This window comes from Marmota flaviventris, chromosome 3, assembly GCF_047511675.1.
Source record: "Marmota flaviventris isolate mMarFla1 chromosome 3, mMarFla1.hap1, whole genome shotgun sequence".
NCBI classification, from domain to species: Eukaryota; Metazoa; Chordata; class Mammalia; order Rodentia; family Sciuridae; genus Marmota; species Marmota flaviventris.
This window is the reverse complement of record NC_092500.1, coordinates 83033080-83105168: the sequence shown is the minus strand read 5'-3', so window position 1 is coordinate 83105168 and position 72089 is coordinate 83033080. Positions and strand designations below refer to the sequence as shown.

The 72089-nt window shown below is 38.0% G+C and overlaps 1 protein-coding gene across 2 annotated transcripts; it reads right to left on the bottom strand.

Moving 5' to 3' along the window:
- Nucleotides 1-31748: 31748 nt before the first annotated feature.
- Pthlh (parathyroid hormone like hormone) lies at nt 31749-39049 on the bottom strand. 2 transcript variants are annotated; one of them, XM_027934256.1, is made up of 3 exons: nt 38949-39049; nt 33119-33534; nt 31749-31840 (listed from the first exon to the last, which is right to left on the bottom strand). In XM_027934256.1, the coding sequence occupies exons 1-3, from the start codon at nt 39047-39049 to the stop codon at nt 31749-31751; spliced, it is 609 nt and encodes a 202-aa protein (XP_027790057.1). The 2 variants fall into 2 exon arrangements, with proteins under 2 accessions (XP_027790057.1, XP_071465307.1); XM_071609206.1 differs by lacking the exon at nt 31749-31840 and having other exon boundaries at nt 33108-33534.
- Nucleotides 39050-72089: the final 33040 nt, after the last annotated feature.

Sequence of the window (72089 nt, the reverse complement as noted above, 5' to 3'; positions counted from 1 at the left end):
TGTGTTATATGTCTGTTTTTAAATTTGTAGTAATAATTCAAGGAGGAAGGAAATGATTGTTAAGTAGAAATACAAGCAGTGAACCTTGAGCTTTGAATTTATTTTCTGGAAAAGCAAGTGTGGAAACTACAAATTTAGAACATTAAGTGGGTGAGAATAGAAAGAAATACTCCAAGTGTAGTTGTTCCTTTGCATTCATGGGGGCTGGTTTCAGGACCCCCTTGGGTACTAAAATCTGAGATGCTCAAGTCCCTTATATAAAATGACATAGTATTTGCATATAACATACACTCTCCTGTATTCTCAAATCAACTCAAGATTGCTTATAATACTTAATAATAATGTCAATGCTATGTAATTAGTTGCTATACTGTATTGTTTAGAGAATGACAAGGAAAACAGGTCGAGCATGTTTACTGTAGATACAATCATCACAGGCCTAACTGAAGGTTAGATCAGAGGTTGGTTAACCCACAGATACAGAGGGCCAAGGTACATGTGTGTGGGGGAGCACAAAGGCAGTTAATAAGTGAAGACTAGCCTTTCCAGGTGTTAAAACAAAATTTAAAGCAAACATAATTAAGACATCAGGAATCATAAAAATCATGGGAGTCACTGGAACAAATATATGGCCCAGACATCAATTAATGGCAGTCCAGTAGGGACATAATAGTTTTTTTTTTAATTTTTAAATAAATGATGTTAGGACTCTGGTTATCTCCATGCAAAAGAATGAAGTTGAACCTAGACCTCATATACAAAAATTAACTCAAAATGGATCTTAAACCTAAATGTAAGAACCCAAACTATCAATGTTTTAGAAGAAGACATGGGCATTGTCTTTATTAAATTGGATTAGGCAATAGTATCTTGAAATAACATAAAAATACAAACAACTAAAGAAAAAAATAGATAAATTGATCTTGATAAAAATGAAACAATCACATCTCACTATTGCATTTCAACATTGTACTGGCAGTCCCGGATAATGCAGTAAAGAAAACAACAATGACAACAACAACAACAAATAATAAGAAAAATAGACGGTATACAGATTGAGAAGGAAGCAATATCATTACCTTTGATTGTAGATCAGGAGACTGAAAAGAAACACAGATAAGGAGAAAATATTGCTGGAGACATCAGATGAAGGACTGTTATCTAAAATGTTCAAAGAGCTCTCAGTACTCAAAAATAAGAATATAAATTATTCTATTCGAGAAAAGGATCAAAAATCTTAACAGACATCTCAACAAAGAAGATATACAAATAAGCATGTGTCACCAGGGAAATGCAAATTAAAACAACTACCTACTGATGAGGATGGTCAAAATCCAGAACACTGACTACCCTTGGAATGAGGAGCAACGAGATCTTTCATTCATGCTGGTGGGAATACAGAATGATATAGTCACTGTGGAAGACTAAACTGTCTTTTTTGAAAACAAAATGTATTTTTATATTTTTATTCACTCATTGTAGCTACCTAATCATAGGATTCATTTTGACATTCATAAATGCATATAACAATTTGCTCCATTTCAATCCATAGTACTTCCCCTTTCTCTCCCCTCTTCCCTTCTACGACCCCCTTCCTCTACTGATCTATTTATTTATTTATTTTAATTGATGTATTATAATTCTACACAAAAGTGGAATTTAGTGTGATATGTTCATACATGCACATAGCATGGTCAATTTTCTTCTGCAGTTCCCCCACTTTCCTACTCCTCGCCTCCCTCTTGATTCCCTTTCTCTACTCCAGGTGTTAAACTTGAGCATCCACTGTTCTCCCTTCTATTTTCATGACACCCTTTAAAAATTTCTCTGTAGCTTCCACATATGAGAGAAAATATTTGACCCTGACTTTCTGAGTCTGGATTTAGCATGATGTTCTTCAATTTTATCCATTTACCAACAAATGACATAGCTTCATTCTTCTAAACATACTCTTACCATATGATTCAGCAAATGCTCCTGGCATTTACTCACATGAGTTGAAAATGCATGTCCACACAAAATTCTGCACCAGGATGTCTATGGCAGCTTTATTCACAATTACCAAAACTTGAAAGCAACCAAGATGTCTTTCAGTAGGCAAATGGATGAACAAGCTACAACTCATCCCGACAATGCGATATTGTTCAATGCAACAGAGAAAAAGTTGGAAAAGACACGGAGGAAACTTGAATGCATATTACTATGTGAGAGAAGCCATTCTGGAAAAGCTATATACTCCATGATTCCAACTATATGACATTCTGGAAAAGGAAAAACTACAGAGATAGTAAAAACATCCACGTTTGTCAGGGCTTAGTGAGAAGGGAAGGATGAACAGGTGATACCCAGGAATTTTTAGTATAATAATGTATAATAATACAACTGTTGAAGCACATCATTTATTATACACTTGTCCAAACTCATAGAACATAAAATACCAGGAGTAAACCCTAATGTGAATTATGGACTCTGAGAGATAATGATTTTGTTAATGCATGTTCACTTGTTTTGATAAATGTGCCACTCAGGATTCCATGTGTGGAGCAGGGGATCTATGGGAAATCTCTAACTTACCCTCAGTGTTGCTGTGAATCTAAAACTGTTGCAATAAATAAAGTCTATTAAAAAATAAATTCTTTGGTCAAATAAGTTTGGGAACACCGTATACTCTCGAGATTATGATGCTTACGTTAAAGGGCTTTAAGGAGTCCTGTGATGAAGAAATCTAACATAAGCCAATTTGACTTTGCTCAACACCTAGTTACGTCCAATGGAACTAGTACTCTTAGATTATTCTTGGGAAATGCTGTTGTGGCTCATGCGTTACCTCTATTTCTGAGGAAAGTCATGCAATAGCAGTCATCAACTAGGACCCCACAATTGCTCAAGCATACCTAGTTTCTCAATCACCTAGGTAAAAACCACAAAGGAAGCATGTTTCATTCAGAACATGAATCTATGAATCTCTGCCACCTTTTTGTTGTTGTTGTTATTGCCCTTGATCTTCAGGAGAACTTGAACACAGGATCCCCATCTTCTTCTGTAGCTGAAGCTGAACATGAAATGGAAGATGATTTTCATTTTTAAAAAGTGGGTCATAAGTTTATATTGCTATAGATTCCATGATTGGAATTTTATGGTTTCTTGAAACATTTACAAATAAAACATAGTGCAGAACAATTTAGATTCTGACCAGATAGACCTGTTAACAATTTTTCTAACACAATGTTTATATATTTAAGGCATACTGTATTTGAAACAAAAAAGTTTGTGTTTAGATAATATTTTGAGATTTTTTTCCTTTATATGTATTTTTAAATTTTTTTAGTTCATTATAGATATACATAACATCAGGGTTAATTTTGACATAATTATATAAGCATGAAATATAATTTGCTCAAATTCAGTCCCCAGTACTTCCCCCTTTCCCTTCCCTCCTTCCTCCCCCTGTTCCCTTTCCTTAACTCTACTGATCTTTCTCCTATTTATTTATAGTTTTTTTTTTTAAATTAGTGCATTGTGGATATACATAAAGAGGAAATCACTGTGGTGTATTCATATGTGCACACAGGAGAGCTCAATCAGATTCATTCCACCATTCTTCCCTTTTCCTGTTCTTCCTCTCTGCCCCTCAATGCCCTTCCTCTACTCCACTGATTTCTTTCCTACTTTCAAAAGATTCCTCCCCACTTTCCTTTTTCCTTATTTTGGGCTAGCTTATACATTTAACCCTTAACTTTTTGGGTCTGGGTTATTTCACTTAGCTTGATGATCTCCAGTTTCATTCATTTATCAGAAAATGCCATAATTTCATTCTTCTTTATGGCTAATATTCTATGCATTCCATTCCAAATGCAAATATTGCATTTCTTTACCTGTATATCAGTTGACTGGCATCTAGGCTGCTGCATCCCTATAGTATGCTGATTTTAAATCTTTTGGATATATACCAAGGAGTGGGATAGCTGAGTCATATGGTGGTTGCATTCCTAGTTTTTTTTTTTTTTTTTTTTTTTTTGAGGAATCTCCATACCACTTTCCAGAGAAGTTGTACTAATTTTAAGTCCCACCAGCAATGTAGGAGTGCACCTTTTCCTCCACATGCTTACCAACATTTATTATTCTTTGTATTCTTTATAATTGCTCTTCTGACTAGAGGGAGAGGAAATTTCAATGTAGTTTTGATTTGTATTTTTCTGATTGCTAGAGATGTTGAACATTTTAAAATATATTTATTAGCCATGTGTATTTCTTCTTTTGAGAAGTGTCTCTCTAGGTCTGCCCATTTATTAACTGGGTTATTATTTTTTTTTGTGTGTCAAGTTTTACATATTATGGATATTTTCCCATTCTATAGGCTGTCTCTTCACTTTCTTGTTACCTTTGTGGCACAGAAGATTTGTAACTTGATGGCCTCCCACTTATTGAATCTTGGTTTTATTTCTTGTGTTTTAGGAATCTTTTTAAGGAAGCCGATGACTGTGCCTGCATGTTGGAGTGTCTATCCCATATTTTCTTCTAGCAGTTGCAGAGTTTCTGTTATAATTCCTAGGTTTTTGATCCACTTTGTGTTGATTTTTATGCAGGGTGAGAGATAGGGATCAAGTTTTATTCTTCTACTTATGAATATCCAGTTTTCCCAGCACCATTTGTTAAAAGGTCTATCTTTTCTCCAACATGTTTTTGGCACCTGTCAAATATCAGATGACTGTATCTCTGTGGATTTGTTTCTGTGTCTTTTGTTCTATTTTACTGATCTTCCTGTCTGTTTGGTACCAGAACCATGATGTTCTGGTTGCTGTAGTTTTGTTATATAATTTGAGGCCTAGTATTGTGACGCATCCAGCATTGGTCTTCTCATTGCTTTGGCTATTCTGGGTCTCTTCTTCTTCCAAATGAATTTTAAAACTGCATTTTCTGGTTCTGTAGAGCATATTGGTATTTTGATGGGAATTGCACATATAAGATTTTTGGTAGTAGGGCCATTTTGATAATATTAATTCTGCCTATCCAAGAACATGGGAGGTCCTTCCATCTTCTAAGGTCTTCAATTTATTTCTTCAGTGTTCTATAGTTTTCATTGTAGAGGTCATTTACCTCCTTATTTATTCCTAAGGTTTTTTTTAAGTTATTATAAGTGGGATAGTTTTCCTAATTTATTTTTCAGAAGATTTATTGTTGGAGTGATTGATTTAAGTATGTTGATCTTACATTCTGCTGAAGCTAGAATTAGACAGGCAGTCAGTCAGTATAGATAGGTAAATTGAGTCAGGTCGGATCAAGGAAGCCAATTTGGGTCCAGAAAGTTAGAGACTTCCAGCTTTCAATCCCCTGAGGAATTGAAATGCTCCTGCCTTCAGAGCCCTTCCTCCACCCTTCTCAAGATAACCTGCCCTGCTCCAGCCTGTTGCTAAGGTAACCTGTCCAGGAATTGTCCCTTCCTATAGGGAGTTACTATAGGAAGTTAACTAATGTGTCTTGGACTGCTCCGTTTGGCCCTTACCCCTGTCCATCTGCTTCTCACCTTTTGGCCGTTCCACCTGAGCATCTCCTGGGCCTAGTCACTCATGCAGGAAAGAGAGAGATAAAGGAAAGAGGGCAGGGGGACAAAGGAAGCCTAAGACATAAAAAAGGCAGAACACCCTCACTTCTTGGGATACCAGGATACCAGCTCTGGCCCCCTTCTTCCTCCCAGGAAAAGTTTGTGTTACTTCCTTACTGTCTTTTAAATAAACCCTGCTTTATATGCTTGCCTTGTCGCTCTTCTCGTTATATTTCAGGAAGCAGGGCTTCTCACCCGTAACCAGTGGTATCACTGCTGTTTGCTAAATGTGTCTGTCAGCTCTGGAATTCTTCTGGTGGAGTTTTTTGCATCTTCTACACCTAGGATTACGTCATCAGTGAACAGAGATAATTTGACTTCTTTTCCTATTTATATCCCTTCAATATTTTGAGATTTTTTTTAAGTGAAGCTTTTTTCAGTTTTTAGATAAAAACAAATACCTTTATTGCTGATCTAACTGTTTAAAGAAACTAGCTTTAAATTTGGAGCTAAATGCCAATATTTTGCCCTGAAAATATACTCAACTTCTGGCCCAGTTGGAAAACTTTGAGTCTCTCCCCTCTTCTGTCTCCTGGGGCAGGCCTTTATCACAGGGCAAATTGTAGACCAGAATACATTCTACTCATTAAACAAGCAGATAAAGGAACGAAGTGGCTGAGCTGAGCTTCTCTAGTTCCTTTTCCTAAATTCATTAATTAGATAGTTTTGCAGAGGACAGGGAGCAAAGAACACAGCACAAACCAAACCAAAGCAAAAACATATGTGCTTCAAAGGACATCATCCAGAAAGTGAAAAGATGACCCACATGGGAGAAAATATTGATATGTCATATATCTGATAAAGGAATTCTACCTAGAATATATAAATAACTCTTCCAACTCAAATGTTTTACAAATAACCAAATTTAAAAATGAGCAAAGGACTTACATAGACATTTCTCCAAAGGAGATAAACAAATGGCCAATAATCACGTGAAAAGATGTTCAACATCACTGTAATTATAGAAATTGAAATCAAAATCATAGAGATAACACTGCACACCCACTTTCTTAGTTATAATAAGAAAGAAGACAATAACAAGTGCTAATGAGGTTGTAGAGAAACTGAAGCCTCGTATAGTACAAATGGGAATGTGAAATGATACAGCTGCTTTGGAATACAGTTTGCAGGTTCCTAAAAAAGTTAAACAGGAGGCTGGGGCTATAGCTCATTCGGTAGAGTGCTTGCCTTGCATACACAAGGCCCTGAGTTCAATCCCCAGCATCACCAAAAAAACAAACAAACAAAACCAGTTGATTTAAAAAAAAAAAAAAAGGTAAAAAGTTACCATATGGCCCAGACACTCTGCTTCTAGTGTGTGTGTGTATGTGTAATATATATGTATATATAATCTATCTCCACAATAAAAATTTTTACATGAATGTTCTTAACTGCATGTACTAGCCCCAAAGTGAAAACAACCTAAATGTCCATCAACTAATAAACATATAAACAAAATGTGGTATGTCCATATATTGGGATATTATTTTATTTGGCCATAAAATGCAATGGTGTATAGGTACTGGCTACAACATGGATGAAACTTGAAAATAAATGAAACAAATCAGTCATAGGAGACTACATATGGTATGATTCCATTTATATAAAAAATCCAGATTAGCTAAATTCATAGACAGAAAATAGATTGGTGGTTGACAGAGGCTGGGGAGAGGGAAGAACAGAAAGTGACTGCTAACAGGTGTGTGGGTTTTTTTGGGGGATGACGAAATGTTCTGGAAACAGGTAGTGATGATTGTTGTTCAAACTTGAATATACAAAAACCACTGAATTGTCCCCTTTAATTCAAATTATATCTCAAACTTATTTTAAAAAGTAATTCCTTTCTGTAAATTATTTAATTTATAATTGAGGCACTACAAAACAGTGAGGAAAGGAAAGATTATTCAATAAATACTACCAGAGATATCTACTTTACAATTCTGAAAAAGTGATAAATTTATAGAATAGATTAGAATTTATAGAGTTATAAATTCTAATTTATAAATTTATAGAATACATTATGCTTCAAAATAAATTTCAAAGGGATTAACAGTTTAAATATTAAACCAAATCATAGAAAAACCAAAATAAGAAAGTAGAAATATTTGTCAGACACGTATATATAAAGATAGAATAAGTTTATAATGTTAAGAAGCAAGAGAAGAAACCGCAAATTAACTTATTAATGTAAAAATAAGCATGTAAAATTAAGAACGAATGGATGTAAATAGGAAAGATAAAGGAAAATAATAGCTTGGCAAAGAACGTATTTCAACAAATATGATAGACATAGGGTTAATATCTTTACTCTAGAAAAAGCTAAATTATTTGATATGATATAAAAGCAAAAAGAGAATGAAAACAACTCTCAAATGAGAAAGTCACAATTTGAGACAGGATAAAAGTTCTGTGACGACTTTTGTTATGACAGTAAAGTCTACTCTACTGTTGTGCAGAGAAGGGAAATATTCATTGAGTGCCGAGGATGGGGGCAGTAAGGGGCAGGCTAAGCAAAATGTGCATGCATGTAATCAAAGGCATGAACATTAAAATAATAGCTATCCCTTCACCTTCTATTAAATCAGCAAAGTTGTAATTCTCAAACCTGATGTGAAGGAAAGGAAAAAGTGTTACATTCTCAAACACAGATTAACAAAATAATCTCATGAAATGATCACTATTGGTTTTGGAGTTAAACATCAGAATGATAATTCTGCCACTTATAAACTGAATGTTCTTGGTAACTGATGTAATCTCTCTGAATCGATATTATTAACCATAAGGTGGTGGCAATTCCTACTTCGTAGAATTGAAACGGAGGATACTGTGTGTAAAGGACATAGCTGAGTGCTTGGCACATAGCAAATGTACAATAAACAGTAACTATTGAAATACAGTTGGTTATGGAAATTAATGAAAAAATTAGCAAAAAAGAAAAAAAAGAAATCATTAGGATTGATGTTATTTGATCTAGTACTTTTACTTCTGGCAAGATATTCTAAGGAAATAATCATTGAGAAGAAAGAAAAGAACTGTCTGCACAAAACTATGGCATTATCTAGACTAGGAAATAATGTTTCATAATAGAGTTGTGGTTAAGTAAATTATGACACTATCACTTATGGGTAAAAGGATGATGTGGCTTGCACAAAGAATGATTATTGTGAAGGTCGGGCATGGTGGTGCATGCCTGTAATTCCAGCAGATTGGGAAGCTGAGACAGGAGGATTGTGAGTTCAAAGCCAGCCTCAGCAATGGCGAGGCACTAAGCAACTCAGTGAGACCCTGTCTCTAAATAAAACACAAAATAGAGCTGGGGATGTGGCTCAGTGATCGAGTGCCCCTGAGTTCAATCCCCTGTACAAAAAAAAAAAAAAAGAATGATTGTTGTGAGGACTATGTAGTTTCCTCTAAAATAAATAAATAAAACCACATTTAATACCTGGCATCAAAGGGCACAATCAACAGAGTGAAAAGCCAAATGGGAGATGATATTTGCAAATAACATATCTGATAAGGAGTTAATAACTAGAAAATATAAAGAACTTCTAACTTGACAACAAAAAGATAGCCATATTTGAAAATGGATAAAGAACTTGAATAGACATTTTTCCAAAGGCATTAAACAGATAGGCAACAAGCATATGAAAAGATGCTCAATGTCGTTATTCATCAAGGAAAAGCAAATTAAATTACAGTATCATCTCACACTTATTAGGATGGCTATTATTTAAAAACAATATAACAACATTGGTGAGGACGTGGAAAAACTGGTACACTTGGTTTGTAAAATGGTGCAGCTGCTAAGGAGTACAAAATGGATGTTCCTTAACCAATTAAAAACGATATAGCAATTGCATTACTGGATGTTTATCTAAAAGAATGGGAAAGAGGGTCTCAAAGATACTTGTGCTCCCATGTTCAGAGCAGCACTGTTCACAGTAGTGAACTGGTAGAAGCAACCCAAATGTCCACTGATGGATGAATGTGGCATGCACATACAATGGACTATTACATAATCCTAAAAAGGAAGAAAATCCTGTCACATGCTGGACACAGATGAACCTGAGGGTGTTAGGTGAAATATTCCAGTCAAAAAAGACATTCCACTTATATGGGGTCAAAATATTACGAACAGAAGGTAGAATGGAGGTTACCAGGGACTTGGTTGCAGAGCAATTGTTTAATGGGCTTAGAGTTTCAGGTGTGCAAGATTTAAATGTTCTGGAAACCCATGACACAACAATATAAATATATTTAATGTGACTGAAATGTACACATAAAAATGAATTAGATGATAAAATTTAAAAAAAAAACACAATTAGTAATTAAAATAAATCTTTTAAAGATCCAACAAGTATGAGTTGAGTGCTTTTCAAAGCAAGTGCCACAGCCTGAGAGGAGGTGACTTCAGTTGGTTAAAGGCCAGAGGGATCAGAGAGGGCCATTTAGGAGAAGCCACTGAGATTTTAAAAATTGGGAGAAAGAGAAGATTCAATTTGTCTTTTGACAAGATCAGCCTGATTGCAGGGTGAAGTGGACTATGCAAAGATACGCATCTGAAGGGGAAACTGGGGGGGTAAATTTTTCTCCTTAAAAATTTCTTGTTCTTGCCTTCTCTAACCCATAAAGGGAGTGGCCAGCAAACCCACACAATTAGAAATTTGTGACAGAAAAGAGAGTCTTGTTTAATCCCTCTCTGTACCTTTCTCAGACCGGCCTCATTCCTCCTATCTAACTAAGTTCTGTTCAAGGCTGACTGTCTACTGTGCTGCCACCTAGTGGTCACTTCCAAGCTGTCCGCTGAATTTAAGGTTTAAGACAAAATTTTGTTTCATGTCAGATTATCATAACACAATTTAGGAATATTATTGAAATTATTCTGGTCAATAACCTTAAAATATATCTCTTAGGCACTAGACTCGATTGAAAGCAGTTAGAGAATAAACCTTGTGACCTCTTTACATTTCTTCCAGTTCTCCTTTGTGAGGTTTAAATTGAAAACAAAAAGAAAAAAAAAATCTTTTGAAACTCTAGAAATTTTATATTATGCAAATGGAATAATTCACAATGAACATTCTTTTGGTTCATGTTTTTAATAAAATTTAACATTTAGTTGTGGTGAAGATACACTAGAGATTTTGTAAAAGGGTGATGATGACTTTTGGATATAGATCATGATCAACGTTTTTAAGTTGGCAAATTCAATATTTTCTTTGACACTTTAATCATTTTAACAAGAACCGTCTCAAATTAAATTAGCAGATTCTCATCTGTGTTGAGATTTCGAAAAAAATAATATTTTCATGTAAGAAAATCTGTGGTGCTTACTAATTAATAAATTTTTAATAAATAACATAAGAAACAATGGTTTTTTCCCATAATTTAGAATGATTTTACAATTAAAGGAAAATGTTATTTTTTTTTCAATAAAAATAGACCATACACATCAAATCAATGTAAATTTCAAATCTAAACATATACATCTTTTTTGATTCTTTCTTTTCCCTGTTTATCCATCATAAATTCTATGTAGCAAATGCTTTAAAAAAAATTCCATAATTATATATATTTTTTAAATTCCCATATGATACCACAATTTATCAATTAATCCCTATTTTAGGAAAGACAGAGGCTCTGGACTCAGACTTCCTGCTTTGGATTCTGACAGGATCTTTCTAGGCACATGTTCCATGGACCAGTGAGTTTAGTGGTCTTCATCTCTAAGATGGGGTAAAATCCCTCCCTGCCTCAGAGTGGTTTTGAAGACTGAAAAAAAGATGTAGACAGGGCACCTGACACACTGCTCAGTAACTAAGAAATGATTAAGCTAGTGATATTACTACAAATGAAGGGGATCTTTTTAGTTTGACACCATCCCATTTATTGATTCTTGATTTTACTTCTTGTGCTTTAGGAGTCTTATTGAGGAAGTTGGTTCCTAAGCTGACATGGTGGAGAGTTGGGCCTACTTTTTATTCTAGTCAGCAGAGTCTCTGATCTAATGCCTAAGTCCTTGATCCACTTTGAATTTTGTGCTGGGTGAGAGATAGAATATATGAATTTTCAGCTTTCCCAGCACCGTTTATTGAAGAGGTTATCTGTTTCTCCAATGTATGTTTAGGGTGAAAATCTTCTTCATGGCAAAGGAAACAATCAAGAACACGAACAGATAGCCTACAGAATGGGAGAAAATCTTTACCACATGTACCTCAGATAGAGCATTAATCTCCAGGATATACAAAGAACTCAAAAAATTTAACACCAAAAAACCACAAATAACCTAATAAATAAGTGGGCTAAGGAACTAAACAGACACTTCACAGAAAAAGAAATATGAATGATCAAAAATATGTGAAAAATTGTTCAACATCTCTAGCAATTAGAGAAATTCAAATAAAACTACACTGAGATTCATCTCACACCAATCAGAATGGCAACTATCAAGAATATAGGCAACAATAAATGTTGATGAGGATGTGGAGAAAGAGGTTCACTCAAACATTATTGCTGGGATTGCAAATTGGTGCGACCACTCTGGAAAGCACTATGGAGATTCTTTAGAAAACTTGGAATGGAACCACCATTTTATCCCGTTATCCCACTCAGTTTATACCCAAAGGATTTAAAATCAACATACTACAGTGATACAGCCACTTCAATCTTTACAGCAGCTCAATTCACAATAGCCAAGCTATGGAACCAACCTAGTGCCCTACAGCAGATGAATGGATAAAAAAAATGTGGTATATATACACAATGAATATCACTCAACCATAAAGAAGAATGAAATTAGGCATTTGCCATTAAATGGATGAAACTGGAGAATACCATACTATGTGAAATAAGCCAGTCCCCAAAAATCAAAGGTGCAATGTTCTCTCTGATATGTGGATGCTAACCCACAACAAAAGAGGGAAAGATTAGAAGTTCATTGGACTATACAAAGGGGAATAAAGGGAAGGAGGGGGGATGGTAATAAGAAAGACAATAGAATGAATTTGACATAAATTTCCTATCCTCATATAAAAATACATTACCAATGTAACTCCACATCACATAAAACCACTATAATGGGATCCTAATTGGAGCAAGTTATGCTTATTCTATGTATGTGTAATATTTCAAAATATACTATACAGTCATGTAAAGAAATTAAAAAATGAGAGAGATTATGCATTATAGGGGAAATTTTTTGTCTTGTTCACAGTCTTACCACAGAACCATGAGTAGTACATCCACACTGACCCTGAAGCAGAAAACCCAGTTAAGGTGTGTTCAGAGTCCTGGTCCACAGAAACTATTAGATAATAAAGATACGTGATGTTTTGAAAAAACAACAACAACAACAACAAATGACGGGAGTCTGCTGATGAAATAGGTCCATACTTATCAAAGCATCTCCAACCAGATCAGTGGTGAGATTTCTTTAAAGGCGTGTGTGTGTGTGTGTGTGTGTGTGTGTGTGTGTTTTGAATGACTGGTATCTATTTCTGGCAATATTTTTATATTTAATTTTTAGTTGTAGTTGGACACATTCCTTTATTTATTTATTTATATGTGGTGCTGAGGATCGAACCCAGGGCCTCGCACGTGATAGGCGAACCCTCTACCACTGAGCCACAACCCCAGCCCCTAGCAATTTTTATTCAGTTGTTATTTTGAAGAAATTGTTATCACATGCAAATGTCACAGTCTTTTCTTTTTTGGATATTGATCCTGCACAGAGTATTCAGAAGAGAAACAAGAAAATGAGCTTGACCTAGAACATGACCTGTTATACTGTAACATTTTAATTAAAATAATTTGCATAAGAATTATGCAAATATTACATATTTAAAGTTCATTCTTTCTGCAAGATCTTTAAAACTACTGTTTGTACATCAATGCCTGCTAAGTAAAGTTTTAATAACTCTTGAATCAGCATTTTTTGGTTAAAATTAAAAGTCATTTTAACAATCAAGCCTTCTAAATACCATGTAAGGTTTTTTTATACTATGGTCCATCATCCTTCTATTTATCTGGGGAAACACGACAAATAAGCAAGAATACATATAGCACAAATTAATTACAAAATCAGAGGGATGCAGAAAACAGCTCAGAGTCAGGAGTAGAAAGTGAAGAAGTTGTCTCTGGAATGCTCCTGAAGGTATAGATTGGTAAAGTGCTTGACTGTTAGAGAGACTCTCACAGACTGTGCTCAGTAGAGCACCTAGGCTCAGGCTGTTCAGAAATGGCTTGATGGATGAAGAAGGTGGAATTTTGGCTGGACCCTGAGAAACAGGGCAGAGGTATCAAGGTATCCAAGCAGGGGAGATGGGTTGGGCAGAAATGCAGGACTCAAAATATATATGGTGTGGTCTAGCTGAAGAAAGAGGGTCCAATTTATGGAAACAGCTGCTAGACATCACAAGCCTCAGATTCAAGTGTTCTGACTCAAATCTGGTGTTCCTGAGATCAAGGATGCACTGCTTAGGTACAGCTGCTGTGTTCCATTCACTTATCAACACATTTTTCCCCAGTTTATTATGAAGTAGAAACCATTCCAGATACCAGGGAACATGACATAGCCCAGGCCTCACAGAGCTTAGTGGGTGACAGTTGTGTGAACATGCTATTGCAGGACAATGTGATAAGTGACACTTCGGCGACAGAGCAGAATTCTTGGAAAAAAAGTTTTTTCATTATCTGGACCCAGGTTCTTTCTGTGTAACCTTGAGTGAGTTGCTTGACCTTGTAAGACTCGGGTTTCTCATCTATAAAATACAGATACTAACAAAACCTATTTTTTTATTGTAATAGGATTTGTCTGATGATGCCAGCCATATTCTTAGCATAATCTTGACTTATGATGTGGAGGGTCCTTAATAAATATTAGTTATTGGAGGAAAAACAGAGCTATGGAGTCTGTGGGAAACAGTCCAATTATGGGCAAGCCTAAGAAGATGTAATGGAAGATGTGATCTAGGAAAGAACCAAAAAAGTTAGCTTGGTAAAGAAAGGGCCAGGGAGATTGGGGGAGTGGAAATAGTTCAGAGAGGAGGAGTTCTAGAGGTGAGAGATCAAAAGGCATGTTGAGGGTACTAAACATAATGGATAAATGAACATAAATTAGAGAGGTGCAGAGACATAAAGAGACTAACTTTGATTATGCAGGACTGTAATATCTTAGAGAGTGCTTTATTGGGGAGGGTGGGGGGTACTGGGGATTGAACCCAGGGGCATGTGACCACTGAGCCACACTCTCAGCCCTATTTTGTGTTTTGTTTAGAGACAGGGTCTCACTGAGTTGCTTTTGCTGAGGCTGGCTTTGAACTCACAATCCTTCTTCCTCAGCCTCCCAAGCCACTGGGATTACAGGTGTGCACCACTATGCCCGGCTCTGTTAAGAGTTCTTGAACCCTGCCAAGTGCATGTCTGCCTCATGGACATTAGGTTGACATTCTTTCCATCTGGAATGGTATTCCTCCAGTTACCCATATGCCTCTCTTCCTTCTTTCAGGCCTTTGCTTAAATGTCTCCGTATCAGGGAGGTCTTTCTTGACCACCCTGTGTGAAATAGGGTTTAGGCAGTACAGGGCTATAGTAATCTACAGGTTCAGGAACCAGACTGCCTTGACTTGCAAGTTACTGAATCTCCTTATGCTTCAGTTTTCTCATGTATAAAATGAGACTAATGATAGTACTAATGCACAGGAATGTTTTAAGGACCTAATGAATTGATAGATGAATATCCCTAGGAAGACTACTTGGCCCATAGTCAGAACTCAGTAGGTATCTGCTGCTGTTATCATTTCTTTTAAATTTATAAAGAATAATTGAGGTCTGCAGTAGAAGCTATTACATAACTTTGGTCTGCTCACTGCTTTGGGCAAGCTGGTAGGACCTAAAGTTCTAGGAGGGGTGGTTTCTATGTTGTTGTCTTTTTGTTTTGTAATTAAGAAACATGTCAAGCACATCAAAAAGTATAAAAAAAGCATATGATGAATACCTGTACACCCATCTCCCAGCCTAAGAACCAGATATTACAAACACAATGGAAGCATCCTCAAGTGTTTTGTTTCTGATTTTTTTTTATTATTGTCCATGACAACTTTTTTCACATGAGCCACTTGGAAACCACTTCCGTGGGGTGTTGACAGGTGTTATGTGGAGAATGGTGTAGAGGACTAGGTTCAAATTAGTTTGGGAAATACTGAGTTTTAAAAAGTACAATACAGTTATTTTCTGCAGGATTATTCACAGTCTCCCAAGCTGAACTCAAGAACCCCCCCCCCCTTTTTTATGCCATGTTTTTGGGGACTTTGCTTCATGCAAAACATTTTTGGAAGCACTAATCTATGTTATATTACTGCATTAAATCCAAAGAATACCAGTAACCTGGTAATTTTCACATCGTTCAAAAGGCTGGATTAACTTCAAACATGAGTTAAAAAAACAGGGATTAATAATCTTAGTGCCAAGATGATCTGCGCCAAATGGGCATTTCAACTTTAATAATCATGGAGACTCTAAGGCCTGATTATTTACATTCTGATTTTCTTTGTAATCTTGCCATATTATCCCATCCATGCTTTTCCTGATCTTGACATTTATTTATTTTTGGTTGTCATTGTAATCTATGTATTATTATAATCTTTCTCAAATTCCTGGAGGAACAGACAGGAATAAATTCATTAAACTAAAACAAACTACATCTAATTGTCTTTACCCTAAAATGCTAAATTCAACAATACTGACTTAGTGACTATTGAACATTTCTTTTGGTTCTTCCCAAATTTAACATTGATTAATACTGAGATTAGGCCTTTAGTATTGACGTAAGCCAGAAATTGGACTATGGCCATCTCATACTTATAAATTCAGTCATTTCAAGGTTATGTTGTGGTGGAAGTCTGGGTCAGTGATGATCTGATGGATTGGAAGATGGGTGGGAAAAAAACTTCTTGGAGCAGTTGGTCCTTGAGCAGTGATTTAAAGAGGAGAAAGTTGTGGTTTGGTTATTGTTCCATAGATATGGAAAAAATTGAGCATCGGCTCACAGCCAGGAGAGGAAGAACCAGTGGAAGCAACCACATGACAATAAATTCAGTTGGCCTGGAGGGTGAAGGCTAGGTTAGAGCAGGAGATGAAAACAGTGAGCGAGGGCGGGTCAGGCTGGGAGAAGCCTCTGAAAGAAATACGGGGAAATTTGTGTTTGGCTCAAAGTGTAATAGGAAATCAACGTAGGTCATTAGAGGATATGGTCAAAATGATGAGCAAGGGAAACAAAAAGAGAAAAAGAGTGACTTTGGAAACTGTAGCCCTACAGCATAATTTATGCACCAGTAAATATGATACAATCTCTTTGAAAACAAGTAAATTGTGTTTGTTGAATGGCTGAGGCATGACCTGGTGACTGAACAAATAATTATATTGCTGGGGGGAGGCAATTCAGCTTACAGCATTAATAATAAGTGCCCATAATCAGAAGGGTGGTTTGGGAAAGTCACGAAAAATAATAATTATTATATATATACTTGGACACACAGTATAAAGTATGTTTATACTGTGTGTCCAAGTATATATACAATAATTATTATATATTATATGACATGGAAACAATGTCAGGCACTGCTCTGATGAAACTGCAGTGAAGGACACGGGGCACATAAAGCTTTTGCCTTTAGGGAGGTTAAAATCTAGAGAAAACACTTTCATACATGCTCCACCAATTCTTACTAAGCACAGACTACTGACCAGGACACATGCTGTTAGTGGAATAGGAGATACAGTTCTCATAAAGCTTACTGTCTATTAGGACATACAGAAGTGGTCAGGCAATTAACATACAGCATAAAAAGAATATCTGGAGGGAAAATACAAAGAATCAGAACTACACTGAAGGGATGGACTGAAGATGCAAGTACTTGGGGGAGCTGTGAGCATGAGCTATTTTGATAAGCATCTTGGAGTGGGCTAGGCAAGACCTCCAAGTGTCATGCCTGAATGGTACAATGAATCACTAAGTCGCTTTCTATACAGGCTGAGGCTGGGTATCTTCAGGACATTTCTTTAGCAGAACAGAGAATGCAAATCTCCTTCAAGAGGGTGAACTAATCAGAAAGGAAGCTAATCCTGGCTGCCTCAAGAGTTTTCCCTTTCTACTCCTCTCCCACATAGCATATGGCTTCTCCTCTATATAAATATTTAAAGATTCCTGATTTGAAGAGGCATCCATTGTTGGCTTGTATTTCTTGATCTTGATTCCATTCTGCAATGCAGGATGCGGGCATGAAAGTGGGGCACCACACCTGTGTTGTTGGGATGGAGAGAAGGGTGCACTATACCTGAGACTGTAGTAGTCCAGAATAATAAGAAAGTACTGTGATTCCAGGAGTCAGGTGCCAGAGGAAGCTTCAAAAGCTATGCGATGACGAGTGACCCCAGAGGAGACTCCCAATGCGCTAGCCCTGTCCTCACATAAGGGAGTGGTGTGCTATCCTTCTTCGTCTTGCTCATCTCTGTGGCCTTAGGATGATCTGTTACTGTAGCCCAGCTGCTGAAGGACATTCTCTGGAATAGAGTGCCACTGGGAAGAATGGAAAGTTGGAAGTCAGAAGCCATTCTTGTTATTTGGAGCCCTTTTAGATCCAAGTAACAAAACCTAACCAAACTAGTTGCTGAAAAAGGAGATTTCTCTTCCCCCTTAAGAATGGGTGTGAAATGGACTAAATATATTTGTCTTCCAAAATTCATATGTTGAAATCCTAATCCTAATGTGATGGTATTTGGAGGTGAGGCCTTTGGGAAATAATTAGGTCATGAGGGTGAAGGTTTTGTGGGTGAACTTGGTGCCCTTCCAAGAATAGGTCACAGAGCGAGCAGGTACTCCTTCCACCATGAGAAGATACAAAGCTGATGTGCGCTCCGCAGCCTGGATGAGAGCCCCCGCCAGAACCTAGCAGTGCCTGATCTTGTATTTTCCAGTGTCCAGACCATGAGAAATAAATGTTTATTATTTAAGCCGCTTCGTCTGGGACAGTTTGGTACATTAGCCAGACTGACTAATATAGGGTGGATTTAGGGCATAAACAAAGGTGTCAGGGTTATCTATTTTCATCTGTCTCTGCTTTTCTTTATAATTTGGCTGTTTTCCCTCCAATCATAGCTCTTTCATGCTGGGGAGAAGATTAATATGAAAAATGTAGCCATTTTTCTTAGATTCTAAGATTGTGAAGGAAACAGGGAAAGTAAGCAAGAACATCATTTCCCTTGAGATCAACAGAGAAGTCCTGGGGGAAGGAGTGCCCTTTTCAGTCATGTGTCATTCTTCAGCCAATCACTGTGGTCAGGGATAAAAGATTTTTCTGATCAAGTTTTGGTCATTTCCCACTCAGTGGACTGAAAGATATTGTTAACCCTCCTGCCCTTGAAAAATATGGAATAGAGAAAGGGCAGATCCGTCATAGGAAAGTACTAATTAATGTAACATCATGATTCTGATACATATATATAATCGAACATGTTAAATATTTATCTTAATCAATGAGGAAACCAAATATTATAACCTGTCCCCCCAAACCAAAATCTGATTGTAATATTGAAATGAATATGCAAATAGGACAAAATTACTTTTTCCACAGTGGGAGGAAGAGAAGTCAATTAAACTTTTACCAAACAGGAAACAATATATAAGCAAGAATTATTTTGCATTGCTATCAGCTGCCTACAAATCACAGAGCTGTAAAACAGCACCAAAAGAGTCAGAATCTGATAATTCATAGGGGTTTCCTCTAGAGCCTAGTTGTATAGTTTTCAACTGGAAGCATAAATATTTTGCCTACAGGAGGCAGACAGATATCATGTGTTCACTCAACAAGGGAAGTAGTATTTGGAGGAGAACTATTTCTCTCTCTCTCTCTCTCTCTCTCTCTCTCTCTTTCTCTCTCTCCATTTTTCAAACTCAAGCTAGTAACATTTTTTATTTGTTTTAATTAGTTATACATGACAGTAGAATGCATTTATGCACTTTGATCTATCATACATAGACGGGATTCTCTTCTAATTCCAGGTTCTACCAGCAGAAAACTTACCTAAATTGGGGGGGCAATAGGTAATCTATTGTGGTCTATGCCTCAGTTGTCCTTCATGTGTCCTCTGGGTCTAACACAGGAGATGTGTTTACTAAGTGTATGAGATGACTATTGCACAGGGCACCTGCTGTGTGGACTACCTCTTGAAAAATAGAAAAGCATTTCCACCTTTAGGGTGCTCGTATAAACTGAATCCATTTCTGGAGCTCATAGTGCTCAGCTACAGAAAACTGTATAATTTTATTGCTGAGCTATTTGTTGCCTGTAGATAAACATTAGAGCTTGAATACTTAGATTTATATTATGGATTGCCCAAAATTAATTTTGCTTTTATATAGATACTATTTCTGTGACAGTTGACCACAGTCATGCTAACACACAGGAGAGATTATTATTGTTGCCATTAAAATTGCAGTGAACTACATTGTATCTACAGTAAAAAAGCAATAAATAGTAAACAATGATAGAAATGGGGTATTTTACTAGGTAGAGTCTATTAAGTGCAAACAAATGAAATTTCCAATTTGGAGGCGGATACTGGGTATTGAACTCAGGGGCACTTGACCACTGAGCCACGTCCCCAACCTATTTGTATTTTATTTAGAGACAGGGTCTCACTGAGGTGTGCTTTTGCTGAGGTTAGCTTTGAACTTGCAATCCTCCTGCCTCAGCCTCCCAAGCCACTGGGATTACAGGCATGTGCCACCACGGCCAGCTCTAATTCTTATGAGTAAGTTATTTCCAGGGGATGTGATTGTTCCCAAACAATGAGATGTGTATTTATGAGACAGTAGGCTGCTGCTGGGCCAATTCTCAGAGGAAAACCTCAACTCGAGAGGAAATTATGGCTAAAAATCTATAAGGAATAAGATAAAATAAGCAGTTATAGATTCAGTACACCATCTAGAAATGTGAATTGAAGGCCCAACAACCTGGGAAAAGAAGACTGCCTGTAGTTTCACATAATCTGTTTTAACATTCACTTTTCACCCTAATTGCCTCTTGTGTGTGTCTCTGGGAGAATGTCAGACAACAAAGTAGTTACCCACAGGAGCAGAGGGAATTTAATCTGCCTACAGGCTCAAGGCAGCCATCATTGCTTGGGTGGGTGACTGTGATTCTTAGAAGATGTGAGACAAGGATTCTGAAATGAGAACTAATCAATTTTAGGGACACAGTCTTTTATCATACTGAAAGATAAAAATACCCACCTCCCCTTACTCAGTGAGTAAGTTTATTGAGCCATTATCCTAAGACCTGTGTTTTCCTTTAGGCAATAAAATATATATTAGCTGTCAGTCGTTTTAGAGATTCACATAGTGTGAAATGGAAACAGTTTTGAACAGGGCAAGACACTTTACAATTAGATTGAAAGCTATAAAAATGGAAGAATGTAGAATTGATTTTAAAGGCAGAGAGTTTCAGACTCAAAGAGGGAGATCTGGGGAGACTTCAAGCAGCCCTTTCACAGGGTGCTTTCAAAACCAAGTCAAAGGGGCTGGGTTTATAGCTCGGTGGTAGTGGATGTATGCAGACCCGGGGTTTCAATCCCCGGTCCCACAAAACAACAACAAACCCAAGTCCAGTCAATACCTCCATGCTGGTGGGTTGTTTTCACCTTCCCCCAAGGTTGATTTGCAAAGCCAAACCGACAGAAGCACAAACCCAAGTCAGGCCTGGCAGTTCTCTCCACAGCGCCCTCCCCTGGCAAAAGGCATTCTTTCTCCTTAACTGAAGTTGATCTCAGTGGATACGTTTTGTTCCCCTCTTTTTCCATGTAATTTCAAAATAACTAACATGAAACAACAAATACCATCATGCTGCACAACTGCAATGCACCAATTAAACATTATGAAAAAAAAAGAAAGAAAGAAAATAACTAAGTCACGCAAAGTCAATCCAGAGATGAAAACCCATTGAAGTGAAACGCTGTCGGCACAGCCATCTTTTGCCCTTGTGTGGGCAGTGCATCACCGAGCACGGGCAGGACGCATGCATATTATTTAGCTGGAAGAAGAATGAGCTGCTAAAATCATTTCTGACTGCTAAATGAGGGAGTAAAACTGCTCTGCAATGTGCCAAGTGTTTGCATAGAAAATCAGCATACCCCAGGGGAGGGGGCAGGGAGAGTAGGACTTGGAAAAACTGAATAGTGGAGTTTTGGAGCAGGTTGAGAGGTAACAGGAGGGGAAAGATTTCATCTCTGAGGTGGTCCCATTTTAAATATGTTTTAGCCTTCTTACAGAAAGTGGCTCTCTGTATACGTTTACACACTGCCTGCCAGCCCGGCTCCCCTGCCCGCCTCTGCCACCTCCTTCAAGGCAACAGCTGCTCATTCATGGGACTCTGCAAACACCTGGGCTTCTGGGCTGTGTGTGTGTGTGTGTGTGTGTGTGTGTGTGTGTGTGTGAGAGAGAGAGAGAGAGAGAGAGAGAGAGCATTTTATGAGCTCGTGGAGTCTGAGGCTATACCCAGACTTAGAAGGTGCCATGAAGGATGGGAGTGGTAAAATGATACCTCACAGGGAAGCAGAAGAGTGAAATAAAAGAGGATTCTCAGACTTGTGATTTCCTCAAACTTTCTGAAAGCAAGTCAGAAATAGTTTTGTCTAAAAAGATGTTTGTCCTGAACCAAGCTTCATGGTGATGTTTGTAAGCTAAGGCCACAGTACAGATTCTGGAGTCAGATAGAGCTTGCTCTGAACCCCATTTCAGCTACTTACAGACTGTGTGATCTGGGGCAGGTTGTCTACTCTGTCTAAGGCAAATTTGGATCATCTGCAAAATAGAGGTGAAGGCTATTCCAACTGCCAGGGGATGCTTGGAGAGATTAAGTGAGATAGAATATAAATTAAGTGAGTATAACATGTGCATAATGGGTTCATAGAAAGCAGTAAATATTCACTTCATGATTTGTTGACTTGCTAAGTATTCTTTCTGGCACAATGATGTTATAAAACATTATAAAATATTTTTCAGTTTGGAGGAAGGTGACAATTAAGAATTTCTTACGTGGGCTGGGGATGTGGCTCAAGTGGTAACGCGCTCGCCTGGCATGCACGGGGCGCTGGGTTCGATCCTCAGCATCACATAAAAAAAATAAAATAACGATGTTGTGTCCATCGAAAACTACAAAATAAATATTAAAAAAAAAGAATCTCTTACGTGGCACTGGGAATTGAACCCAGGGGTGCTCTGTCACTGAGTTACATCCCCGGCCCTTTTACTTTTTTATTTTGAGACAGGGTCTTGCTTAGTTGCTCAGGCTAACCTTGAATTTTTAATGCTCCCACCTCAGTGCTCAAGTGAATAGGATTACAGGTGTGTGCCATCACACTGGGTCTATCTATGTCATTTTAGAAGAATAAATTCTTCCTAGGAAATCTGCCTGTTAGGCATGGGGGCTACTCAGGAGGCTGAGGTGGGAGGATTATAAGTTCAAGACCAGCAGGGCAAGATTCTATCTCAAAGTTTTTGACAAAGGGCTGAAGATGTAACTCAGTGGTAGCATTCTTGTCTAGCATGTGCCAGGCCCAGAGTTCAATCCCTGGTACTGCTAACAAACAAACAAACAAAATCCACCTCCAACAACAACAACAACAACAAAACAAGAAAGAAATCCTGCTTGCTTCTCCTTTTTTTTTCACTTATAAATAGCAATGATACAACCTTTCAACATAATATTTTGTATTCTACATTGACTCAAGGGTTCTACTGAAACTCATAATGAATAAAAAAAGAGTAATGTAAACATAGAATTACTAAATCCAGTGCGGCATAGTTTGATATTGATTTGCATTTATTTTGTAGAACATAGAACTCAACAGAGCCACTTCCCAGCAGTTTTTCAATGACAACCCAATGAACTGTGACCATCAATTACCTTACTCAAATGGAAGATGGATAGACTATTTTTCTTTTCGGACCTCAAAGCAATGTATATTTGGCAGGGAATAGAATTCACCCTTAAAACAATCCATTTTTCAGGGGCAACACATTTTGTATTAATTCCAATTTGTAAATGTCTTCCAGTTTGAAGGAAAATGTAAGGAAAGTCTTTGGGAGATGTTTTGAAGTTTAATTAAAATTCAATTTGAAAACATATCCCTTATGCATTGCGCTTGTAAACATGGGCATGTCAGAAACTTACACAGAGATGTGAATGTTCTCATCCTGATCTTGGGTAGCTCTGGTTGGGAACTGTGTACATTAATCTTCTGTCAAAATAGCAGTGTGCCTCTTTTGCACAACTGGGCCCTGTGGGTAACTTCTGTGCTGTGCATTCATAGGAAGAAAACCTGATATTTTAAATTCTCCTCCCTTCCTCTGGGAGGTTGATGTATACTCAACACAAACCCTTGCTTCTTGTACTTATAGGGCTGGAAAAGTTCCTGTTAAGCTAGAGGCTTAAAAACAAAGGGCACTCTGGTGAAGAGCTGATAGCTTGGAGCGGTTGCTCTCTAAGCTTCCTGTTATTGGAATAAGAGAAGGCTATGACATAGGAGTCTGAAAATACCCCAAACTCTGACTCATCTCCGACCTCCAGCAGAGGTTTCCTTTAGCTGTGCTTTTCAGTCAGTTGATCCAGAAACTGAAAAAAACTTGAAAAATCTGTTTAATAAAGAATTGATTGAGCACCTGCTATACACTAGTGCTGTTCTCTACTGTTGGATGGTATATACTGATTTAGACAAGGTTCTTGCCTTTAAGAAGTCCTCAAGATGATTAGGGAAGCAACACCCATGACTTGGAAGCAATATACTTCTTTTAAGAAGTTAACCCCAGAACTTGGTAATTCCCTGAAATAATCCCTTAGTCTTGGGAATCACAGTCAGTGTTTTCATACTGCCTCTGAAGGTTCAGTTGAGTCTTTAGGAGTCACCATATGGCAGCATTGAGCTAACTATACAATAGTATCTTTCATAATAATCTTGTACTTTATACCTTCTGGGTTATTAATGAAGGGAAGTGGCAAATATTTGTGCTTGGAATGTCTTTTTCCCTTTTTTTTTAAAAAAAAAATAAGGAATGATAGCTGTGCTAGAAACACTTCTGCTTAGTGCTCTCAGTAAAAGTCCACACTGGGGCTGGAGATATAGCTCAATTGGTAGAGCTCTTGCTTCATGTACACAAGGCCCTGGCTTTAATCCCTGGCACAAAACCAAAATAAAACAAAATCAAAACAAACAAACAAACAAAAAAACAGTCCACACTGTTTACAGAAGACAAACACCCTGTGGACGTTGTTTCTGTCCACCGCTGGCTCTATTTTTTCATGGACTTTATGGCCAAAGGGAAAAAGTATCAGGAAACTGTAAGATACTTTAGAGTTACTCTAGATTATCCCACAGTTAATATCCTTTGATGGTGTATTAAGCATTTTTACATGAGGCCATACCTTGAATGCTATAAATATGGATGGGCACTTAAACCATATTTCAGTGTTTATTTAATGAATTGAAGATTTGGTAAAATTGAAGTAAAACTTGACTTTATTCTTCCTGTTGGATCCATTATGTAGCATATGTGAGAGAGCATTTTGAATTTTAGAAACATGCACTCCTTTTGTTATTGATACAGAAAGTTAAATAGCTGCCTTTCCCAACTGGCACTCAGAATTAGTAATAAAAAATTTGAAAGGAATTTTTATCTATCAAAGTGTATGGTTATGCTTTCTCCCCCCAAAATCTTCAATTTCTCCATATTTCTTAAATTAACACTGCCTGCAATGCAAACTAATTTTTGTAATAGGAAGGAAGATACCAATATTGACATGAAATATTTTCAGTACCAATAATAGCATTGATTTGATTCTCAACTTAATGCAGCTCTGAGGCTGGGCATGGTGGCACACACCTGTAATTCCAGCAGCTCTGGAGGGCAAGGCAAGAGGATCGCAAGTTCAAAGCCAGCCTTAGCAATTTAGCAAGGCCCTGAGCAACTTAGTGAGACCCTGACAAAAATAATAATAATAATAATAAAAATAATTAATTAAAAAGGGCTGGGGATGTGGCTCAGTGGTTAAGTACCTCTGGGTTCAGTCCCCAATACCAAAATCCAAATAAATAAACAAACAAAACAGCAACTTAATGTAGCTCTGAATATGTTAGCTATGTCACAAGCGTGTGCTTTAAAAAGAAAATACAAAGGAAAGGAATATGGTTTTCCTACAGAAGTGTCTGTCTTTTGGAGATGGAGATGGCTCTACAACATCCACAAACAGATTAGGTGTCCAGTTAAATACCAAATTTCTGTCTGAATAAAATTTAAGGATGGTAATGGTTAGCAGAAAAAGTTTTATTTTATTTTTTTAATTCCAGAATGCTTAGACAAACTTGCCTTTATTTAAACTGCACTGCTTTATAAATATTACTTAAGTCAAGGATAAGCTATAGTCACTTAGATTGCAATTTGCTAAGAATGTGTTTACATTTCAACACTTTTTAAAAACTTTATTTATTTTAGGTATTTTTTTCCCCATAGAAAATGACATCTTTTTCCCAAAGGTTTTTTTTTTTTTTTCTTTCCCCATTTCAACTTCTCACTCCATTATCCTGTGATTTTATTCTTATCAGTGCTAGAGAACCAGGGTTTAACTGCAGGCATTATTGATATTAATAATGCTTTGTTAAGCATTAACAACTGTAAACCCACATTCCCTCTTCCCCCTTTTTACTATGGGCTACTTGTGAAGAAAAACATAAAGATGACTTGCATTTAAAGTAGAATCTGATGCTTCTTTCCCTTAATTTCTAAGTATTTATCAAGCTAGTGTCTAGAAAACATCTTTCATGTGAACAACTTAGAAGGATTTGATGCAGTCTTACTTAAGATTCAGAGTTTCAGATTGAGTTTTGTGAAATGTGGTTATAACTGTTTTGTTTTTGCATTCTTGGGGATCAAACCCATGAACTCATGCATGCTAGGTAAGTGCTCTACCACTAGGCTACACCCCCAACCCCCTATTATATCTATTTTTAAGACATCTCAACTACCTTTTTACACAGGGTCAGTGTATCAAACTTAAACTTCTGAGTTTCCTTGGATGCAAAATCATCTCCAACAAAATCATGGGTGAAGCTCAGCACAAATTATTTTATTTACCTATTAATACAGGTTTAAAATGCTAACCAAAAATGGTCAGATGGGTCTTATTTTGGGGGCTATGGGGCTCAAGTGAAAATATTAGTAAGTTTAATCTTAGAATCCTCCTTTCAGAAACACAATTCTAATTACATCCCGCCTAAACTAATCTCTCCCTATGTGTTGCTTTTTTCTCTTTGCTTTCTAAAAATATATATGGAATTTTGCATAATGTCAGTTTTTTGAGATAATATTTAGTTGTTTCATGTAGCTTACCATTAGAGTGAGAGAAAGTTTCAAGGGAGTCACATTTTATTTCTTGCACACCTGTTATGGTTTAGATATGAGGTGGCCCCCAAAAGCTCATGTGCAAGACAATACAAGAAGGTTTAGAGATGAAATGATTGAGTTTTGATAGTGAATTAATCTCCTGATAGGGAGATTAACTGAATGTGACTGTAGGCTGGTAGGGTATGACTGGAGGAGGTGGTGCATTGGTTGTATATAATTGATGAGCTGAGCTTTTAGTATCTCTCATCTTCCTGGTGTGATTTTCTCCACCACACTCTTCTACCATGATCTTCTGTCTCACCTTGCGCCCTGAGGAATGGAGTTGTCCATCTATGGATGGATACCTGTGAAACCATGAGCCCCCAAATAAACTTTTCCTCCTAAAATTGTTCTTGTCAGATCTTTTGATCACAGCAACAAAAAAGCTGACTGAAGTGGTACCCCCTCAAACATCTAATAGACATTGAATAAGATATTGGGTGTCCATAGAATACTCCATAGGTTTTTAAAATTCTGTCGTGTGTGTGTCCTAAGCTATAGACAGTTAAAACAAAAAGTTCTATAGAAGGAACTGTGTTTGTGTTTTCATTTGAGTGTAGAGGTAGGAACAAGTAGGATGATATTCACAATGGAGGAGGCGTTCATCTGGCATTCCACCATGTTTGCAACCAGAGTTCTAGGAATTGCCCAGTTGCAGGAAACCAATCTTATCTCTGAGGGTTCTTTGAGTTGTCACATTTTCCAAACCTGTCTCTCTTTTTTTTTCTGGTAGAAATCCGTAAGAGGCAGAATTCTCAAGCTCTTTTATGCTTGTTATTGATGTTACCAGTAAAGCAAGATTTCTTAAACTTCACAGTGGTCAAAATGATCCAGCCCTAAAGTCTCTGTTTCTTCCTTTCATCTAGCTCTCATCAACCCTATGAATTTTTTAATCCTTTGTCCTGACTTCTTTCTGCTTATTTACTGCCCTCCCTGTCTTCACTTCAAATTGAACATAATTCATAAAACCATGTCTAGGTCATTCATCCATTCTTACTGACTTGAACTGAAATATTGGACAAGAACATTTTAAGCAGTTTTTAACTAAAAAATACCATGGAAATGTTGGAATAAGTACTAATATAAATATACTAAGCCTAAGACTGTATTCAAATAGATTTTTGAAAACCCAACTATATCATGTTCCTTCCACTAGAAATCTTAAAGGATGTAATTCACCTTCTGAGTCATGGTATAATTAGATTATATTTTATTAGACATTCTTGACACATTAAAAATACTGCTATTTTTACATGCACAGAGGAAAATCAGTTTGGATAATTATATTTAGGCATTCATTAAAATCAACCACAAAATAAAGACACTCTATTGTGTCATTTATCAACATACTTGATATGTATATCTAAAGTGCATTATGTTACAAAAAATATAGAAATTCAGCAGCACCAAGATACATTTACAAAATAAATACATCAGTTGACAAAATAAATTATGGTAAATGTGATAATAATAATTGGATTAGCCTTGGCAAAAAAAGAAAAAAAAATATTCACAATGACCAATGTGCAGTTTCATAGAGCAATGGGGGAGACAGTTTTATTCCAATGCATTTACAATATTTACAGACAATAAATATTTCTAATACTTCCCATATGTTTACTATTACAAATCCTGTAATATGTCCTTAGAAGTTTTCTGCTGAAAACTTCAATGCCTCCTGCAAAGAGAAGAAAGAGAGAGAAGAGGGAAAAAACAGGTTAATTTTTCTTACAAATGGGAAGGAATAAAATAAAGGAAATAAATTAAGGAACACAGAATTACAATGGAAGGTACCTTCCTATGGAAGGTACCTGTGGGATCCACCTGTCTCTCCAGAGCCTCTGCTATAGGCAGGGCCTCAACACAATTAAATGATCTACGTGGTACAGAAAGTAAAAAGAATCTGTCTTTTTAATTATGCCCTGTCAGACAAAGGGGACCCCTTGAGAATTTTCCAAAGCTGCCTGCTGGTAAAATTAGAGACAAATTGGAGAATTTGGAAATAAGGCTAGGTTGGGACATCCATCAACAATACACGTTGCCTGACTTGGGTGACCCAGAGTTTGTTAATTTTGTTTAGGCATTCATTTGGCTTATTGACATATAGAACTGTGGTAAGGCTAGTGAAAGTGTGAGACTTTGAATAATCTCTGAAAGGATATAGAGTTAAATAGAGCATGTTTAGTTGATGATACCTAGCATTTCTTTAGCTGTCTTTAAACACTAATTTGTAAAACTGTTATTAGATTTTAGATTTCAAAGACAAACACTGAGAATTATTTGCTTCTCATTCTCTTGGTATTTTGAATGTATCTTGCATTAGAAATTAGGAAAGCTTATTTTAAATGAGAGAATACTTAAGAATAAATTGATTTAAAAGTACAAAATATTAGTATTTCGCATTACTGTGTCTATTTTATTATTCAGAGTATGTTACACAAAGTACGACTGACAATTTTCTAACATATCTAGATGCTGTAATAACAGTATTTTAAGATGGGTTAGCAGTCTTTTCTTTCCCCTTTTCTTCTCTGTGTAGCCTATTGCATAAATATGCATTTATTTCAATGGAAACAACCATAAAATGGAATTTGATTATCTGTGTCATTTAATTAATGACTAGAGTTGTGGGCAGAGTTTTACATGGCAAAAGTATATGGGTATGAGACCTACAAAAGAGAAAACTCTTGACAAGTTTTGTGTGCAGCTTAAAGAAAGAAAAGCAAATTTTAGCATTTAGGGGCTTCTAAGTTCAGGTTGAGCTCTTCATCAGTGGTTTTGGTTGAAATGTTAAAATAGCTCCTAAATACAGAGAAAAAGAGTTTAAGATTAAAATTTTAACTGGTAGGTGGATGGGTATTATAAATAAAGCCAAAAGAATGACCTTAAAACACAATGATTTATGTATTGTAGTGATCTGAAAACACATTTGCTTTAAATAGTATTTAGCAAATTGAGGTAATGATAATAAAGGCAAGGAAGAAATGAATAGTATTTTGAACAAGTATTTTCTCAAAACAGAAAGACAAAAGAAATAAAAGACCCAGGAAAAGATCTTTGAATGATGTTTCATCCTGTTTGACAAAGACACATATTTGGAAAAGCCAAGTAAAAAAATCTAACATGACCTAAAAGTATATATGTAGGGCTGGGGGGGCTGTAGCTCAGTGGCAGAGGGGTTACCTAGCATGTGTGAGGCACTAGGTTCAATCCTCAGCACCACATAAAAATAAACAAATAAAATAAAGGCATTCTGTCCATACACATCTACAAAAAATTTTTTAAATGCATATGTGTACATTTTTTCATTCATATATATATATATATATATATATATATATATATATATATATATATATATGAATGTTTAAGAATTCCAGCTCTTTGGACTACTAAAAAACTTTTTATATTTTTCTAAAGCAGTATTTACTAAATCAAAATATGTGTTTCCAATAAGTGAGTCCTACTATATCTGGTTATCTCCTTTGCAACATTAAAACTTTTAAATGCAATCTCTAAAATTAAAGCTATATTCTCACTCCTGAACAGTTCTATGAGAGGAAATAGACAATTGTACCTCAGTAGTTTCTTTAAAAAAAAAATAATGCATATGTCATAATAAAGCTCAAGCTAGCTATCTCATCAGACCTCTCAGATAATAATATAATATTGCAAAGAGACAAAAGAGAGGACGCTAATAAAAGATTGGTCACTTATAAAACTTTTAAATAGTTTTTCTGAAAAGATTTTATTTGGATTACAAAAATTTTCACAGCTCCATACATCCTCACCAACGCACACCTAAATTCCCCCATGCTTCCCTGCACCTCTGTTGGGTTGTACTGGGGGAATGCCAACATCTGATTGCCAAACAAACTGTTCTTTCCAAAGTGTCCCTCAAAAGCAGGGAAGCAAAAGGAAAAGCAAAAACATCCTGCTTCTTTCAGGCCTAGGTCTGGATTTGATTAGGCCACTGCCTGATTTTCTCTAGGCATACTTTAACCTAGAGGTAGCTTTGGGCCTAAGAATTGATGAGTGTTGATTTTCATTAATTTTCCAGATACTTGAAGAGAATTGCAAATTTTAAATGAGCAAAGTCCATAAAGACCACTTATATTTCTGTTTTTATAGTTCTAATGTGTGTATATACATACACACACACATATATATGTATATATACATATACATTAAGACAATGAATAAAAATAGGTCTCAGAAATAAAGTAAGGTCTTTGCATAGTTGTAAGCATGTGCAGTTAGGATCATATCTTGAAATATACTGCACATGTGCAGTGAGTCAGGTTCACAGGGTTTGATGTCCATCTATTAGTATTTTAAGAATAGGTCATTCATTCAGAATTTTAGCACAGCTTAATTTGTGTACAGCTTAAAGAAAGAAAAGCAAAAAATTCCTAAATCTTTAATGCTAAAAATTTCTCTAGTGCCATTACCCATTGATTACTGAAGCTGTACACTTATCTAATAGAATTGCTATTTTATATGCCATTTAGTAATGAATTTATCAACTTAACTCAAAGAGAGACATGATGGTGAACAGGTTCACACTCCCCTTTGAAACATCACTCTGTAATCCTATCTGTACCAGAGTCAAAGGACTGGATGGAGGAGTAACAGGGGACTCTTTAAATAATGAGATCATTAGTTGCATATGATGCATTCTTGTGTTCTTTTCCTCTTTCTTTCAAACCCCACAGAAGCGCTGTACTGAAAAGTAAAAAACAAAAAAGGTCCTATCAATGGAAATGCATGAATAGAGAAGCCGTGCTAACATAGCGCTGATCTAAGTGTGAGGCAATCGGGAAATCCAGTTCTGAGGACTACCTATTCCATTCCAAGTACCAACGCAGGTTCTTTGATTGTGGAATGCTTTGGTTTTCTATTTTATAAAAGGACTATTTGCGCCATTTCCCCCCTCACTGAATCAATCAAAAGTCAATCAGTCTGTCTGTCTGTCTGTCTCTCTCTCTCTCTTAACCAGAACTAGGTCTAAAAGCACCAAAAAACAAAATGTTGCAATTTATTGAGTGTTTATGACAGGCATTCAGCCCACATAATCTCATTTAATCTCCATCCAACTCTATAAAGTTGGTACAATTGTTTTCTTCATTTCACAGAAGACAAAAGTGAGCCTTAGACTAAGTAACTTGTTTGAGGTTTTCAACTTCAATAAGTTCAGACCCTAAACCTGAGCCTAAGTTACTTAACTCTAAAGTCCATAAGTATATTTACTAAATGAGCCACCTAAATATGAAGTTTTATTATTCCTACTGCACTGCCCCAGAAAAATAATTTGGATTTGCCAATGGACAAATAGATATATGAGAAAACATATCTTTTTTTAAGCCAATACGTGAAGGTTTTCAGAAACCATTTCTTTTTCATGAACTGGTAGAAACCAGAGTTGAATTTAATTAAATTTAAAGCATGTGCTTAAAAATAACCTAATTTCTTTGAATTAAAATGAGTTTAAAATTTAATTAAGTAAATTTAATTAAATCAAGTGTGAACGGCTCAGAATTGTTTATGGTAAGATATTTGTTCTGCAGTGTTTGTAGATAGTATCAAAGCCTTCTATGTTCTTCCTTGAAGTGAAAAAAAATAAAATAAAATGTGAAAAACTGTCAAAAAGTTTGTCAAGATGTGAAAGTGGGTGATTAAAGGCATTTTTGTCCCCAACAAATGATGAAGATGGCCAGTCGTTTCTGAAGCCTGAGCAAAAGACTTAATAGAGTAGTTAAAGATTTGGTGTTGAGAGTATGATGGTAAAAGGAAGAGAAATGGGCTGTAAAACAGGTAATTAGGGGCAGGGTGAAGGGACCTTGCTTCAAGGCAAGGATAATATTCTGGCCTATCTTGGTTTTGAATGTTTTTAAGTTGTATAGCAATTGATAAAGGTACAGAAAGGGAGGAAATTATAGGCTGGCCCAAGCCAGAGCAGAATGGAGGGTGGAAAATCCAGCTGAGCCACAGGGAGAAGTCGGGGGCCAGAAAAGGCTGTTACCGTGAACTGAGCTCCAGCGAAGCTGCGGAGATGTCAGACAGGTGGTCCACGTCCAGCCCACTCCCAGCAGCTCCGGAGATCGGCCAGGCAGAGCGGGTTCGCCGTTTTTTCTTTTCCTGCTCCTTGCGTTTCCCAGGCTTGCCTTTCTTTTTCTTCCCAGGTGTCTTGAGTGGCTGCTCTTTGTAGGTCTCCACCTTGTTGGTTTCCTGAGTTAGGTATCTACCCTCATCATCAGACCCAAATCGGACGGGATGGTTCTTGGTGTTGGGAGCGGGCTTGGAGTTCGGGGAAACCTCGGAGGTAGCTCTGATTTCTGCTGTGTGGATTTCTGCGATCAGATGGTGAAGGAAGAACCGGCGTCGTAAGTCTTGGATGGACTTCCCCTTGTCATGGAGGAGCTGATGCTCAGACACGGCTCTTTTGCTGTCAGAGGCACAAAGGGACAGGAGGGGAAGAAGACGGTTAAGTAGTCGTGGTTGGAAGAGTCAGGGAAGCTGTGAGCAAATCCCTGTAGTCTTCTACATGGTCCCCTAAAGGACACAAACTGAGGAGTGGCCATGGGGCTGAGCAGGGAAGGGGAGAGGATGGGAAAGGCAGCCCTTGGGAGACAGCAGCCCTCAGTCCCAGTGCTGCTCCCTAAGTTTGTGGCCTTGGTAAGAAAAGGGCACTCTTGGACCTCATCTTTTTAAAAGGAAGGGGTTAGATTCAGAGGTTTTCTATGCTCCTTTCCCAATTTTAAATGCTGTGATTCAGTTAAGCTCAGAAATAGAAACCACTGAGTTTCTCTTCACATTTTTCAGAGTTCTGTTGGGGAAATAAATCCAGATGTCCTAGCCTGGGAAATAAAAAGAAAGCTGCTTTTACCTGAGTACGCTCCTAAACCTATGACTATCTGTCTCTAACCCTCAGTCTCTCTCACACCACACACACACACACACACACACACACACACACACACACACACACACAGTTGCCCCATTAAGGAATCAATCTAGGAAACCATCTAACAGGCTGAATTTTAAAATTTTAGATGACCAGCAACCAAGAACCTATAACTAAAGGCTGGGGGGGGGGCAGTGTTCCATAAAATAGTAGTAGAAGGCTGTCTTCTACTGTGTTTCCTTGTGTATGAGATCATTTCTATTTTTTTTTCTGTGTTTCAAGGTTTGTTTTTTTTTAACTTAAAATTTCTGAGGGTATTACCTTTAGTACTTGAGAAGTCCACTTGTCTATGTAATTTCTCTTAAAATATCTCTGGGAACAACTGTGAAGTGATTTTTCTATTTAAATAATACTCTAATGAAAATATAGTGGAAAAGAATCAACTAATCATCACTCCTTTTAGATGACACCATGACTCTTGCCTAGATATCCACCCATGTATTCCTTTTTTTATTTTGTGTGTACATTGTGAATTATTTTAAGGATTACATACATTAATCATGCCTGCTTTAACTCAGTCTTACCTAACTCCAGTTTCTACCATTGGAACAGCCCTGCAAATTCACTCATCTTTGAGAATACCTGAGAGTATTTCACAGGGTTACATCCCATGTATTCATGCTTCCCTGACACAATGGTGTCTGGGTTCCTTGTAACGCTGGTAGGGTTTCATCAACTCTTCAGTGAAATATGGGAATAATAAAAAGTATTATTTCCCCCATTTTATAGATGAGGAAATGAGATGCAGGAATGAAATGATTTGCCCTAGTCTACACAATGAGACCTGGCAGAGCCAGGGCTCCAAAAACTAGGTCTTCTGATTCTAAAAGTAAAATTTTCAATGTCCTTAACCCTTTCTCCTGCTAAAGCTGAAGCCAAAGCCTATGGCAGGACACAGTGTATCAAGGCTCCTCCACAATGGACAGATCAGGCAGAAATTTATCAGTTTCCTTGACCAAATGCTCCCACAGTCCATTTGCATCTCCAAAATAAGGAACTAGGATTCCTAGAGTTTGGTTTATCTTTGGGGGAATGAGTCAAAGAAGAGAGTAAGAGGGATGAAAATTCAGTCATCATTTCTCTGGCCCGTGTAGCTAGAATGCCAGCTTCCTTCTAGTATTTTAGTGTGTGCACTGACTTTAAGCCATGTAGCTTGTTCAAAAAAGACATGACTTAACGGAAAGGAATTTAACAGGAGCCTGGTTTAAATGAGGCATGAAGGAGTCTCTCCTCCTTTATGAAGGTGCCACATGTGACTAGATTAAAATTCACTTACTCTGTGGTAATAGTTAGTATTCTGGAAACTTTTAATAATCTACAAGTTTGAGGTCTGGGCACAATATATTTATATCCTCTAAGAACATTTTTAAAGAATAGGGCTTATATAATTATATATTTTATAAGCACAGCAATTTAATAATTATCTATTCCTAAAATATTATATTAAAACAAAATTCTTAACCAGTGATAATTGATAGTATTGAGGACTTTTCATTTAATTTCTCAATTCCTGGCTGATACCTCTTCTCATCTGCATTGCTCCCCAAATATATTATACAGCTTATTCTAGTTTAACTCTAAGCCCAAACTTTTAATAGTCGGTCTGTTCAAATCAAGCCACCATTGCTCATGCCCCCTCTGACTGGCATATATGCCTGTCATCTTGGGCAGCCTGTCAACTGTGAGTCACAGTGCCTTCCCAAGTTAAAAACTGCACTTTCCCATGGGAAATGCAGTGATCACCCTATCCATTTTATAAAAAGCATACAATATGGCACAACTCCATCCAGTTTAAAATAGTGCAACTTTTGTGAGGTACAATGCTTTCTATCTGCCTGTTAGGGGAAATTGTTAGGATGTTAGAAAACACAAATTTTCTGAAATGCTGTTAGGCAAGTAATTTAGTATTTCAAAGACTTCTTCCCTTAAAATATTGTGAAGCCCACATCTCTGGGAAATTGCATTGGAGTATCAGGAATACAGTCATAACTTTATCATCAACAGGGAATAAGGTCCATGAAATGTTTCCTTTATTTTCAAAATAAGGCATGAACTGACACAGGGATAAATGACTGGCATGTACAAACTAGTTATATCTAGGTGGTATGTAATAAATTCAAATTAAGGAGGTTTTCAATTTAGATAACTCTGAAATATTTAAGTTGTAAATATGGCATCAATAATAGTCTGTTATTCAATATGTGTGTACACATTATCTCGCCTGGTGGTTCACATGGCATTTATTACATACCCAAGCTCCAACATGGAAAAACGAGTCTTATGCTCTATGATCTCCTTTGACTATTGTAAAAGAAAACTAAAAAATTGGGGGGAAAATGCTTAAGACAGATAACCCTAATTCAGTCAAAACATAGCTGTTCTGCTTTAAAGAAAAATCACTCTCAGGGGAATTTTCAGGGAAACAGATTAAATTTCTAAAGAACTATCAAGGAACAGAGGGAATAAACAGTAATGGAAATTCCTCTTCCAGCACAGGAAGAAGCAGCATGCTTGTGCTGATGTGAAGCTCCTAAGCAAGGACTCTGAGTTTAAGAAGAAAAGTTCTGTGGTACATGGAAGAGACAGGGTTAGGGTGTTAGAGTTAAAATGACTCACCAGAAGTCCCTTCCAACCCATATGACTCAGTTGAAAGTTATGCTTTTCATTAAGTGGAGTAGACCCAGTCTGGCTCCCAAGCAAATCAGCCAATGATGCTTTAGGTTTCTCAATCTGTTGGGGTTCCCTCTCTAACTTTAAACACAGAGGTAGTCACTTGCCAAGCTATCCTTCATAGATCCCACTTCCTAATCTTCAACTTGATTATATTCTAGCCCCATTGATGAGGCTCTTTTGGACTAACAGGTCTGACAGATTCACAATTTGTAAGTGCCTCCTTTGCATACTTCAGGAAGTGTTGTCTGAGTAGTTTTCTGTCTCTTAAAAGTTAACCTAGTTTAAGAAGACCTGTACTTCATAAGGAGTTCCCCTAATGTGTGATATAAAATTTAGGGAGTAATATGGTTTGGTTACATGTTAAAATTTCTTTCAAAAAGCTAGCTTGATTTTGTGTAATAGTAGATTAATGTTTTGTCTAGCACACAAAATTTACTTTACTTGGCAGCAATGTAAAAATAATGACTTGTTTTTTTAAAACTTCATTTGGCTGTAATATTTTGATGAAACATCTTCATCTACTGATGATTTCAGCTTCCATGAAAAACCATGGTTGTAATGTGATGATCTACTAGCCATTAACTATGAGAATGTTTTGTGGTAGTTTTATAACCATCTGCTGAGTGTGTTTAACTACAATATTGTATTTCACCCACAAACAAAACACTAACAGAGTCTCTGGCTGCTAAATGGTTTCTGATGTGTATATATTGCAAGGTGCAACAAAGAAAGAGTTAAAAATAGTCATTAGGACAACTTAGCCCTTGATATTTGCTGTAATTGTGAACTTAATCATGATCTATTTACTGTTTCTCAAAAGAGAAAATAGGTATTACTTTAGCAACTCTAAAGAAAAATTGGCTATGTTCCAAGCCAAATAAGTGCATGTGAGTACACTTTTAAAAATTCAGTCTTCTTCTATATTTATATTTGGATGTTAAATAACTGAATTTAACACATGTCCCCAAATGAGCAAGAAGTCTGAAGACAATTTTCAGAAATTCATCAGCAAAACATTGATTTGAAGAACACAATGCAGCTTTATCTGAGTACAATGTTCTACACAATTTGCCTTAGGAGATTCATACTAGATTTTCATTTTGGTGCCAAGGTTCAGACATGTCTACAGTAATTTAAGAATTTTCTGCCTTAATAATAATAGACCAAGGCCACATATAAAACAGTTGTCTGTATACCTTCAGGAATTTACAAGGAAGCACCTTGTATTGACTGTCAATATTAGTTATTGTAATTTTTATTGTTAAATGTAAACATTCTCCTTAATTCCTTCTCCAAAGTCAAAGTTCTCTCAGTCCTTAAACTTGTATGGATGTCCCACTCTGCACATGGAGTCTGCAGTTTGAAGATCACCCAAACATGGTATTAGACACATTAATGAACTGCTAGGTCCAATAGGTTGTGATATTCTACTACTCTTGCAACTTTCAGTCCTATAACTTAGTGCTAGTTCTCTGATGTGCTTGGATGTATGAATGTTAGTCAAAGTCAAAGTTAATCCTTAAAAGAAGCACCCAATAAGACCGCCAAAATGCAAGTTTTCAAAATACAATGCAAATGTTTGATTAAAGAACTATTAACAACAATTAAAGAAAAGGAGATTCCATACCTAAAGAAAGTTGCCTATTCATTTGTAATCAAGCACTCTAGCCTTCTCAAACAGTATCAATACTAATGTTGGAAGTGTGCCACCGAAAAGTTGTTACTACTTTATTATATAATATGCCTTCATTATGTAATATGGTCCCATTTATATGCTTAAATTATGTCATTCATAATAAAATTAGATGTAAGGTTTTTGCTTTTCCGCACACAAACTGCCACCCACATTCAGAACATATACAAGCGCACAGACCTGTATCCCAAGGATCCCTCCACTTTCTCTGAGTTTCAAAATCTTTCGTGGTCCCCAGTCTTTCACTACAAGCAGATGATCTTTCCCTAAAGGAGATTCTCTAAAACGCTCCATCTTATGGAAACGCACAGCAAATTTGTCTCTTGCCTAGGTCTCCTTTCGGTTCAACCAGCTCTCCTGCCGAGTTTGAATACCAGGTTCAGCCCCTTACAGGTAGCCAGATGATCCCTCACTCTAACCCGGGCGCGAAGCATGGTGACCGCTAGGAGCCCTCGGCAGCGCCCCAGCCTGGCAGCTTCTGCTACTGGCCTCCCTAACCCGATGCTTTGGGGAGGATGGGGACACTTACAGCCGGCGGCCGAGCCCCTCCACCGAACGCCCGCAGGAGGGCACCGAGCAGCTGAGAAGGAACACCGCGACGCTCCACTGCTGAACCAGTCTCCGCAGCATCGTATCCTCTAGCGCTCAGGACCTGCAAAAGAGTGGAAGGGGACCCGAAATGTCAGTCCGGGCTCTTCATCTACCCGCTCTACTCCGCTCCTCTTTTAGTCTGTTCTCAAATATCCTCTTCTTCAATATCAAGGGCATCTCCCAAGATACAAAGAAGAAAAAGAAAAAAAGTGAACAAAAAGAAGAAGAAGGAAGAACTTTCTTGGGAGCTTCTCAAGCACTTACTTATTTAGGAATCAGCTACTCCAACTGTGCTTCTTCCAAGTCACACAGGCAAAAAGGGACCAAAAGGAAAGGAGGGGGAAAAAAAATCAGAGGCGCTTCCTCTGAAATAATAGCGAAAATGAAATGGTTTTATATATGCATCTATGATGAGTAGTGTGTTTACACGTCTCCCATAGCAATGTCTAATTAATCTGGCCAGCCGTTTTCCTGGGTTCGTGGAGCAGGGCAAACCACCTCCTAAAAGAAGAAAGTTTCCCCCCTGAAGTCAGCTTCTTTGCGAACCAGGCCCTCTGGTTCCAGAGCCACTTGTAGCGAGACCCACATATATATACATAGCTGTCCGTCTACCTCCTCTGGTGGGCTGGTTGCTTCCGGAAAGTTGATTCCACACACCCTGAGAACAAGTTTCAAGTGCGTGTGTCGTCGACAGGAGGGCCAGGTGGCAGCGAGGGCGGGTTAATAGCGGCGCGGAGGGGCGGCGGCGGCGGCGGCTAGAGCTGCAGGGCTGAAGTGGCCCCGCTTCACGGGCGGGGAGGCATGCTGGCCGGGCGGCGCAGGTTGGAGTCGAGTTGAAAGCCCAGCAGAGGAATGTTCACACGCTCCGAGGCAAACCTGCCAGAGAAGTGAGCGAGTCGCAAAGAGGTGGCGCCCTAGGAACGCGCGCGGGGCGAGCTAAGGCGCGGGCGGGCTCGCGGGGGGCGGGGGCGGCGACGCGCTGCCGGAGCGAGCGGAGGGGAGCCCGGAGCCCGGAACGCTCGGAGAGCGGCGGAGCTACCTCCGCCCGCCCTGCCGCCCCCAGCGTTGCCCGGAGCCCTGTGGAGCCCCACCCCGGAGCCCCGGAGCGCGGCCCGGGCAGCACCATCCCCCGACCCGGGGGCGTGGGCGGATCCGCTCGTTTCCTCCCGGCCCAGCTGGCTACAGCCCGCGCCGAGGATCCCGGAGCCGACGTTCCGAAGGCGAGCGGACGGCCCTGGGCAGCCAGCAGCCCCCAGTGCGCGGGGCTAGATGCCGGGCGTGGAGACCGCCGAGGGCTGACGGGTGCGGAGGAGGCCAAGGAGCGGGAGCCGAGGACCGCGGGCGTTGGCCTGCGATTCTAAGGAGTCCTAAGCTCGCCTAGAAGCTCGGGTGTTAGATGGGAACCCTCCTCCCAGACTCTTTCCTGAGTCAAGCTGAGTGGGGAGCATTGGCTAGGAAGGGGGGAATCTTTCTCTTAGAAGAGCAAAAACAGTTTCAAACTTCAGGTCGAGATTGCACTTCTTGCTGTTTTGAGAACAGCTGGGGACATCTGGAGCCTATCCAAGAAAGCCGGCGCAAAAAATGGAGACCCCTTTTTTTAATTACAGAGGGGAACCTGGAATGCGCCCAAGACCCTTTTCACCCACCGGGAGGAGTCCTACCCACCTTATTTCTGATACCCTTCTCTGTCGCCCCTTCCCCCACCCCATTTCCCTCGTTACAGATTATAGGTTGTCTGTATCCCAGCTGCTTCAGCGGGCAGATGCGGAGCTACTGTGGCTATATGCTGCTGTACCTCAGATACGCAAAGGGAAAGCGGGGGTTCTTCCAAAATCTGTTGGGCGGGGAAGGAAGGCTGCTTTAAATTACTGGGTAGTATCCGGTAAGAAGGATTGCTGCGGGTGTGAATACCAGCCCCCACTGGTTCCTGTATCTCTCTGAAATGAACTCTAGTGCTTGGAACTACTCAAGAGATGTTTGTCTTCTAGACAATACTGCTGGTAGGTTTCATCACTCTCCAGAGGGATAGTGGGATTCAGAGATTTGAAATGCTTAAAGGAATCTGACTTTTATCAAGCCTAACTGTCCAGCTGATGCTCCGCAGATTTTCACCTAGGGTGGTGAAATAGCGCCCTCTCACCGACCCTCGACCCTCGTTCGCCGCACTTCTTTCTCCCTCCTTAATCGCAACTAACTAGCAGTTGACTTGCTGATTAATTTGGATTGGGTTACCTTTTCTCAGTTCCTCTCTTCCTCAGTTGATTACTTTAAATTTCATACTTTAAAAAAAACTTGGCTTCCTCCCACTTTAAAAAAATCTGGGAATTTCCACAACTTCCCTTGAACATTTAAGAATCTCTAAATATTAGACCTGTTTGCATGGCATGAAAGGACAAAGTATCAGCACCCAGAAATGTCAATCTTTGAACCTCTAACACTTGCTGATTTATAATAAATTCTTCCCCAAAAGACTCAGGAGCCTAATGTAATCATTAGATCTGAAGAGGAGAAATCTGTAAGAAAAAAAGTAAATCACAAATGAGCCATTTAATACATGCAAGTTGTTTGACATTAAAATGATAATATTTGCTTCCACAATAAAAAAAAAAAATCCAGAAGGTACTTTGCCAAGTTTCAAACTACCCAGGCTTTGAAAAGTCAACCTCCCTCAATAAAAGGTTAAAACAAAAATCAGATTGCAAGTATTAAATCACTTATGTTGTAAATAAATTCATTATGCTCTCAGAACATTACAAACTGAAGGTTGGCATCAATAGACTGCTTTGATTTATGTTGCCTTTTCTACTAATTAAGCAAAATTTACCCCCTTCTCCCTCTCTGCATCCCCCCCCCTTTCTGGTGTTAATGGCAAAACATCTATCAAATATTTTTAGAATTTCCTCTCCTCCACAAAAAGAGAAAATATAGACACAGGAAAAATAAATAGTCTTTATATTCTTGGAATACCCAAGTTTCCTCATAATTTATTACTTCACCTTTTCCTTGATTTACAGTCTTCTCTCTGGTCTTCTGGCCAATGGAGGGAGGTCTCAGCAGACTCTTCCAGAAATATGTTTTTTTTTTCTTCAAAAAAGTAAAATTAAGTCTTAAATGAATTAAAAACTTCTTGTAAAGAGGCTTTTTTTTTTTTTTTTTTTTTTTTGGTTCCCACTAAAGGCAATTACTAGAAATCAGGTATCTCTTGCAAGCTTGCAACAGGTAGCTCTTGCAAAGTCTCCTCAATATATACCCAGAACCCTGACTTTTTTACTTCTTCTGAAAAGGATATTTTCTGACATCATAATCTATCTACCAATATAATGCCATGATAATGCTGAGAACTCACAACTGCAAATGAGACACAAGAGGAGCCCCTCCCTCCTTTTTCCAGTCTTAGGAATAGAACAAGTGCCAATAGAGGCTCAGTGTTTGCTTAGGCCTTGCTATCATGTAAATGCACCTTAGCAAATAGGAGGATTTGAAGGCCTGCCTTTAATCTGCAGTATTTCCATGTGAAGACAGTTTAGCATTGTGAGATCTACACCTACACGAATGCCTAGCCCATGAGCAAGCTCCAGACTTCCATCTTCCCATTCCCAGTGGCAGTTTATTATATCCTACTTTAAAAGAGGTTTTCTAAAAATTTTAAGTGTATTACTCTTAAATCCATGTTGACTCACCAGTTGATATATATCTTCAGGGATATTTCCTCTTGTAATTTAGGGGAAAAAAAACTAGCATTTATGCTTAGCTTTTTCATCTTTCTTCTTTCCTTCCTAGCCCAAACAACAAGAAAACAGAGAAGCATTACAAACCAAATAGGTATCGGTAGCTCTTTAAACAGTGCACCTGGGCTCAGGAATCCTCTTATTACCAATAAGCATTCAGATTTAACATTTGCCAATCTGTAGCTCCAAGGTATGTCTCTAAAATTCTGTGAAACCAAACAACTAAACACATCCCTTCTTTTCTCTAAACTTTTTCTATGTTTACATACAGAAGTTGCATAATCAGCTCAAGTAATATTCTCATTTGATTAGTCTCTAATCACTTGCCAGGACTGAGACTTGAGAGAAGGCTGACCTCAACATAGCACAAAAGGAAAAGGGATGCAATGCTTCCAAATCACAAGTAAGGATAGAGAAGGGTGTGTTTTATTATCAGGTAGGTGTATTTGTAGTTAGAGAAGGATAAGACTCCAGGAACAGGACTGGCAGCTAACATCTGGAGGAATTGCCTGAGGGAAGGGAGCTTAGATATGCATGAAACTGATTGAAGGCTCCCCATTATTGGAAAGGTGGGCCTCACACTCTTCCTTATGCCCCACTGCTTTCTGGGCATGTAAATGCACCTTAGCAAACAGGAGGATTTGAAGGCCTGCCTTTAATCTTTCAGGCCACTGGAGAGGGAAAGCTCTGGGTACAGTGGGCAGCCTTCAGCTTTTTCCTACTAGGATCAGAAAGCCCAGCAGGGAGACAGTTTTCCTGGGAGGAGCCCAAGCCCTCGTGAGGTGAGAAAGTCTTTAGGAAATGGGTTCTCCAACATCACACACTTGTGTACCTCCCAAACCCATGACCATCAAAACGTATCTGAGGAGTCTGCTCGTCAGGGACAGAGGGAGGATGTGGGGGGCCTGGAGGGAAAGTTCGACTTCTGATCACCTAGACTGATGCCTATTGATGTCCTTGATTGGGCAGTGGTCGTCGGAGAGTCCTTAGAGCATCAGGATTATCTTCACAGGGCCCCGCTCCTGCTACAGACTTGGTGGCCTCTGTGGAGTAGATCCCCAGGGAGGAGGCCTGATTAGCTTGCAGGATCTTAAGGCTGGCAATCTCTTCATGTATCTAGCTAGTGCTTTGGGTTCCCCTGGGCTTCACTCTTGAGAATCTGGACTCTCCCTTGCCACAATGAATCCGTTTTACCTGAGCAGTAGAACTGAGGCTTTCTCACTCCACTCTATCCCACTGGGTTGGGTGAGTGGTTTCACACTCCAAAGTCGCCGGCCCAGCGCGCCTCTTTATTTGGGGTGTGGGGGGGAGAGCCCTGATTCAGGCCGCCGGAGAGGGAAAGCTCCGGGTACAGTGGGACCCAAAGATAAGGTCCCAGGGTCCCAGGGTGCTCTTGAATTTCCTCTGAGTGGGGCTTTCCTCTCTTTCCTCCCCCCAGCCCAATTTAAGATTCAAAAGTAAGATAAGACTCGTATAAAGTGATGAGTAATTCCTGGTGGGGCTGGTGTGCGAGGAAAGTGAGGCAGACACGTCTTCCCCGCGCTATCACCCACGGCCATATCTGGGTCCAGGTCCGCATGCGGTTGCCTTGGAGGGACGACTCCACTTTTCCGGAGTCCGGGCACTCGCTCTCTCCCAGCTCAACTTCCCAGCGCCTGTAAAGCTCGGTGCAGCCAGAGCTCCAGAGCCCCGGGGCCCGTCTGTTTTATTTCATTTAACACGATCCGCAAAGCCAAGGCGGGGTGAGCGGCGGCGCGGGAGAGGAGAGGAAATGAAGGGACTGGAACGAAGTTCTCTTTGCCAACTCTCTCCATCTGATTCTTAAAATCCAGTGACATCTTGGAGGACTGAGTTGAGAACAAGGAGACGGTTATTAATACCTGAAGCCTGCTCTGCCTATGTATAACTGGTCGGTGGTTGCCTTTGGCGATTGCAGGGGGTACAGACGGTGGAACACATGGCATCTCTCCAGGGCATAAAAATCCACCTCGCTGGTGGCTCCTGTGGAGTTTGTAAACGGCGCAGAGCTGGCTGGGGAAGCCAGTGAGCTGTCCATGGTGGTTAAGATTCTTTGACGTGCTTGCTCGGCTGTCCTGGCCAGCGCTCAGCCCCCGACCCCTGGCTGTAACGCCCTGGAGCCAGAGCCTACGAGCTACCCAGCTCGTGTGCTTCGGGCACGAGGATGGGCGAGTTCGTTTGCACAACTCTCGCTCAGAGGCAGAATTCCGGAGATAGAGGGAAAAAGAAATCCTTAGTCTAAATCGTGGGTTTCCTTTTAGTTCCTTCCCAAAGATGTCATTCTCCCTCAGGCAATATTTCACGTGCTCTTAGAAACGTCTGTGTATCTCAGCAATTTCCCTCTCTTCCTTTTTTTTTTTTTTTTAACCATTCTGTTCTTTAAAGAGGGAGACCCTTCTCATGTTTGCTAAAAGCATCCACTGCCTGATGATTGCATTTGTGTCTACTGGTATGTCCGCAACACTGGCTTTTAATGGGGTAGTGGCTGCTGGAGATTGTCAGGTTATCTCAGGGATTCCCCTCAAGTCTCTTCCTAGGGGTGGTGGAACACTTTGTAGAATATTATTGTTCAGAGGATACTTGTCTTTCTTATTTGCTAGAGTCTGGAAGTGTCTGCTCCTCACTTTTAGCTAAGGAGGAAACAGGTTGCCTTTAGAGTTTATTGTAGGTTTATTCTCTATGAGGTACAATACTGCCCAGTTCGTGTAACATTCTAATGAAGAAATGTTTATCTCCTTAATTACCTCTTGTACATGTTTAAGGCAAAGGATGCTTTGCCTTTTTGTCATATTTTACCTTTTTAGTCTTTATTTCTCCTGGCAAATTCCCCCATAAGTATCCCATTTCCATCTGAATAGCAAGTTGCATTAAATACTGCAGAAAACTACAACATACTATAAATATTTATTACTCTTATTGCATCTACACCTTTATTTATGGAACATATTCAATTAGCATTTAGTACATGAAAAAATCTTTTATTTATCTCTATATAGGACGTCATATTGGAACACACCATTGTTTGCTGCTTTTCCTTTCTTTAAAAAAGTGTGCAGTGCGTGGGGAAGCTGGGGTTGCAGCTCAGTGGTGGAGTGCTTACCTAGCTCTGGGTTCCATCCTCAGCACCACAGGAATAAATAAAATAAAGGTATTGTGTCCATCTACAACTAAAATATATAAGTAAATAAAAGTGTGTGTACATTGTAAACAATTTTGAGGATGCCTGCTGTTAAATAGAAAAGTATTATGATTCAATAATGTTTAATAACTTTTCTCTCATATTCTGAGTTCACAATATAGAAAGAGTGGGGGGAAATGGAATATTTTAATAGATTCTTGTAAATATTTTCTTTAATAATATTTTACTTTCCCTTTTCTGGTTCTTTACAAAAATTGACACAATGCTTGAACATATACCAAATTCCTTGAAAAGAATGAAATAAGTAAGCATAATGATATTTTATTATCATTATTTTGCAATTTAGAGTTTTAGTTTTGTTCTGTAAATTTTTTGATAGTCAACTTTCCTCTACACATCTTTCTACCCTCTTTCCCTTGAAAGAAGAAACATATAATGATAGAAATAGATTTCATTTTCTTATACTTTTTGTGTTCGTACAACTTAGGGGGAGCTTTGTTTTGACCCTCTCTTGGTAGTTTAGCATTTCTTCTCTCCCCTGGTGATACCAATTGAGAGTTTTTCCTTTAAAGTTTCATCTAGCTTTTTTATTTCTTTATTTTTGGTGCTGGGGATTGAACCCAGGGCCTTGCTTATGCTAAATATGGGCTCTATCATTGTGCTATATTTCCAGCTCTAGATTCTTGATTGTTTTTAATTTTCCGTAACAACTTGTTTTATTTTAAGATCCATTCCTTTATCTATTAAATTCAAACCATTTATTAGGGACAAAATTAATCCATTCTACCAGAAGCTGCTAGACTCATTGTTTTCCTGTCTTAAAAATTTAATTGATGAAAATTTCTATAAGCTAAAAAGCAAACAAATAAATATAACCTCATCAGCCTCTTGCTGTGTTCTGTTCACCTTTCCAAAGTGCCCAACAATGCTTAGAGCCCAGAAAAGATTCTCAGAAGATCAAACTGAATCACTCATTTTTATACCTGCCTCTTTATTTTTGAGAGATGAAAGCACAATTTGTAATTATTTTAGACTTTTTTTTTTTTTTTAGAAAATAAAACTCATATACAAACCTCAGTGATCTGTTGCTGGGAATCTTTCATGAACATATTTTTTAAAATTATGGTAGATTTGTGTGCATCCTTGGTCTAACTCATCCTCATGCATCTGCCTTTCATTATACTTGATGTATGGCATTGCTTACTTTCCAGAAGAAAATTCCACCATCATTTTATCTGTGCTTTTCTCTTTAGACACTGGTAAATGGGGGCAAATATGTGGACTCTAGATGTGTCATAATATTTGAGATCAATTATTATGTGGATGTATTTATGCTAAGGAAATTTAAATTGACCTTAGCAGAATTCTGTTGCACTTTGCTCTTTATTTATATTTATTTTTTAGTTGTAGTTGGACACAATACCTGTATTTTATTTATTTTTATGTGATGCTGAGGATCGAACCCAGGACCTTGCGTGTGCTAGGGAGTACTCTATCGCTGAGCCCCAACCCCAGCCCCTGTACTTTGCTTTGATGTCTTATTCTGATGTTAATTACAGAGAAAGGTCCCAAGGCACTTTTCTTTGTTAAAATTTTTTTTTGTTTTTGTAGAAAGAATAATTGTTTTGTCATATAAACAGGTTACATTCTTTGTAAGGCTATTCTTAATAAGCAAAAATGTACATATCTACAATGGTAAAATTTGTCTTGAAAACCTATGATGGTCTTAATTGGAGCAAGAACTCAAGTGTAGTTGATTTGATTAAAAAACAAACAAATCCATGTCTTAAAAAGAGTTTCATTGTTGAGGTGCTCCAGGATATACTTTTAGGTCTATAATACACAGTCTGGGCATCACAACCACAAATTTCCCTCATCTAATTCCAGTCATGGTGTGGTAAAACCAAAGAGATGCAGGATCAAGGAAATTTGCAGGGAAAGGACTGAATAGGTACAGTGAGAACAGATCTTTAAGATCTTCCCCAGACTTCTAAACAGTTGAGTAGGTTGCCTGTTTGCTAAGTGGTGCAAAGTGTCTCCAGGTCTATCGTTGGGATTGCTGACATAATTAATGATTTCATCCAGAGTCTGAAAGAAAGTACTTGTACTCCCTCTGGCATGGGCAGGCCAAGTTCATGTCCAAACTCTAATACCTTGGGTTGATTTTAGCTAACAAGACTGTTGGTCCTCTTGTTACACACCCAAAACATGAAAGCCAAATATTATATTAGGCTATGATACTTCCCAGCCTTGAGGAGGTTGACATATCCTAAATATATAAACAGTTACTATTATCTAAAGATGGATTATGTTTGAGTGAGAGTCATTACTCCCAAGTCCAACTCAGAAAGCTAAAACCCATAAAACACTCCCCCCCCAACTACTTAAAATCATTATTTTCCACTCAAACCTTAGATGTAAAAATTTACTTGTCCCATCTTATACTATGAGGTTAATGGCAGTCCCTGAAAATTAATTATGGTACTGAAAAGACTTTAATAACTTTTCTGCTAAAAATAAACTGGAGGCAGAATAGTGCCCTGGATTCATGATTGCTTACATCTGGTTTCTATTTCTGTGAGTTTCATTTGGTTCTCAGAGAGTTCATTCACAGTCATCACAGGTCCAGTTTCCTGTTCTCCAAGGGGAGAACTCGTCTTGATGACCCATATATTTTTCATCTGAATGCTGTGCTTTTCTGCACTAGGAGATGTGGAAAGGGAGAGTGCAAAATAAATCAGGTCTGATTCAAGCTAACTGAAACCTGAACAGCATCTTTCAGCACCTGGCTTATCTACAATCCAGTGGCAAATAACAATGAAGAAATCACTCCATCCTAGACCCTTGTAAAATGAGACAGGAAAACAAAGAGAAAAGAGAAGAAAAGAAGAAGAAGGGGAGATGGAAGAAAAGGAAGGGAGGGTAAGAATAGAAGAAAGGAGTGAAGGAAGGGCTTCTCTGCTTATAAGAGCCCCCTGCCCATCCCATTACACTTTTCCTTGCCCAGCAAACAGAGGAAAGCATTTTTCTTTTTTACCATGTAAACTTTCAGATCTTTCTCAAAGAAAGGGTTGAGTTATATGGGTTGCTGGTTGAGAACAATCTCTTAAATTCCTTCACATACTTGGGGAGGGAGGGGCAGAATTATGGGGAGGCAGCCAGTGCCTCATTAGGGGGTTCTTCTTCCTGCCAAGGACGGTGTAAGCCACCTAAGAAACTTAAAGTCTAGAATAATTAGTGACCGAGTCAGAAAGATAGTTTCAAAAGATGAAGCCCTGATAGGTCCAGTCCACATAGTAGCTGGAGCTAGGCAATTGGAAAATGGCTCTTGTGGTTTATTTAAAGGGGTACATCAAAGGCAGGGATAAGGTTTCAGGGATGGAGTCTTGCTTCCTGATGTCTTGTAGTCAGCAGGTTGATTGGCATATTGGCTGGTCACACCCATCTCAGAGGGGCTGTGTAGCTACAGCAGGTCACCCCATCTCCGGTGCTGTGTGGGACCTTTGGCAGAGCTTGAATAGGGCTCACAATGTGTCTGGGCAGTCAGCCAGAGGAAATGTCCACTGGAAGTTCCCAGACACCAGATTCGCCTATTCATTAGGCTGCTATGCATGATGTAGTCCACACACAGATGGCTCTCGGCACAGAATGACACATAACCTTATTCCCTACTGATCTGGACTTGTGTAGACCAATGTGACTAGCTTGCAAGCCATCCTATCCAATATCTTTTTTCATCATCTAAAACTTCCCAGTTGTTGCCTTTGTGTATCTAGTACTAGGATGACTTCAAATTAATATTATTTCATTGATGACAGATTGCTACCTTACTTTTCCCATCCAGGAGAAAAAATTGTTGGAACTGGGATTTGAATAGTTTGTCTAATGCTACATTATTTGTTTAGGAAGATGCAGGTTCTGGCGGCCTCATCTCACCTCTGTTAGCATTGCTTTGGCTAAAGTGACCGGCCAAGCAACTGGTCTCTCATCCATTCATGTGGGTTGCTAAAGGCTATGCACTCAGTTGAAAAGGTTGAGAAGAATCATTCTTTGATCAAGGGTTATTGACAAGCTGATCTCCTCTCCTAGAAAGCACATTAGAGGATTCTCTAACTCCACTAAGCAAAATGAGAAGACCATCTCATCTGCTGACTACATGGTCTTATTATCATGCTTCAGAAATAGTGTGAGAATCAACTTTATCTGAAAGTCCTAAGTCAACATTGATTAAGAGTTTATTTTATGCTAAGTTTTATTCTTGGAACTTTATAAAGAAAGCCACATTCACTGAATGATTACTAGGGTGCCCATAGAAGTGCTTTATCAAGATATTTTTCCTTCTTTCTTTCAAAATCACATTTGGAATTGTCCATCTCACCTGTAGTTAAGGAATATAGTATTTTTTAAAAGTCACGTGAAAAGCACACTTTTGAGAAGTTGCTACCCAAAGTACTTCCATTTAAGCTATTGATCAAAGTCCTACATTAAAGAAAATACGGAAATCCATTCACTGTGACTAAATTTTTTTCCCTTCATTGTTTGGACCACATTTTTAACTTTCTCATTGTAAGTTATTTCAAATATTTTCTAAAAGGAACCAGGTACAAAAAGAAAACTTAGTATGGGGTTGAAAGACAGCATCAGAGATATTTGCAGAGACCATACGGTCTGTTCATTTGTTCATTCAGTTATTCAAGAAATATTTCTTGAATGTCCAGGGTCAGGCACTGTGTTAAGTTCTGGAATTCCACTGATGATGAAATTTTCAGTCTCTTGAGACCTATGAATCTTTTAATTCATGTTTACTAAATATTTGATCTTTTTTATTATAGATCTTTGAATATTGAAGTAATAAATATTTTACTCATATTGTTTATGGTCTATTTCTTCCCTCTGGAATAAATGCAAACTCCAGGGAGGCTAAACATTTTGTCTGTTTTATTGTGGTATCTCTATCAGTGGTTATCAACAGCAAGAGTTCAGTAAAAAAAAAAATTAAATTAAAGAATGAATGAAGTTTAAAAGGTGCAAATACTTTTCCTATAAAAATGTATCTTGATACATGTGCATATGCTACTTCTTTGATTTCTACCATGAGTTGGCCATTTCTTTCATGATTGTCACACATTTATTATTATTGTTTATCAACAAACTAAAGGATTATTAGTAAATGAAAATAATGTCAGGCTAAATTTGATGTTCTTTTGAAACATACTGGGTAATAATTACTTATACTTGCCTAGAAATAAATTATTTTTACCATCAAAGGCAAGCCCTGTGTTATCTCCCAAACTGGAACACAATTAGAATATTCTCTATTATTAGATCATGTAACCCAGGTGGAGAATGCTATTTTACCACACCTCAGTAAGGATACCTGCTAATGGGAAAAACTAACTATTGTCCTTTAGGTGGTACTTCATAGCAGAATCATTAATCAACCAAAGCCTTACGTATGTTGAACTTGTCTTTTTTTCCCTACGGTAAGTAACTAAATTTTATTGTCATGGCAGATGAGTTGGGCAGAGTAGTGTCATACCTGAGTCAGTTCCCCCACTCCTTTCTCTGGCACCACAATTGTATAATAATGCCTATGAATACATTTTTCAGTAATTTTTTAAAACCACATTTTCCCCTCACATAACCTCATTATAACTGTGGCCTAAGTGCTACATTTTCCTTCCCATAGCTTTGAGCAATACCCTTCTATTTCACCATGGACTTAAGAGCTTGGTTCAGAAGACTGCAAAACTATATTAAAAACATAAAAACGTTCTATAAATTCTATCCCTTATAATTCTATTACTATTTTCCTGGAGTCTCAGACATCTGTGAATGTGTGAGTTATTATTATTGAGTTCTTTTTCCATCCTGTCCAGAAAGACCTGTATATAGCCCGGTGTGTTAAAACCTCAAATGCAAGCAACATTACATTGTCTGTTAGCAACACATCATTGGATAGGACGTGAAAATCATAGCCGTTGTCCTGTTCATTCACTGTAGACCTTGGCCTAGAGTTCTTGGCAGGAAGAGTGTTTCATTGGGGCCTATATCAAGCTCTAATAGAAGCTGTTGGAAGAATAAAAGTTGGTGATGTTTTTGGCAGAGAGCCTAGGGTCACGGAAAGTACTTTCATCTTATGAACTGGAGATAATTGAGCAGCATGACCTGTATGTTGGTTTTTAAAGGGACATTAGACTACCCATTGTTTAACAAGGTGTCACACTCTTAGAGGATGAAGCTCAGATAATGAGGGCTTCAGTGAGTGTATAAATAGTGAAAATCAGAGGAAAGTTGAGTGCTTGACCAACTTTAGCAGGAGAATATTCGCTGTAGTCACTCAGCCAACCCAGCACATTGTACTTTCCAAGTCTTGAATCTTGCTTATTTGTTAGATTCTCCCAAATGTTCTTCAAAGACACCTCATTCTTGCCTTGTATTGAACCCAGGAGAAACTGAAAGAAAGCCAGAGGCTCTAGTTAAAGGAGCACCAGAATTGCAATCTGTTGGCTTCTAATTTTTGCCACACTTATTTAGGCAATGAGAACTATATTTATCCTTTGTCATGAATATATTTTGGTAATGGACAGGGGAATGAATGTCTAGGACTGGAGATTAGTCCCAGCTCTTCCTTTTACCAGTTAGTTTTAACAATTTAGAAAAGGCACAGAATATCTCAGATTCTTGGTTTATTCACATGTAAAGTGTGTACAGCATTAGTGCATACTTCACAAGGCTGTCATAATAACCAATTCAGGTAATATTGTTTTATAGACTGTAAAGCCCTATTGAAATATTTAATTCAATTCATAGATTACATTTGATCATTGTTCTATGTAGAAATACATAGATCTTGATCTAAGTTCCTCCCCCCTTACCATATTCAGAATAATATTTGATAACACACTGGGACAATTAAAAAATAAAAATGACCTTAAGACCAGAGAATTTTTGTTTGACTTTTTACTCTCTCAATATTTACCTGATAAATATTTGCATTGTATAAATCAATTTAGGAAATACCACCCTACCTGATTCCCAGCATGAATGCTGTACTGAATATCTTTTAAATAAGGGGTAGCAAATTGATTCGTAACAGGGTTTTGTCTTCTTCAATGGCGGGTATTATCTAAACATCTTTGTTTGGACAGCTTTTTCAGCTGTGGCTATTACAATCCCTGTGGCATCCAATGAGTCAGCAACATTTAGTTTTGGGGAGAGTCAGTTTGACCCTTTGGGTAACCATGGTATCTAAGGACTTCTCAGACATAACAAACTTCTAGGCTGGTGTCAGAAGAGATAAGAATTAGAAGTGAGGAAATAAGAACCAAAGGGCATGAATCAGGATATTCAGCAAATACGCTGTGTTACAAGTGGAAAAAAAAAAACAAAAACAAAGCTTGTAACTGGGGAGATTAATTAAGGGAACAGGATATAGTAAAGAGAAAAAGTGAAAAATATCAATTCATATAGAGAATTTTTTTTTTGCAGACTTATGCTATAATTCCATTTTTGGCTTAAAAATATAATTTATATATAGGCAGACAAATACTTTAGGTTATACAACAAATCAGAGTAGTATATACCAAACCATTAGTGGTAGTTTTCTAGAATAAGTGTGTAGTTTTCTGATAATTTTCTAATCATGAACTGATATTGAATTTGTCAGATGATTGCACTGGTTTTAATCAGCATGTGATTCTTCTTTGTTGGACTGTTAATATAGTGATCATATTGACTGGGTTTTGAATACTAGGCTTGCATTCCTAAAATAAATGTCACCTGGTCATGATGTAAAATTGTTTTTACACATAGCTGAGTTTTTTTCTAGATTTTGATAATGAACTTTGCATCCATATTCATGGGGAATATTTTTATTTTTCTACTTTGTACTGTCTTCATTTGGCTATGGCATCAGGGTACACTAGCTTCATAAGATGATTTGGGTGGTGTCCCTCATCTTCATTGAGTAGAATTGGTGTTAACTCTCCTTTAAACATTTCACAAACTTCTCCAGGGAAACTATACAGGCCTGAAGATTTCTTTTTTGGGAGCTATAAAATTTTCCTTGGTGGTCCTGGGACTATTCATATGACACATTTCAGATTGGTGGTTTGTGTTGATGGAGGAATTGGTCCTTTCCATATAAATTGTCCAACTTATGTATGTAGAGTTATTTATCAGTTTTTCATCACCTTTTTGATATATACATGATTTATCGCGATAGCTCCCATTTCATTTTCTACCATTATACTTTGCTGTCTTGCTGAAAATTTGTCAATTTTATTGATCTTTTCAAAGAACTAGCTAGCTCTCTCTTTCATTGATTATTTTTCTGTTTCATTTTTAATTTTATTGATTCTTCTCATTTTTATTTTGTTATTTCTCTGCTTATTTTGTGGCACCCCATTTCTCTATCAAGGTTCTTAATTTGGGGGCTAAATTATTGATTTTACTAGAAAGATCCGAAGTCTTCAAATACTTGGAAACTAAACAACAAACTTCCAAGTAGGCCAAGAAGAGGTCTCAAGAGAAATGTCAAAACTACACTGAACTGAATGAAAATGAAAACACACCATATCAAAACATGTGGGACACCACTGGAGAACTGCCGAAAAGAAAATTTATAGCACTAAATGCTTACATTAGAAAAAAGGAAAACCATATAGAGAATTTAATTTAGACTTTCTGTTTGTATGTACATCTGTCTGAACATGTCGATGTTTTGATTGTCCTTTCTAGGGGATTTCTAGGCCCACTGATTATTAGGAATGAGACTCCATCTGGCTAGGAGAAGCCGGAAGGACATAGATTGGTAAGATCTGACCAAGATCTGAATTTCTCCAGTTAATGCTTGTCTAACCTAGGGTCTGTATTTTATTTTTTACCTATCACCACACCACGACCATAAAAAGCATTAGAGTTCTAGCTTGAAAGTTCCCACTTCTATGTAATATTTGAGTTGGAATTGTGGAAGGAAAGTATCCTAAAGCCAGAGGGCCTTTGCTAATACACTGGTTTGATATGGACTACTCCTATCTTAGAGCCTTAACTCTTGCTGTTATAAAAGTTTATGTTAGGTCTAGAAAGATTCATTGATTAACAATTCATTGTGTCATTTATTTCTGGAACTGAGTTCCATGGGCTATATATATGATTTTTCCCTTGAGGGAATTACAGACTTGTGCACATGGAGATTAGGTCTCTATGATAATTAAGCCCGCCACTTTTACTCCTTTTCAGAATAAAATAAATATTTGTCAGAGGATTAAATTGAATAAAAAGAATTCAATCATATGAAGAATCCTTTCTCCAATTAGAAAGGGCATACAAAAACCTCTAGCTTCTTTAAACAGCACCAGGTTTCCCATGGAGCAGAAAAGAGCCCACTGTGCTAGAGCATAATAATGCTTGTTTCTAAAAAGAAGGGCAGAACTTTGTGAGTATGAGTATTCTCTCATCAATAATGATTATAGTATACCATCTCAGAAAAATTAATGTTTTAGAGAGATTACTTACTCAGTAGATACTGTTGGTTGCCTAACATCTTTTCCCCCCACACACTCTCGCTTCTTTTTAACAGAACTGTGATTTTTGTTCAGGCATCCACCCTACTCTGTGATCACATTCTTTGGGTTAAGCAGTTCCCATCCTCAACTCTTAGCTCTGGGGGTGGGTCTTTTCTGGTAGAAAGTAGTCATGGTGTCCTATTCCTTTGCCACTGACTGGTTAGGGGTAGGCATGTGATCTAATTCCGTCTTTAGTCTCCAGTGGAGGAGTGCTGGAAGATTTTGGGAAGAAGAGTTTCTTTGCTCCTAAGAGAAACACAGAATCTCCTCTTTTACTCCTATAGACACCATTTTATCTGCATATGGTGCCTGGATATGTGGCAGCCATCTTGCTTTCAGCCACTTAGGAAGATAACACAATGGAAGAAGGACCCAAGAGGGTCTTAGAGAAGCAGAATCAAGCCCAATTAAGTGACCTGTGTCCTACCTTTGAAGTTTTTTTGTTATGAGAGACAATAAATGTTATAATTATTAAGCTACAAGCTACTTTGAATTGAGTTTTCTGTTCTTTATAGCTAAGAAATTCCTAATGGGCATAGTTACTGAGCAAGGGAATCAAAGAATCCATACCTCTCACTGGTGTTCTGTGTCTGGCAGAACCCACCACTTCTTTGCCCGTACGGAGGTAAATGCCATTGTTGATATAATTGAAGTCCTGGATATATCTTGAAATGGAGAACTAAGCAAGCAACCAACTCTCAGACTTTATGCCATGGAGTATAAATTTTCTTAAAGGAAGAGTTGAAGTTGGTTGGTCTGGGAAACTTGAGAGGAATGATATATGTGAGAATCTTAAGTTTTTCAATGCAGTGCTTGTTGTAATACAGTGAAAACCTAAATGAGCTAAAATTACATCTTTTCCCCTCCTTTGAAAGACTGCCTATTATAAACCCTCAGTAAAGTATTTTGAATATGTGTCATAGTCTTCATATTTTAGACTGGAAGAAACTATTGGACAGTAGGTCAGGAGTGGAGGTATTTTCTCTATTTCATGGTCTTTTAAGTACCATGAACCAATTCTTTTTTTTAACATTAATTTTTTAGAAGTAGTTGAACACAATATCTTTATTTATTTATTTATTTTTATGTGGTGCTGAGGATCGAACCCAGGGCCTCACATGTGCTAGACGAGCACTCTACCGCTGAGGCACAACCCCAGCCCCATGAACCAATTCTTGATTAAATGGATTTTACCATAGCATAGCAGTGAAACTAACCCTGGAGTCACCAGGAAGTTAAAGCATATTTCATTTTTTCTCAGACATCTTTTCTTTTTCTAACATAACTCCTTCTCTAGAATTGGACTACATCTCATAATTGTTCTCCAAATGGAAGTTACCATATAGCTGTCATATGAACACATAGACATCAACATTCCTAGAATTAGTATTAGGGAGTTGGAAGAGATTCCTCGCTCTTAAGAAATGTTACACCACTATCAGTCCCAATAATCTAAAGAATGATACTGTGTGCAAAACATGGGAATGGTTCATTTTGAGCCTTTAAGTCATTCAGAAGAGTCAGACTCAATGCAAATAGCTTAATATATTTTATAATAAAATCTTATGTTTATATGCCTATAGAGTTTTAAATAAGTACACAATAAAAATTCAACTTATGAACACATTGTATCCATAGCATTATTGGCAGCATTAAAAAATAGAGGTACATGAAATAATGGTGCATCTTTAGTTTATACATGATAGATTCAATGAAAGATGGTAACCAAAAGCTGAGATATCAGTGTCATTAGAAAACCAGAGGCTGCTTCTACCACTCCTTCCTCTGAGGAAAGGTGTTCCTTATGTTGCTCTTATATGAACTGTTGTCTCCCATGGGTACTTGTGATTGATTAAACTCAGTCACATGGCTGTTTCCTAGCTACAAAGGAACTTGGGGATATGATTTCTAATTTCTGTGGTGGGGAGACGAGTCTTATAACATGAGACTATCTCTTATCATAGACAAGTAGCCATGCTTTAATAAATAAAATTTGAGATGGACCTCAAAGGTTGGGTACCATTTTTAACCAGTAGAGTTTCAGGCCTGTGTATTCCAGGCATAACCTGGAACCATTAGACATAAGTGGTAGATTTTATGTTTCCTTTAATTTTAGATAATCCATGGACTCTTTCATACTCAGAAAGAAAGAATTGGTTTAATGGTACTTCTGGGAATTTAGAAGTGATCTATACTCACACTGAATTTTTCTTTGCAAATAGATTTTCTGAGGTACTAAAGGACATATACACTTAATTAGATACTCAGCTCCTGGGAAACTTTCTTTATGAAGTGTTCACACTCTATGATTATTTTCTAAAACAGTCATTGTGGGATTTGGTATGGATGTAAGTTCTATCTTTTAGGCACTCCCCTATCCTTTCTCCCATCCTCTAGCAAGTAAATTTGAGGTGGTTTGAGGTTTGGAAAAAAGGTTGGAAGACACATGCTCAAACACGTCAATCTCCAATAATTGAATAAGTGTTGACACAACAAGTTCTTTCTTTTCTCTTTGTTCTTTTTTCCCTCTTTGCCTTAAAAAATCTTAATTCTTATTTCATGCTATAAAAACTCTAAGTAAAAATTGACTGTGATGTAAAACAGATATAGGTAAAAGGTTATACCTAAACTTGAAAGAGCTAAATCCAGATACTTCAGTAAGGCAGAAGAGCTCCCTCCTCACACTTATCGCCAGCTTACCTCTTCATGAAGGGTGAAGTGGTGAAATTATATGGTTTCTTTCATCACCAAATGAAGTGGTCAATGTCACTATAGCCATTGGTGATGTGTCTGTTAGTACTTTCAAAAATAAGTCACTTTACATAAAGTTTATTTTTTTTTTTGCATTCTCTTCTTTTTAAAAATATACTGCTAATGGCAGCTCCTCATTCTAAGTCTGTGACATAAAAAGCTGATGTGACTGGCAGTCTGTGCTTTGCACACGTCTTTTTGTTCTTTAGTTTTGCTGCTACTTGCAATGGCCATTGCTATTTGCAAATGGCAGATTAGTTTCATGATCTGTCTGATTCTGTTGCTTCTAGGGTCACACATTGTCTAAGTTAGCATTTACTGTAGACAAAGCACCCAGAAAATAGTGACTTAAAATTACAACCTCTTATTATTACTCATGAGCTATAAGTCATTTTTGGGGGGCACTTTTGCTGGTGTGAAGTAAGTGCATGAGTAAGCTAGGCTCATTCATGTGTCTATGACCAGCTGATGACATGGTTGGGGACTGCGTATGAGTGAGAATGGCCTCTTTCATATGTCTGATGGTTGTCTTGCTGTTGACTAGAAGATTGAGATGACTGGTCTATATATCTCCTACCATCCAACAATCTAAAAGCTGCCAGACCTGTTTAGATTCAGGTGCAGATTTCTCAGGTAACATCCTCCACATTCTGTAGGTTTCAATAAGTCACAACCCTAGCCCAAGGAGTAAAGACACGAATACTACCTCTTTATGGAGGAACTATAAAGTATTATGGTCATTTTTCAATCAATCATAATGTTTTTTTTTCTAAAGATAGAGTGACTGATGAACTGGTACATTGTGTCCTTTTGTTTTTTAGTTGCCAAATCTATGCTGTGAAAAATTCTTTCCCCTCTATTCACCTTGCCTATCCAGAAGGACAGAATTGGTTTAATGATACTTCTGGGAATTTAGATGTGATCTATACTCAAACTGGATTTTTCTTTGCAAATAGATTTTCTGAAGTACTAAAAGATATATACACTTAATTAGATACCTCAGTTCCTGGGAAACACTTCCTTATAAAGTGTTCACACTGTATGACTATTTTCTGATTCTCCCTGGTTATAGACTGAAGAATTGTGCTCTTATTCCTCCTCCTTAAGCACTTGAACAAGTGCATCCTGATCCAGCCAGAGTGGGTGGTGAAAAGAGGACTAAATCTTTGATTTTATTTTGAAGTTTCAAGAGGCAACTTAGAGAGTTTGCAAGTAAGGCTGCTGCCACAGTTTAGAAGGTCACCTGGTAGAGGTGGAGTGGGCCCTCCATTCATCAGATCTGCATATAGTGCTATAGGTAACAATACTGTATTGAACATTTAAAAATTTTTCACAAGGGTAAATTTCAGGAGAAGTGTTCTTATCACAGTAATAAAAAAAAATCAAAACCAAAGTCTTTTCTTACCTTTTTCATAAGGTTGTTCTGGGAATCCAATGATGTAATTCCCATGAAATCTTTTGAAAAACTATAAAGTGCAATAAACCTACTTGGTTGCTATTATTGTTGCTATTTTTATATTGTTTAATACTGTTGGACAACTTACATTACATTTCAAAATCTCATAATAATTATGGAGCCTTTGCCATCCTAAGGATCACTCATCATTATAAACTAAACTCTTCAGGAAGACAGTATAATGTGTTTATTGCCATTATTTAATCAAATAACTATTTGCTAAGCTTTTATTGTGTGTCCAGCTATGTTCTAGATGCTGTGGGAAAATTAAAGAACTAGATGGACATCATCCTTGTCTTTAAGCAGTTGAACAATCCAATTAGGGAGATGAAGCAATAAGATATAAGTAGCCAGGAATGAGATAGCCATGAACTGAGGGATAAGTGGTTTCATAGCCCAGTTACAATTTGGAGAAGAAGAAGATCCTGGGTGTGTGAGTATTCCATTAAATCCTCCTGAAGACCTTCTGGGTAGAGTTAGGAGGAGTCGCCCAACCAGGGAGGCACTTCCTATGGCCACTCCATGATACCAAGCCACTTGTCAGTTTCTCCATAATTATAAGGTCCTTCTTGTTTGAGCTGTCAATTACTAGAAAGTGTGTAGTAAAAGCAGAATTCCCTCCCTAACCTGGAAAGAAATTTCTCCCAACATGTAAAGTTTCCTTGGTGTAGGCTTGTTCATGACCTTGGCCCTTTTTTAGACTATAGGATGTTTTATAGGATCTTTGCAGCCAGCATTATTACTGACAGAAGGATCTCTCTGATCTAGGAGATAATTATCAAGAAATCTACATTGTTTCATTATGCTTTCAGAGGCTGTGCAGTTATTAAGTAGATTCAACCAGTGATACACATCAATCAGCAACCAAATAATTGGCATCCTTACTTCATAGTGTTTTTTTTTCTTCTATAGTTCCTTAATGAAATGTTTCTCAAAGTATGGTCTGTTGGCCACCTACACCAGAATTCACTGTATGTACTGACTAAAAATGTAGGTTCCTGAAACCTATTCTGGCTCTTCTCAATCAGAAACTTTGGGGGAGCACATATTATATGAGTTTCCCAGGCAGTCTTTTGTATATCAGCATTCAAAAATTATGCCTTCATGCTTGATGAGCTTAAAATGCTTAATGCTGGCGTGGTACCTGGGTGATGCCAGGTTTCCCTCCTCCAATCAAATCAGATCTCTGAGGTTAGGGCTCAGACATAGTATTTTTAAACCTCTGAGTTTATTCCAATGTGCAGCCATGGTTGAAGATCACTGGCTTACAACAGGGCACTTCAGGCTTTTATGTGTATGTGAACCTCCTGTGATCCTATTAAAATGTAATTTCTGATATAGTAAGTCTGGAATAAGGCCTTAAATTCTACATTTCTAGTAAGTTCCCACATGAAGCAGTTGCTGCCAGACCATGGACCATGTTTTGAGTAGAAAGACCTTAGAGAAAAGACATTTAATTATTCCATTATCCTATCTGGATTGGCCTAATCTGCATGTCTCATAGTTGACCATACTAATTCCATATTTACTAATTAGTGACAGAGCAAAAGCTCTGTTCCAAAGGATCATAGTTTCATTGATTTGTTATAGAGAAATGTTTTTAAAATATTATAGAGAAATATTTTTAAAAGTTAAAAGATTCAAGTGAAAAAGATTTCCAAAACTGTCGATGAGGCTATAGGAGCAGGAAGTCAAGCAGGAAGGCAGATTGGAGCACATAAACAGGGCACGTGGTAAGGCATGCTTTAGAGGAGCAACAAGCAGCAAGTTGATTAATAAGGGGGATATCAGGTAGTGAAGATATGGAACCTTTGTCTAAGTGACCTAGGAAGAAATAGGGCCATTCGGGCTGCTTTATAAATCTAAGGTTATGGATGGATGGTGAATGAGTATTGAAAAGCACATCATTCTTCTCTCTCTCTCCCTCTCTCTCTCTCTCTCTCTCTCTCTCTCTCTCTCTCTCACACACACACACACACACACACAAACTCACACACCCTCTCCCCTTTCTTCTTCCTTTTAGCTTAGAACCTTTCACTAGCTTTTCATAAAAGTAGAGTTTCTTTCAAACATCTTTCACTGGCCAATGAGACCTGCATCTCTACTCTGCCTCATTTCTTGCCTATCTCACCTCTCCCCCTAAACTGGCTATTTTTTTTTTTTTTTTTTTTTGTACCAGGGATTGAACTCAGGGGCACTCAACCACTGAGCCACATCCCCAGCCTTATTTTGTATTTTATTTAGAGACAGGGTCTCATTGAGTAGCTTAGCGTCTCACCTTTGCTGAAGCTGACTTTGAACTTGCCATCCTCCTGCCTCAGCCTCCCCAGCTGCTGGGATTACAAGCGTGCGCCACCATGCCCAGTTACACTGGCATTCTTTCCATTTCTCATACATAGCATCTCATTTCTGCTCAAGGTCTTTGCCTTGCGGCTTCCTGGGAGGCAGGTGGGTTCTCACCATTTTTCAGAACTAAGTTTGTCTCTTTGGTGTTTTCTCTGCTTTCTTTTTTCCCCAAATATACATTTTTTAATACATTGGCATGTTTGTCATGTTGTTTTCTTTTTTAAAGAACTTACTATTTGAAACTCCATTTATTATGTTACTTTTTAATTTATATATTTCCACATAGGGCCCACTGGGGTAAAGGCCTAGTCTATTTTGTCCACAACATGAAGCCCAGCCTCTAAAACAGTTCCTGTTAACCAATAAATATATCAAAGGAGTGAATGGCAGTCTGTAAGTTCATTTGGGGGAGAAGATTCAGAATCTGTGGAGATGTTTGCTTAAAATGTCAGTTCCTGTGTCCCAAGCTCAGAATCTGTTTCAGTAGTTTAGGGATGGGGTCTAAACATCCCACATTGAAAAACAAACTTCTAAAATGTATGTTCTTTTTTTTTTTTTTTTTTTTTTTGATCAACTGAAATTTTTTGAATAATAGCTATGGATTGAGGACTTCATTTAGAAAAATATATTTCACAAAGATGGTATTATTTCACGTGGCTTATGAGCTACCATGGATATTGATGTGGCTCCCAAACCATCAGACTGCACTTCTGATCCACTGAAGCAATATTTCTGGATATTATTTCCAATAATCTCTATTTCTTAAAAGATCTCTAGGTGATTCTGATAACTATACAATTTTGGGCATCCCTAAAGTCATTATTAGAACTAATGGGACCTGAAGCAAACATTGATATGAGTTCCCTGCATACATGCACATAACAGCTTGTGGATAAGATGATGGATGAGCTTTGGGGCAAGCAACAACAACAACAAATCTGATTAACAGTAAATTACACAATAGGTGCTTTTTCCCCTCCTCATAACAAGAAATCTGAAATTAGGTGTTTGCTGGCATCGGTTCAATAGCTCTGAAAGGCCACCAAAAATCCAGGTATTGCTGCCTTATCTTCCCCATATCCTTCTTTTCTTCCTTAGGCTTAAATGTTATGCTTGCATAAAGTCAATATAGCCTCAGGCATAGTAGTCACATTCAAGGCAAGATGAAGAGTGAAGGCTCATCTTTGTATCTAGGATGAAAAATCTTTCCCAAGAGCTCTCCCAGAAGATTTTTGTTTCTCCTTGGCCAGAACTTGGCATTCTACCCAGCTGCAAGGACATTCAGGGATGTGAGTAGATGGTCTTCCAGACTCCACAGTGGGAGGTGAAGATCGAGAAAGGATTTGGGGATGGTTTTTAAGTACTCTGGAAAATCATTTATCACACATACCTGTTGCAGAAACAATGTCCAGCCCATAAGGCTGTCCGAGACAGAGACATTCATTCATTGCTTTTCTAGGATTTTTTCTATTTGCCTAAAGCACTTTCCTCAAATGATTAATTTTTTAAAAAATTTATTTATTTATTCTAATTTATTATATATGACAGCAGAATACATTTAAATTCATAGTACACATATAGAGTACAATTTTTCATGAAATGACTGATTCTTACTTCCAAACTCTTCATTTACCTTGGGTAGTAACAGCAATTTACTAGATACTAGGCATTATTTGTAAGCCATATAAATACACCTTTAATTTTCTTTTTTTGGTGGGGGAGTACTGGGAATTGAACCCAGGGGCGCTTCACCACTGAGCCAAATCCCCAGCCCTTTTTTGTATTTCATTTAGAGATAGGGTCTTGTTGAGTTGCTTAGGGCCTCACGAAGTTGCTGAGGCTGGTTTTGAACTCACAATCCTCCTGCTTCAGCCTCCTGAGCTGCTAGTATTACAGGCCTGTGCTACCGTGCCATGCCTTGCTGGCCATTTTAATCTTTACAACAAATTAATCTAGTAGATTCTATTATCATTCCCAGTTAACACATGAGGAGACTGAGGTACAGAGAAGTTAAGAAGCTTGGCCAAGGTCACTCAGCTTCTGAAGAGCAGAATGGGATACACACCAAGGTGATTTGCTTCTAGAGTCCTTATGCTCTTAACCCTAACACCATAATGTCCTCCATTCCACATGTGATTGGAAGTAAAGTCACTGACTGCAGGAACTGAACAAGCAGAGTTAAATTTCACCCTTTGAGGTAGAAAGAAAAATGCACACCAGGGGGATACTGAGACACCTCAAGAGTGGAAATCAAGGAAGTGTACTTAATGGGCTTGTGGGGATGGTGAAGTCAATCATAGGATGGGCTTTGCAGGGATAGATCCATGATTTGTAGAGTAGCTCACTTTCTAGAAGTCAGTGGCCTTTTCTTTAGACGCATGTGTCCACGTGGAGTTACAGTTAGAGGAATTGTCTGTGATCTCATCCAGAATTGATGGGTCTGAACAGGCTGGTGGTAAGAGGGTTTGAGCTCAGTTTGGCTTCATGTCACATTTTGGTACAGCTTATCTGTCTTGTGAGTTGTGCAGGTTTGTCAGTTGTGGTTTATGTTTTGATTCTTAGTATCCTGCATATGAGTACCTTGCCAACAGGGCCATTTTGTTTTGTTTTCTCTCTCAGTCTTCCTTTTTTGGTCATTCTTCAGCCTAAATGTAAAGATAGACGATTATCTTTCAGGAAAACGATGAGCCCGGATCTGTATCACTGTTTAATTGGTTGCAATGATGAATTGAGTATTTGTATCTCAAGTGACAGGTGTGTGTGTGTGTGTGTGTGTGTGTGTATTTGTTGTTGTTGTTGTTACATAATTATTTGTGGGATCTCCTGGAGAGAAAGTGACTCTGCAGATATTCACACTTAGTGACTACAACACAGAAACACTGAGACCAAAATTATTATTTTATGAGAAATGTGGCTCAGATATCCCTTTAGCTACTTAAAATCTTATTCAGATGACCAGATGGCTTTTCCTTTGACTTTATCTAGGTAGTTCAACTTGGCCAGCATCTGAAGGATGAACGCTGTTTCTGGTATTTGTTGGAACGATACTAGGTATACCAAGACTAAAGGATAGGAGTGTCTACTAATAATTTAGAATTTGAACCAGTAAAAAAGAAAGGTAATAACCCAGAGCATAAATATGAGAAACTTGCAAACAAACATGTGATTATCAGTGGATTTGGGTATCTGGGAGTCTTTGGCATAAACCATTTATTTCATATTATCCTATTTCCCATACTAAAACAGCCTACATATCTTGACTCATTCATTGAACACCCAGAGATGAAGGCAATGGTATCCATGTATTTACTGTCTTTGTTCTCAGTGGTCTTTTACTGATGTTTTCTAGATATTTTTTCCAGAAATCTCATTTCCTCAGTGCCTCAGTCAGGACCTTTAAAGATAAACATTTTGGCTGGGAGAGAGGGGAACTCCACCACAAAACCCAGAAACAGCCCTGAGTTTGTATTCCGTGTACTTAAGGTCAGAACTACATCAGTGCAAACACATAACTGCCTATTTGAATACACAACATAAAAGGGCAATCCTTTCATTAATTTCCCCTAAAATACTCTTGCACCTGCAGACTTCCTGAAGGTTCTTTTTTTTTTTTTTCCTCCTTAAGGGGAGTGTCTTGAAGTACAGGAACTCCAAAGCACCTGGAGGCCAACAACTGCAGATGTCCGCCTGAAGGCAAAGATTTGATCGGGGTTATGAAACCAGCAGGTATGTCCTAACAAAACAATGATCTATAGAGATTATAAAGCTTGAAGTGTTTTTAATTCTAAAGATATGCAAACACTATGCCTACAAAAGGGATGGGAGATTCCATAACAGAAGTAGGGAATGATTTCCAAATGTGTTCTGTCAAGAACTAGGATTTTGGTTGACATTAAGAGATTTGTTTTATATACATTAATTCTGTATTGTTTGAATATAGTAAGAGACTCTATGATAGTCACAAATATGGTTTAAGTAGAGAAGAAAAGAAGGTTCTTTTCTGCCATACATTCAGGATCTACCTTATTACTAATAGTCCGAAATAGGATTTTCTGAATTTTTTTCCCCTGAGTTTAAACTAATTATCAGTTATTTTTTGAAATGAAAAGGTACCAGTATTAACTTTTAAAAAAGGATCTCTTACATTTTTTAAAGCTACCTAAAATATATCAAAGAACAATGTTTGGAGTAAGTTGGAACTATTAAGTAAATTTTCTTTGATTAGTAAATTGTTTTTAATTTAAAACACAAGAAGAAAGCAAAATTGTTTCCTCAGAGAAGCAATCAGCCAAAATGTTTGTCTTATAAGCTGTTTGATTTTCTGATCCCTAATGGTTCCTTTCTGATTCACAGAGAAGTCTATACTATTGCTAACAAACCTGACCATTTTGCTAAATTACTATAGTTATACTGCTCTCAGGTAGACTCTTTATGGTACTGTGTAAAAATTAAGCATTTAGCAGGCTTAGTCACTCCATATAATTGTAAAAGTTCTTAAGTCTAGGTCAACTTGAGCAAGTTTGTTCTTGAATTATGTGCTTCCTCCAAAAATATGTCAAGATGTTTATTTGCTTTTGGATTAGCGCACATCTCCCTTTTAGAGGAGAAGTTAGGCTAACATAGGTTGTGACTGGTGATTGCCCACTCACCTGACGCTAGGAGCTGCCTTTGGATTTTGGTCATGCCAGTTTAAAAGCTAGCCCTTGTGATCACTTATTGTTGACTGATACCATTTTCTCCACTTTGTTCTAAATTATTTTCTTTTTTAAGCCCAAGATTTGAATGTCAAAACCTTTCACTCCTCTGACCAGCTAACTGCAGGCTCTTAGGTAGTGATGACCCTTCATAGACAGGTTTGAATATACCAGGTGTAATTCTTAGACTTATCTGGATCTAAGGGTTATCCTCGAGAATCTCCTGACTCATACTATAAGATTTTCAGAAATATTTACTGGAAAAAAAAAATCCAAACTCTGAACCAGCTCTCGCAAAACTTGTTTCAAAATTTAAACTGTACATTTAGAAGACATCATATTGTTCATAGTGGGTAATGTACTATAGAACTATTTGATCGTCATATCTGTTTTTTTTGGCTTCAGGACTAAGAGGCAACTCACATTGGAAAAGTCAAAAACAATTTTTTTCCCCGTTTTCTGACATTGCTTCAGACAGATTTATTCTTTTGCTCTCAACAGTGTTTTCTGATAACTCCCTAGAATGAATACATGTCGACCTAATTAATAAAGCATCAGATTCAGAAAGGACCCTGTTTTAAAAGAGGACTTGTATTATCTCAGATTCATCTAGACATTGATAAAATGACCCCAAAATGAAGGCAATTGAGATTATTAAATAATGGTTCCACTCTCCCTTTGGTCTGTAGCTGTATTGACCAGCTATTGTGGTCAATATGGAGTAAAATGCAAAAGCTATTATTTGGGAGGAATGAGCCCATTGGGCCACTTTTAAACCAAGTAAGAGAGAACACTCCTGCTCACATCCACAGAGTATGCTGAGGAATAAGTCTTGTACATAACTTACCCTTACCCATAGCTCTCTTAACTCTGAAAATGGGACTAAGAAAATTCTAGAGGTAACTTCATACAACCAGTGGAAGCCATTAAGTGAACTAAGTGCTCTTGAGGAATAGACAATTTTTTTCCCCCTTGGACATTTGGTTACTGAACAAACAGAAACAGAATGTTGCCAAGCTAGCCTTGAATGGGAGAATAGGGAAGTTTAACTAGGAAAAATTTATTTTCAAGAATGAGCAATGGCTAGACCAACTGGATCTGTTGTGGAACAAGCCTCTCACTCTAGACCTAAAGTATCTAGACAGGAGAACTTAACCCCTCACATGCCCACCCATCAGCATCTAGTCTCCCCATTTTAGTTGATCTTCCCCTCCCCTCCCCTGGTTTGGCTAGAGTTGTCTTTCTAAAATTCCAATCTATTATTTTTCTGCTTAGAAGTCTCTGATGGGTCTCCATTCCCTGACAAGGCAAAGCCTAATCCCCTCTGCCAGGCACTCAAAGCTTTTCATTGTCTCCAAATGAAGCCCAGCCTCTTCTCTTCTGACTCAGCTTGCCCTCAGCCTCTGAGCTGTTCCCTGTCTTCTGAGCACAGTGCCTCTCTTTCTATGGGATCCCCTTTCCAAGAACCCTCTCCCCACCATGGTCTACCATCTCATGCCACCACTCCTCTAAGGAGTCTGTACTTGTCTTAGCTCTTCACCCAGAAAGAAAAACTCGATACCCCACCCCCCACGACAAATCACATGCATTTGTCACATGTGATTTGGTAGTTACATATGTACCTGATTGTCCCACCATGTTGTGAATTCCTGGACGGAGAGGATAATATAGGACTCATTATGTGCAGAGTGTCATATAACACATAATTCATAGTTGTTTAATTTTAGAGTATTTTTTTTATTTATTTCTTACATACCTGACAATAGTGGAATGCATTACATTAATAATTATCCATTCACAGCACAATAGAGTATTCTTTGACAGCATCTTTGGGCAGGATATGGTACAGATGTGTCATAACAGTTTTAAAAGATGACTTACCTATTCTTGGTTCCCATTAGTTATTCTACTAAAACAGTGCTATTCAATATAATTAGAATGTTAGTCACAATTAAAGCCACATAAATAACTTAAAATTTTTCTAGTAGCCCCATTAACAAAGTAAAAAAAAAGATAAAATTAATTTTAATAATACATTTTATTTAACCTAGTATATCAAAAATGTTACCATTTCATCATGTTGTTAATATAAAATGATTGAGGAGATACTTTTTGTTCTTTTTCTTTTAAAATCTTTGAAATCTTGTGTGTACCTTTTGCATCTCCATTTGGACTAGTCACATTCCAGTATTCAATTGCCTCATTCAGCTTGTAGTATTGGATAGCACAGTTGTGGAGATTTTTACTTCCATTGCTTAGTGCCCTCTAATAATTGCTTCAAGGACAGGTGACAAACCATAAAGAGAACAATTACTCTTTTCCCTGGCTTTTGAAATTTTAGGCTCTTGGGGGTAAAGGAAAGCCTCATGCAGAAGAAATGAAATAGATTTGGGGAAAAGCTCTCAGTGCACAAAGGCTTCCTGCAGGGTTCACCCACCCTAGCCTGTTCCCAAATGAATGCACCATTGGGTTCCTCCACAGATACAAGCATGTACATGAATACACACTGGAACAAAGAATCCATAGGCTGGGGAGTTGCAGGAGTTGTGGGGGGAAGCAAAAAAAATGAATGGACAGTGTGGGTCTTGGAGAAAGAAAGGCTCATGCCACTCTCTCAGGTCCAGAGAAGAGGACAACTGAAACCCAGCTAGTTTGGGAGATCTGAGAGTAACAGAGGCCTGAGTTTCCTTTCCTAGGAAGAGCTTATGGAGTTCCCTCCCAAATAACAACTAAAGTTGGAGACTGATAGACTCAAGACAGTCTTACAGAATTTCCAGTGTTCTAGAACTTTGCAATTGCTCCCATGCATCCAAGAGTAGCACAGACATGATTATGATCTATCAATAGTATTATTGGGTTTCTGATAGCCTGTCCTTTTGTAAGAGAAGCAGAAGGATCCCATGTCCCAGAAAAAGAACAAAGCACAGATATTATCAGATAAATGAAATAAACAGACAGATAAACAGACAGACTAAATATACATGGCAGATTTGGCTAAGCCCTGTGGTTAGGAAGGGGAACAAATGAACAGTGAACCTATATGGACATGGGGTTAAAGACCAGATACAAACAGGACAGCTGGACACATGTCACTATGGATGGGTGATGACTGATAAGATGACAGTTCTCTCAGGCTTTGGTACCACCTAATCCTTCTTGGATATTAGACTCAGCCTTAGGGAGAGAATGGCAGGGATAAATTGAATGGGCTTACAATTTCTTATCTGAAGCATGAAGGCCTATAATTAAAATTAAGGTTGGTTAGAGAAAGACAAAGGAAGTTACATCTCTATAACTGATTTTGTGGCCTGAGATTCATGACCGCCACTCAAAGGATATCTGGGGATTACAGTGACTCAGTGTTTGTGTGTGTGTGTGTGTGTTTTGTACCAGTGATTGAACTCAGAGGTGCTTAATCGCTGAGTCACATCCCAGCCCTCTTTATTTTTTTATTTTGAGATAGGGTCCTTCTAAGTTGCTTAGGGCCTTCCTAAGTTGCTGAGGCTGGCTTCCAACTTGTGAACTTCCTGCTTCAGCTTCCCAAGCTGCTGGGATTACAGGTGGGCATCACTGGACTTGTCATTGAGATGTACATTTTTAATAGTATTTAGAAAATAATTTTTCTATCATCCTTAATTCTTTTATTTAAGAAGGTCTTTGAGTCGCAAAAATAAAATGGAAATATTTTCAATTATACATTATAACTAACCATAATCAATGAGGTGTCTGCTAGATTCAGAGAATCCAAAAATTGGAAGACAGACACTTCAGCATGTAGTCAAGGAAAGGATGGAACTGAAAAATAGATGGCATTGATTGATGAGAAATGTAGTATCAGTGAGTTTAATAATTTCCTTTCTCTGGTGTTCTAGAGAAGTGACAGTTATGAACATTTTTTTGTAGAACATTTTTCTACAAAGCACTAGTATGTCTTTTAAATCTCAGTACCTTGCTCTAGGAATTATTAAAGAGAAAAGAGAGGAAAATATAACCGATAAAAAATGGGGACTCTGCAATATATTTCTGATAAGGAAAGAAACTGAAGATCATACAATCTAAATTTAGAGCAGTTAGGAGGGTACCTTTGCCTACCAACCCCCCCAAATCTATGAGCTACATAACCATCATGGGTGACTGGAACTTAGTGGGTTGGAAAGGAATGCAGATAAACTAAGTCTAGATTAATGATAAAATATATTTAAGGATCAAGATTTGATGAAATGAGAGATAAATGCAAAATTTACTTAACTGTTGCTTCAACAGTTAAGTACATCCTCTTATTTTCTAAAACTAAGAGATAAAAATAATGAAACTTCCTTGGTTACACAATCAAGATCTTTAACCACTGCCTCTAGAAAAACTGAGTGCCAGCCATTCTATTAGTCCTCTTGACCCCATTAATCAAGAGGAAATAGATTCAATGTTTTCCAATAAGCTAAGAAAAGGACAGGAGAATTAGCAGGCTGGTGACAAATTTAGAACATTCTCAGAAAACCTACTTCTAATGACATAGCTCTTCTGGGAGTAAATGCTGAAAGTTTTTAAGAGAGCAGAAAAAAGAAGCTACCAAGAAAAGAGTTGTCCTTAAAAATGAGGGGGTGCATATTGCCTCTCTCCCATCTTTCTGGGGAAGCCAATTCCCACCAGCACTCCTAGGGACTTAAAGCATCTTTTTTTCCTTAGATAAATAAAGTGGAGCAAATATAAATATTCAATTGTGGGAAGAGACAGGGGAATGCAGAATAGTAGGCAGGCCTTCTTACAGTCAGATCTAAATGACTACTGCTTATAGGGGGAATTGCAAATGCTCTTGGTTGTCTCTTCTTTCACAAGAGGTAAAATAATAACTTCAGTTCTCCCAGAGGTTTCTTAAGAGCTAGCAGAGGAAATTTGGGAGCTAGAACCTATGTAAACCCAGAACATTCCCGAGGATGTTCATTCTGTGACCCTTTGATATATTCTCCTTAGGATCTGTTGACTTTTATGTCACTTGTAGCAGCAGTAGCATTAGTAGTGCTACTAATGATGCCGGTGATTAGAATCAACCAGTCCCATTTCCCCAGATGTTGAAGACTGAACACCTGAGAAATGTTCAGGCAAGCCTAGAAAGTGAGTTTTATTTAAAGGGGTCCCAGAGCTGGATGTCTGAGAAAGTGGGGGTGACCTGCCCCTTTTACACACTTTAGATTTCTTTTGTTCTTCTGCTCTCTCCTCCCCACATCCTGCCTACTTGACTAGTGACCAAAAGGTGGGCCAAAGGTGGAGGATCCTGGGGAAAGAAGGGAGTAGCCCATGAGGCATTCATTAACAGCCTCTACAACTCCCTGCAGCAAGAAACAATTCTCTGGAGGCAGTTATCCTTGGCAACAGGTTGCAGG

What these genes read in the sequence shown, in the direction of transcription:
- Pthlh (XM_027934256.1), bottom strand. Translation starts at nt 39,049, where the DNA reads ATGCTGCGGAGACTGGTTCAGCAGTGGAGCGTCGCGGTGTTCCTTCTC. An exon ending in GAGGGGCTCGGCCGCCGGCT is followed by an intron (nt 33,535 to 38,948) that starts GTAAGTGTCCCC and finishes TGCCTCTGACAG; the next exon opens with CAAAAGAGCCGTGTCTGAGC. An exon ending in CGCAGCTTCGCTGGAGCTCA is followed by an intron (nt 31,841 to 33,118) that starts GTTCACGGTAAC and finishes TTCCATTGATAG; the next exon opens with GACCTTTTTTGTTTTTTACT.